Source organism: Dendropsophus ebraccatus, chromosome 10 (assembly GCF_027789765.1).
Source record: "Dendropsophus ebraccatus isolate aDenEbr1 chromosome 10, aDenEbr1.pat, whole genome shotgun sequence".
In the NCBI taxonomy this organism is placed as follows: domain Eukaryota; kingdom Metazoa; phylum Chordata; class Amphibia; order Anura; family Hylidae; genus Dendropsophus; species Dendropsophus ebraccatus.
The window spans coordinates 92,614,449-92,675,396 of NC_091463.1; the positions used below are offsets into that span (position 1 = coordinate 92,614,449).

General features: G+C 43.8%; 2 protein-coding genes across 2 annotated transcripts; one reads left to right on the forward strand and one right to left on the reverse strand.

The window, feature by feature from the left end:
• Positions 1-1,715: 1,715 nt before the first annotated feature.
• On the forward strand, positions 1,716-12,031 carry GPSM3 (G protein signaling modulator 3). Its single transcript, XM_069944166.1, has 4 exons — positions 1,716-1,769; positions 2,627-2,750; positions 5,889-6,190; positions 9,032-12,031. Exons 1-4 carry the CDS (start codon positions 1,716-1,718, stop codon positions 9,176-9,178), a joined length of 627 nt encoding a protein of 208 aa, XP_069800267.1. The 3' UTR covers positions 9,179-12,031.
• A 5,077-nt stretch (positions 12,032-17,108) lies between these two features.
• NOTCH4 (notch receptor 4) lies at positions 17,109-59,704 on the reverse strand. The gene is made up of 32 exons (XM_069944266.1): positions 59,568-59,704; positions 46,674-46,755; positions 46,051-46,187; positions 42,677-43,012; positions 42,445-42,567; positions 41,221-41,451; positions 40,948-41,103; positions 40,686-40,871; positions 39,599-39,712; positions 38,682-38,915; positions 38,461-38,571; positions 36,410-36,596; positions 35,249-35,394; positions 34,979-35,098; positions 33,015-33,167; positions 31,906-32,134; positions 30,876-31,077; positions 29,336-29,486; positions 29,017-29,204; positions 28,755-28,884; positions 27,334-27,573; positions 25,616-25,728; positions 24,006-24,301; positions 23,441-23,809; positions 23,222-23,364; positions 22,347-22,575; positions 21,962-22,040; positions 21,729-21,870; positions 21,290-21,597; positions 21,009-21,156; positions 19,511-19,608; positions 17,109-19,166 (listed from the first exon to the last, which is right to left on the reverse strand). The coding sequence occupies exons 1-32, from the start codon at positions 59,644-59,646 to the stop codon at positions 18,315-18,317; spliced, it is 6,312 nt and encodes a 2,103-aa protein (XP_069800367.1). The 5' UTR covers positions 59,647-59,704; the 3' UTR covers positions 17,109-18,314.
• Between the last annotated feature and the right edge of the window lie 1,244 nt (positions 59,705-60,948).

Sequence of the window (60,948 nt, forward strand, 5' to 3'; positions counted from 1 at the left end):
CTAACTGTGTATGCTTACGTATGACTGTGTATGCCCATGTATAAGTGTGTATGCCTACGTATGACTGTGTATGCCCATGTATAAGTGTGTATGCCTACATATGACTGTGTATGCCCATGTATAAGTGTGTATGCCTACGTATGACTGTGTATGCCCATGTATAAGTGTGTATGCCTACGTATGACTGTGTATGCCCATGTATAACTGTGTATGCCTACGTATGACTGTGTATGCCCATGTATAACTGTGTATGCCTACGTATGACTGTGTATGCCCATGTATAATAACTGTGGATGCCTACGTATGACTGTGTATGCCCATGTATAACTGTGTATGCCTAAGTATGACTGTGTATGCCCATGTATAATAACTGTGTATGCCTACGTATGACTGTGTATGCCCATGTATAACTGTGTATGCCTACGTATGTCTGTGTATGCCCATGTATAACTGTGTATGCCTACGTATGACTGTGTATGCCCATTTATAAGTGTGTATGCCTACATATGACTGTGTATGCCCATGTATAACTGTGTATGCCTACGTATAACTGTGTATGCCCATGTATAACTGTGTATGCCTACGTATGACTGTGCATGCCCATTTATAACTGTGTATGCCTACATATGACTGTGTATGCCCATGTATAACTGTGTATGCCTACATATGGCTGTGTATGCCCATGTATAACTGTGTATGCCTACGTATGACTGTGTATGCCCATGTATAAGTGTGTATGCCTACGTATGACTGTGTATGCCCATGTATAACTGTGTATGCCTACGTATGACTGTGTATGCCCATGTATAACTGTGTATGCCTACGTATGACTGTATATGCTCATTTATGGCCACATTTGCTCATGCATGACTGCTCTTCTTCCTCGCATCTGAATAAAGGCAAAAGGCAACGTTCTACTATATATAGATCAATATAAAGTGTAATACACAACCAAAAGATTAATACACCATAAACACAATAAATAATACCACAGAATGACTGATACACAGCAGCCGGCAGCAGACAGGAACTATTGATATCAAAGACTCCACGCGCTCCACCTCGACCCAGCTCATCACTAGACGTGAACAAATCTTTAATAAAGAAATAAATCCGTCTTCAGATCATTTAGTCTTAAAGAAGCAATTGTACATTCCACGTGCTCCGATTTCCTGGAAAAGTCCGGTATAAGGATTCCAGAGGATCGGAGCTCGGAAAGCAGAACTGGTCAGCAGCCATTTCATGGGATTTGGTTGAATCTTTGGTAGATTTGCTCACCTCTAGTCATCACACTCCATGCAGGCTGTAATACCCAATATAAACCAACCCCATAGTGCATTGTGGAAGTCTCTTATTGGAGGAAATTTAAAGTGTAACTGTCATTACAAGGGATTTTAAGAAACTCTGTAATAGATTTTTATAGTTTTCTTCTGTACTCAGAAAGCTGTTTTCCTATCTCCCCCACAGATCTTATGTGTCCATTATGCTCTATGGAGGGGGGAGGGGTCGCAGGGGATGAGTGAGCACAGGGAGGAGAAAAGGTAGCCCTGCACATCACAGAATCCTGCAATCTTCTCTCACAAGATCCCAGATAAGCAGTAACCTTTCTGACCTGTGAATCCAGCGTTTTATACAGTCTGCAAACTGTACAGATGCTTTTCTGCTCTTCCTGCTCACTCATCCCCCTCGGCCCCTCCCCCCCTCCATAGGCTATAATGGACTCAGAAAACCTGTCTTCACTTAGCTCCTCTGTAATGAAGACGGCTTTGGTAAAGAGCAGACAAAAACTTAAATGGAAGTTACACTTTAAGTTACCTCGGCTGAGGAAGAAGATGTTTTAATTCACACACCTGAGCCTGACCGCCACCCATCTATACGAGAGCATGCATGTAGCTAATGTAAACCAATGCGGCCACATCTCCAGCTATAGAATCCGGTATCTGTTCTCTGAGATCAAGTTGAGACCTAACTACATCTCGTATTGTATTGTGAACTCCCCCTTTAAGATGTAAACTTCATTATTATTTGTTCTTGTTATTTAGAATGAATATTTCAAATTTAAATTAATAAAATGTTTGCTATAAAGTTACAAATGCTTATAACCCTAATATCAAAGGGGTTGTTCACCAAAATTGTTTTTTTTTTAAATCTATTGGAGCCAGAAAGTGCCACAGATTTGTAATTTATTTCTATTTAAAAATCCCCAGTCTTCCAGTACTTATCAGCTGCTGTATGTCCTGCAGGAAGTGGTGTATTCTGTCCAGTATAAATAACAGTGCTCTCTGCTGCCACCTCTGTCATTGTCAGGAACTGTTCAGAGCAGGAGAGGTTTCCTATGGGAATTTGCTGCTGCTCTGGACAGTTCCTGACCTCTGGACAGAGGTGGCAGCAGAGAGCACTGTGTCAGACTAAAAAGAATATACCACTTCCTGCAAGACATACAGCAGCTGATAAGTACTGAAAGACTGGAATTTTTTTTTTATAGAAATAAAATACAAATCTATATTTTAATTTTAAAGAATTTTTCTTGTGAACTACCCCTTAAAGAACGTACCTGGAACCTCGGGGCAAATATCACCCCCAATAATAATGCTGACATCTTGTCTCCTTTCCCGGCCTGGACCAGTCTCACCATTTGGAAGAATTGGAGAGTGTTTTCCTAGATAATGCAAGTGCATCTACCGAGATTGTGGGAGACGGAGAGAGACCCTGGAGATCTGCCCCCCCATCCCCGACCTGTGAAAGGAGAGGTAAGGTGACCCCTATATCATCTATAGTCTGGGACTAAGGCTCCTATTACACGTAGCGACTGTCATGGAAAAGATTCGCTATGATGATCGATCATTAGTGATAACTAATTCTGTAGCAAATGATTCTGATTACATTCACCAATTACCGTTATAAACGATATAAACAATCATTAGACGGCCGTTAATCGTCTCTCCGGACGACCCACACAACATGTTTTATTTGCGAACCACTTATTAGACGAACAGATTTGCAAATGATCAGTGAACTGCCAACCAGGATTTTTCGACATGTTGAAAGACGCCGATTAACAATTTTTCCTTTGTCATTTGATTGTTGGGTGTTATTTCACAAGCAGATAGTCGTTAGTTTTAAACGATAATCGTTAATTTTTAAGCGATAATCGCTCCGTGTAATAGGGCCTTTAGGCTCCTATTAGAGAAGTGATTTTTTATTCCCACAGAATGACGTTAAACGTTTGCGTTTTTGGGAACGACCTGAAATCATACACAGAACGATAGCCGTTAGTTACGATTGCAATTACAATCCTAATTACGATTGTTCGTAAACACTAATATATGAACGATCGTAATTATGAACAATGGGGAAGATTTATCAAACATGGTGTAAAGTGAAACTGGCTCAGTTGCCCCTAGCAACCAATCAGATTCCACCTTTCCTTTTCCAAAGAGTCTGTGAGGAATGAAAGGTGGAATCTGATTGGTTGCTAGGGGCAACTGAGCCGGTTTCACTTTACACCACATTTGATAAATCTCCCCCAATGTGTACATACACCGAAAGATTTGTGAACAATTAGCTGACGATTAACGATGAACAGTAAAGGAATATCCCGGCACTCACCAAGTTCTTTGTGCTCTTTTATTAAAGTGTCACATCGTACAGATACAAGTAAGGAGGACGCGTTTCGGCCTGAGGCCTTCATCAGGGAGCAGGTTAGGGCCACAGGCCCAAAGCGTCCTCCTTATTTGTACCTGTATCATGTGACTCTTTAATAAAACAGCACAACGAACTTGGTGAGTGCCGGGATACTCCTTTACTGTTTACTTGGACTGATGCCTACCGCGAGCACCTACCCACCAGAGTGCCATCTTGCTCCTATACAACAATATAGGAACGACTTCTCGTTAGTTGTTGATCGTTGCCGGCATACACACAGAAAGATTATCGCTTAGATTCGAACGATATAATGATTGTCCGCACGATAATCTCTCCGTGTCCGTGGGCCCTTACTGTATACTGGTTGTCACCCAGTGTTCCCAGAGTATCTGGTATCTGCTGTCCAGAAGCCGAGGGCCCAGACAGACATGGATGTGATTTATTCCCTGCTTTATAGATATTACAGTCCAGCTAGATGATCGCTTCCTCTTTCTGTAATTGATTCACTGAGATTCTGATATTGCTGTTCAATAAAAGTTATCACAAAAACAAGATTGTATGAGAAATGGAGCTCCGCTGGTTGTTGTACTGGTGCTATACTGGTGCACACAGGAACTGATATCTACAGAGCGCTAAAAATAACAGGAAAAGGGGAATTGTATCCACCTGACATCATTATACAGATGCGTGTGGTATACAGTCAGGTCGCTGTGTGTGATGGTAGAGGGGCGCCGTGTATGAGTGATGCTCTGCCGCCATCTAGTGGTCTATGCAGTCTATTACAGCCAACAAGGCCGCAGTCAGCTGTGCAGTAGATGAATAAGATCCAATGATCATGGTGTCCACCAGGAATGGGGGGCCGGCCATCCCCTCTGCTCTAGGTCAGTGGTGGCCCTAGGGTCAAAGTTTAGCAAATATACAAACTACAATCAGCCATTAATTGATAAAGTCTTATAAAGGTAATTCTGCTTTCCAAGTGTTCCGATTCTCTGAACCTGCAGGCTATCCACAGTCTCATTCTAGACTTCCAAACACTTAAAGGGTTACTCCAGTGCAATTTTTTTTCTTTCACATCAACTGATGTCAGAAAGTTATGAAGATTTGTAAATTACTTCCAGTCTTCAAGTACTTATCAGCTGCAGTATGTCCTGCAGGAAGTGGAGTATTCTCTCCAGTCTGGCACAGTGCTCTCTGCTGCCACCTCTGTCCATGTCAGGAACTGTCCAGAGCAGCAGCAAATCCCCATAGAAATCTTTCCTGTCCTAGACAGTTCCTGACATGGACAGAGGTGGCAGCAGAGAGCACTGTGCCAGACTGGAGAGAATGCACCACTTTCTGCAGGACATACAGCAGCTTATAAGTACTGGAAGACTGGAGATTTTTAAATAGAAGTAAATTACAAATCTATATAACTTTCTGACACCAGTAGATTTGCCAGAGTACCACTTTAACAAAGCGGAAAAGGACTTTAACAAGATTAAACTAATTGATGGCCTATTCATTGAATTGGGGTTTGGCAAATCTTAAAGGTGCTTTCTGGGGATTTTGTTAAAAATAGGTTTTAAAAAACCTATACTTACCTTTTCCAACCCAATCTACTGCTGTCATCCAGATGTGCAGCACTACCAGTGTTCAGGGGTGGCATGTGCGCTGCCCGAGGTGGTGGGACACCAATGTGGTCACTGATTGGCTGACCGAGCAAGTAGAGATGTTTTTTTCTTTTTGTTTTCTACCTCAATGAGCCTGTTATTTTTCAGGCTTTCCCCAGAATATCCATTCAAGGTTTACACTTTAGTCAAACATTGGACAAACTCATGTGGGAGATTTATCAAACATGTTGTAAAGTAAACTGGCTCAGTTGCCCCTAGCAACCAATCAGATTCCACCTTTCATTTTCCAAAGAGTCTGTGAGGAATGAAAGGTGGAATCTGATTGGTTGCTAGCGGCAACTGGTCCAGTTTCACTTTACTCCATGTTTGATAAATCTCCCCTATGGACTTTAGTGGAGCTGGCAAACTCAATAAAGTGTATGGTGGTCTCCCGGGAGAAGAAGAGGACTTGGATTTCCATTGCCCAAATTTTTTGTTCTGAGAGAGATAAGAGCTGTAACAGGTCCCCCACTTACCATGTACTATATATAAATTGATGTTTTCTCCTACATCAGGGTGGTCTTCGGGCCCCTCAGGCTCCCGGGCCGGGGTGTGACTGCTATCTCTTTTCATTCCAGTCCCTTTCTCTTCCAGGCCTTTCAGCCTCCGTCCTCTCGCTCCACACAGAAGAATTTCTCGAGCTTCTCTCCACAGCACAGACCAGACGTCTGGAGGAGCAGAGGGCAATACTGCCCGATCGGGTTCTCCCACCCAAGAGACACTTTTCGATGCCCAGTTACCGCCAGTTTTCTCTCCCATGTGATGATAAAGGAATCGTCACAGAGCTGCAGCGCAGGAGAGGGGGCTCGTGGGCCGGACGGAGTCGCAGGAGGAAACCTCCATCCATCAAAGTCCCCGCCCAGGAGGAGCTGTACAACACCATCCTAGATCATCAGGTACCTCAGACTGCACTCAAATTTATACTAGTTCTATATTGTCTGGTTTCGAGATTTACCATATAATTCCAATTAGAACTGAATTTTACTCAGTGATCAAGTGATCTGAGTAAGGCGGAGCTACAATGGGACTTCTTGTAGCCCTATGAGATTAATTTTAAAGGGGTATTCCACGCAAACATAATTTTTGATATGTTGCTGCCCATGGTGAGACTAACAATTCCTTCCATACTTGTTATTATCTATTCAGTCTCCTCCCCCCAGTTCTGGGCTGCTGCTTTCTGCTGAAGACACAAAAATATGCAGCAGCTGAGAACAGGGGGAAGGAGACTGAATAGATAAGAAGTATGGAAGTAATTGTTAGTCTCACCATGGGCAGCAACATGTCAAAAGTTATATTTTAATGGAATACCCCTTTAACTACTGAGTGGAAGCATGCCTTGTGGTCGAGTACAGTAAAAGATTTAAAAAAAAAATTCAGGGTACTAATGTGGTAAGTTATCATCCCCGGCTACCCACCCCCCGATTACAGAGATCACCGCACAGCTGTTGATTTTGCAGCCGTTTGGGTTTTTCTGTGATCGGGAAGATGCCATAACTAGATGAAGCTACATAGATGGAAGGGTCTAAGTAGCTGAAGGTTTTAGGCTTTGTTCGCACACTGTTTTTTGGGCTGTTTTGCATTAAAAAAAAAACAGCTTTTTTTTGCTAAAAAAAATTGCTGGTTTTTTTGAACTTTTAAAAAATTTCCCTTTGGGCAGTTTCTTTTTAGGTAATTTTTTTCATTACCACATGGTTGTACTATTAGCCATATTTTTAGCCATGTTTTTAGACTAGCTTCTGTGATTTGGGTAATTGCTGAATTTTTTTTTTTCTGTTCAAAAAAAGGGTCTGACAATTTTTACTGCTGTTAGGTTAATATGTTTTTTTTTTTTTTTTTGCACCACAAAACGGGTGAGAAAACTGTGCGTGAACATAGCCTTAGATATGATTGCCAGAGGTCTACATCTGGAAGACCATGCAAAAGAATTAGATTAGTCTTAATGCCTCTCCCATCCTCAGTACAGATGATCTGGGGAGGAGCTTTCTCTTGTGCTCAGTATCGCCCCCTGCTGATTAATCTGCCAGATGGATTAGGATAACACTGACCTCTCAGGGAATATATGTGCATTATGTATACATTATAATTGATATACTCACTTGATTATAATATTCACCTAATAATACTACAATACAGTTACAGGATGCAGAGTCTGAGGCGGAGAGTCCTGTACTTAGGAAGTGGAGTTTCTGTTACTGAGGTCATGGGTGAGGTTTTTAGAGAAAAATGCAATGAAAATACTTTCCAGGAAGAGCTGCAGGAAGGGACAATGTTTTCATCCTGAATTCCGATTTCTCAGCCAAATCAGTGAGAGGCCAAGTCTACAAAAAGGGGCCGGGGGATGGGGGGGGAGGTAGGTTCAGCAAATTATTTTACAGTCATTGTGTTGTATGATTTTTTCCGTCCCTCCTACAAACATTTTGTAAAAAGAACATATGGGGGGGGGGGGGGGCATTTAAATTATATCTGCCCCCTATTGCCCCACTCTTGAGCAGGTGCAGATATTTACCATGATTTACACCTGCGAGGCAGCAGCCTTCATAAATCTCTCCCATAAAGTTTACACAGGATGTCACTTCAATATGTCACCGTCACTGTCTGCACCTGCAGAGAGAGGAGGGACATAGGACCGCGGCATCAGACTACACATGTCTGTTTGTTGTCTGTTACTATGGAGACACATCGGTGTGAATGGGAGCTGTATAAAATGGATTTTTTTTGTTAACCCAAACTAGTAGTAAGGTTTCTTAATTTTGTAATTCTTAGATATATTGGGGGAGATTTATCAAACATGGTGTAAAGTGAAACTGGCTCAGTTGCCCCTAGCAACCAATCAGATTCCACCTTTCATTCCTCACAGACTCTTTGGAAAATGAAAGGTGGAATCTGATTGGTTGCTAGGGGCGACTGAGCCAGTTTCACTTTACACCATGTTTGATAAATCGCCCCCTTTGCTTGCAAAATTATCTGCAAAGTAGCAATCTTCCAGTGGGAAGAGAACTTGCCCCCTGGTGTCACCTATTGGAGGGAGCATCCCAGGGGCATTACCTACAATAGGTTCTTATCCTTCTGGAAGATTGTTACTTTGACTGATAGTGGGTGGTCTGACCTCTGGGACCCCCTGCAGTTGCAGGTCTTAACTTTTCCTGCGGAATAGCTCTGCAGCTTTATAGAGAATGAATGCAGTGGTTGGGTTTGTGTGCCGACCCAGAGCTTCACTCAGCAGGGAGTGTCTGGTCCCTAATCTCACAGGGGGTCCCAGAAGTCGGACCCTCCTGCAATCAGTCATTAAGGCCCTAAAACACCAACCGATTATCGTCCGTACTTGGCCGATTACTGGTCATTCTGGATGATTAACATTTGATGTAATAGCGCATGTTAAAAGACTGTGATCAACTAATATGAACAATGTTGGCTGATCGTGGTTTTTGAATATGTTGAAGTGGCCCGATCAGGTCAGCCATCACTCCGTGTCATAGGACCACCCCCAACCTCACGGGGCCTAAGGATTGTCCGGGCAGCCCCTCCTGCAGCTCACTGCGGCTCCTCCTTCTCCACCCGCTCGCTGTCTGTGCATTAAAGGTCGGCACTCGCTTCCTCTTCAATATTGTGTAATGCAGCCTTAGGGGGCTACACTTTTATCTTTGGAATACCCCTTTAAATCTTCCATATGTGTGAATAGAATAAACTAATACCATACAATACATTGTTAACCATTGCATACTGCTGTTTATCTACAGTCTCAACGAATGAACGACCAACGCAGCTCCCCCCCGATTCCCCAATCCGCTGCGGATCTATTTGACATTCTATTTCGCCTTCAAGGAAATCGACTGGACGAACAAAGAGTGGAACTGCCTGGGGCACTAGGGGGCGCATGTTCTTAAGCGGAAAAGGAGGCAAAGAGTTTGCACCACTGTCTTGTCAGAATGATCCTTGTCAGACCCCGTTGTGTCCAGCTCCTACACTGTGACGTTGTCTCTTCATGGACAGAAGATGGTTCCCTTTAATTTGACTGCTGCCCAAGACCAAGGCTAATACAAGCGCAACATGGAAGTGAAGTGAAGGGAACTGAACCGCTTTAAAGAAAAAAAAAAGATGGGGGATGTTTTGTTTTCTTTCCACCTAAAGCCTGTGCCTTTAAGAAATATTCGGTAGAGCCGAGATGTGGTGTCTGGGGACGAGACCAGCAGATTATCCAGGAAAATATTGTCTCTATTATATAGGCTTGTGCCCATGGCGGCAATTTTAGGGGGCGGCAAAGAATTCTATTTTTTTATTACTATTTTTTGCCTCTAGGCCATTACAATCCATGTAAGGAGCATATAACCTGCATTATTTCGTTTGCCGACCCTACACATACACTTGTAGGATGGTCCTTCTGGCCATGGACCTCAATGGTCAGTCCACCCCCGTATTCTTCAGTCTGAATTACTCCTGGCCTTGTGAGCAGCCATTATATGGCCACCATGTTTGGTATACAGTGGTCACAGGAGGTTTTATCGGCTGTATAGTTACTGCCCTTCTTTGCTGCACAGGCTTGACTGTTGTAGTAGATTGGTTTAGACTACTGTGATATGATTTTCCAAATATGAGACGATATACAAATATACATTTTACAAGTTTTTTGTTTAGTAATTATTCAAGAGACTACTGATTTTTACTTTTTTTTTTAACCACTACTTCCAGGTAAATAGAAAAATCTTCCTATATGCACTGAGCAAGTCTCGTGTCCTTCCCTCTTATGCATACAGAATGTGCTGGAAGAAGTTGTGTTTACCCGGGATGTTACCTTTAATAGGTGGCGCCAGAGAGTAAGCTCTTCCTGCTGGAGGGGGGCTACTTTGCATATTTTTTTCCCAGTGGCCTATAAGTCTATGCATGCCTCTCCTCAAGGAGAAATGTGACCCCTTGAATCTTGAAAATATCTCCCAGAATTCAGTTCAGAGTAGGAATAAAACTGGCAGCTGGATTACATCTAGAAACCTTACCTACTGATAGAAGTATGTTGAAAATGAAAGTTATCGAAAGTCTTGTTCACACCTAACTCATCTGAATAGTTTAATTTTCAACCTTATTTCTAATTCTCTTTTTTGTTTTTATTAACCTTATCCTGGTCTCTTTATGAGGGAAATCTCTACCCCTCCACTTTATTACTACAGACCCATTACTATGCTCGGCCTGTATGCAGCTGACTGTGTGCCGGCCCTGCATTGTTTTGTCTTGGAAGGAGCCACAATAGGTTAATAAAATTACAAAAACATTGCAAATTTGTTTTTTAATTGCATATATATTGTAATAAAAACATGAAAAAAAAACAAAAAACTTTTCTAATGACTGTTACATAGATTATTTTACTGAAATCTGATTAATATAGCATTAACAAATGGCCGGCATTAGTAAACAGATTTTTTTTTTTTAGGTGGATGCATTATGGATTTTGGTCATGTATGTGAGATCTAGATTATGCTTAAAGACTACGGGCCCTATTCCACGCTCGGTTAATTGTTAAATCGTTCGGAACGAAGTGATAATCCTTCGGTTGAATGGCAGTTAACGATTAAACGATGAATGATCAATCGTTGATCGCTTAATAAGACCTATTTTTATCGTTGCTCCTTCGCAAATCGTGGAATAAGACCTAGTTCGGTCGTTCGCAATAGTGATGACAAGACTACCGCAAGAACGATCATAAGTAACGATCATCGTTCCGTGTAAATGGGCGAACGATTTCAGGCCATTCGCAATAGCGGTCGTTTGATTATGTGAATGATAATCGTCCTGTGGAATAGGGCCCTACCTGTTGCAAAACTGGCTCAGTTGCCCCTAGCAACCAATCAGATTCCACCTTTCATTTTCCAAAGAGTCAGTGAGGAATGAAAGGTGGAATCTGATTGGTTGCTAGGGGCAACTTAGCCAGTTTCACTTTACACCATGTTGGATTTATCTCCCCCTTTATGTTTAAATCAATGTTGTACATACGACCTCTGTGCTGATATTTGGTCTTTTCTCTGTTCAAAAAAGGGCAGAACATAGCAGGTGCCAGTCCTTTGCCCCTCACACAAGGAAAAGACACCAGTTCATCATGTAGGTTGTAAATCAACTGAGGGCAATTAACTTAGGCTAATTATATTATCAGCTATATACGGTTACCAAGGAGACAATGCTCTATGTTATGCAACAATTCAGTCAGTATAATGTCTCTGTGTGGTTACAAAGGTTTTGGTGGTGTATGAGAGGAGAGCTGACCGTGCAATGCAAGCAACCCAGGATTCTCTGCCACTGAATATGGACGCACAGCAGCTGTACATGTGCGCAGTGAGAAGAGACACCTAGAGGCCATATGAATAAGGTTGATCTAAACATAAAACAGTTGATTTCTTTAAAAAACGTATTTTTTTTGCAACAGTGCCTTTTTAACCACAGTTCTCCATAGCAGGAGCTGCTCTCTGTTGTGACTTATAGGCGGAGTCCTTAGGAGGTCTAAAATAAACAACCCCTCCATACAACGGGGGCCCACTTCACCTCTGTGATAGGAGTCAATATAAGGTTTTCCAGAGCTCTATAGGCAGCCGCTGCTGGTTACTATTCAATTCCTTCATGAGTGTTGTAATGAATGTCAGTGATTTCCATAAGAGAACATGCCTTTAACCATTCAGAACGAATGACGACATCTTTGTCATGTACCGTTTTGTATTTGCTATAAAATCTAATGAATAAATGCAAATGTTTTAATACTGCGAATGGTCCAATGGTGTGTTCCATTATCCTCTATTATAACCGCTCACAGTCTAACATATTGGCACATTATTAGGGTAAGGCCTCATGCCCACAGCAGCCATAGGTACTCCGCCTGCCCCTGTATGGCATTTCCATTTGGCGACATAATATGCATATGCATAATGTACATACAGGACCTAAGGTAGTCTCCTGGCTCCGGTGACCTACAATACATACATACATACCTCACTTCACAGATACCATACACAGTCACCGCGCCTTTCCCCATGAAAGCAGTGATACATACAGAAGGTAATAAGCAGTGATGCATACAGAAGGTGGTGATCAGCGATGCATACAGAAGGTGGTGATCAGCGATGCATACAGAAGGTGGTAAACAGCGATGCATACAGAAGGTGGTGAGCAGCAATGCATACAGAAAGTGGTGAGCAGTGATGCATACAGAAGGTGGTGAGCAGTGATGTATACAGAAGGTAGTGAGCAGTGATGTATACAGAAGGTGGTGAGCAGTGACGCATACAGAAGGGAGTGTGCAGTGATGCATACAGAAGGTACTGAGCAGCAATGCATACAGAAGGTGGTGATCAGCGATGCACACAGAAGGTGGTGAGCAGCGATGCATACAGAAGGTGGTGAGCAGCGATGCATACAGAAGGCGGTGAGCAGTGATGTATACAGAAGGTAGTGAGCAGTGATGCATATAGAAGGTACTGAGCAGTGATGCATACAGAAGGTGGTGAGCAGTGATGTATACAGAAGGTGGGGAGCAGTGATGCATATAGAAGGTACTGAGCAGTGATGTATACAGAAGGTAGTGAGCAGTGATGTATACAGAAGGTGGTGAGCAGTGACGCATACAGAAGGGAGTGAGCAGTGATGCATACAGAAGGTGGTGATCAGCGATGCATACAGAAGGTGGTGAGCAGCGATGCATACAGAAGGTGATGAGCAGTGATGTATCCAGAAGGTGGTAGCAGTGATGCATACAGAAGGTACTGAGCAGTGATGCATACAGAAGGTGGTGATCAGCGATGCATACAGAAGGTGGTGAGCAGTGATGCATACAGAAGGTGATGAGCAGTCATGTATACAGAAGGTGGTAGCAGTGATGCATACAGAAGGTACTGAGCAGTGATGCATACAGAAGGTGGTGAGCAGTGATGTATACAGAAGGTGGTACCAGTGATGCATATAGAAGGTACTGAGCAGTGATGCATACAGAAGGTACTGAGCAGTGATGCATATAGAAGGTACTGAGCAGTGATGCATGCAGAAGGCGGTAAAAAGTGATGCATACAGAAGGTAGTGAGCAGTGATGCATACAGAAGGTGGTGAGCAGTGATGCATACAGAAGGTGGTGAGCAGTGATGTATACAGAAGGTGGGGAGCAGTGACGTATACAGAAGGGAGTGTGCAGTGATGCATACAGAAGGTACTGAGCAGCGATGCATACAGAAGGTGGTGAGCAGCGATGCATACAGAAGGTACTGAGCAGTGATGCATACAGAAGGTACTGAGCAGTGATGCATACAGAAGGGAGTGTGCAGTGATTCATACAGAAGGTACTGAGCAGTGATGCATATAGAAGGTACTGAGCAGTGATGCATGCAGAAGGCGGTGAGCAGTGATGCATACAGAAGGTAGTGAGCAGTGATGCATACAGAAGGTGGTGAACAGTGATGCATACAGAAGGTATTGAGCAGTGATGTATACAGAAGGTGGGGAGCAGTGACGCATACCGAAGGGAGTGTGCAAAGATGCATACAGAAGGTACTGAGCAGCGATGCATACAGAAGGTGGTGAGCAGCGATGCATACAGAAGGTGGTGAGCAGTGATGCATACAGAAGGTGTTGAGCAGTGATGCATACAGAAGGTGGTGAGTAGCGATGCATACAGAAGGTGGTGAGCAGTGATGTATACAGAAGGTGGTAGCAGTGATGCATACAGAAGGTATTGAGCAGTGATGCATACAGAAGGTACTGAGCAGTGATGCATATAGAAGGTACTGAGCAGTGATGCATGCAGAAGGCGGTAAAAAGTGATGCATACAGAAGGTAGTGAGCAGTGATGCATACAGAAGGTGGTGAGCAGTGATGCATACAGAAGGTGGTGAGCAGTGATGTATACAGAAGGTGGGGAGCAGTGACGTATACAGAAGGGAGTGTGCAGTGATGCATACAGAAGGTACTGAGCAGCGATGCATACAGAAGGTGGTGAGCAGCGATGCATACAGAAGGTACTGAGCAGTGATGCATACAGAAGGTACTGAGCAGTGATGCATACAGAAGGGAGTGTGCAGTGATTCATACAGAAGGTACTGAGCAGTGATGCATATAGAAGGTACTGAGCAGTGATGCATGCAGAAGGCGGTGAGCAGTGATGCATACAGAAGGTAGTGAGCAGTGATGCATACAGAAGGTGGTGAACAGTGATGCATACAGAAGGTATTGAGCAGTGATGTATACAGAAGGTGGGGAGCAGTGACGCATACCGAAGGGAGTGTGCAAAGATGCATACAGAAGGTACTGAGCAGCGATGCATACAGAAGGTGGTGAGCAGCGATGCATACAGAAGGTGGTGAGCAGTGATGCATACAGAAGGTGTTGAGCAGTGATGCATACAGAAGGTGGTGAGTAGCGATGCATACAGAAGGTGGTGAGCAGTGATGTATACAGAAGGTGGTAGCAGTGATGCATACAGAAGGTATTGAGCAGTGATGCATACAGAAGGTGGTGAGCAGTGATGTATACAGAAGGTGGTAGCAGTGATGCATACAGAAGGTATTGAGCAGTGATGCATACAGAAGGTGGTGAGCAGTGATGTATACAGAAGTTGGTAGCAGTGATGCATACAGAGGGTACTGAGCAGTGATGCATACAGAAGGGAGTGTGCAGTGATTCATACAGAAGGTACTGAGCAGTGATGCATACAGAAGGTACTGAGCAGTGATACATACAGAAGGTAGTGAGCAGTGATGCATACAGAAGGTGGTGAGCAGTGATGCCCACAGAAGGTGGTGAGCAGTGATGCATACAGAAGGGATTGTGCAGTGACGCATATGTGGTGTCGCACTGTGGGTGTTGCTATTTTTTACACCCCTCGTAAAAGTCTGTACTTATCTGTGATTTTACTATAGCTGTTGTGTTACTGGAGATGACCACTAGATGTCGCTATAGTGTGTAACTAAAGTCTAGAAGCTGCATGGCTGAAGTATACTAAAGGGTTACTGTTTGTCTATGTACCAGATTCTGTTGTCCAGTGGGATTTCTCTCTTCTTACCTATACTCTCTCTATTCTATCCTGTTTCCCTATTGCATTCTTTCCACCCAACCACAACACACACACGCTGGACAGCAAGGGGAGGAGCCTCCAAGTCACAAGTTGTTGTTAGTCAGTATCCCGCATGGGTAGGACGCAGAGCAGAGCCTCCTTACTTCTTTCTGGAGGCACCACTCAAGCAGTGTGATGCACTGTTAAGCCCTTCAGAAGAGGACTAGCCTATAGATCACCTCAACCAATGCCAAGGAATAGGAGGCAGCACAGTGCAGGATAGTCTCAGCAGAAAAGCCAAAGAGCTAGGAACTGATCCGGGTGGAGCAAAGTTACTTAAAGGTCGATGAACTCAATCTAGCTGCGCGGGTGTACTTAGGAACTATAACCATTCCGCTCACCCCAGGTAAAAGGGTGTGGGGCCTGTGTCACCCATTAGTACGGTTCAGCCAGAGCTGTGTGCATAAGATGGTGTGAAGATTATAGGAAAGGTCAAAACACAGACACAGGTTGTTTCTTCTTCTTCTTCTACAAGTATTCTTCTATGCACTCCAACCTCCCGGCAGAGCACATTACTACTTGGGTTGAGACTCTCACGGCACTCTCCTCTCTACTACCTCAGTACAACTCTACCAACTCTACTACATCCTACTTCACATTTGTCTCACAGATCTGGTGGTTCTATGTATATGTATTTATTGGAACTGTATCATGTGTACCTGAAGATTCCTTGTATTACCTGCTGCACATTTACAGAGTAAACCAAGTCAACGTTATTACTGATTACTGGCTACCACCGGTACAGCACTACACCATAACTTTGGGACATTTTCCCTGTCTGTGGGTGGCGGGTCCTACCACTATACGGGAGGGTTACTACACCGCTCTGACCACCTGTGACCAGACTATCCAAAGGGACCCTGCAGCAACCCGACAGGACATCGACCACAGGGGAGATGAGTACAACTGGCCTTACACTACAAAAGCAGGCGTGCCATCACACCTGTGTGCCCACCAGGCATTGGCGTCACGTGACAAAACCCTTAAGGTCCAGCTGTATCTCGGTCATCCAGCAAGTGACTGGCTGTCCCATCGCTACAACATCCTCTGGGGGTCACCACACATACAGAAGGTAGTGAGCAGTGATGCCTACAGAAGGTAGTAAACAGTGATGCATACAGAAGATAGTGAGCAGTGATGCATACAGAAGGTAGTGAGCAGTGATGCATACAGAAGGTAGTGAGCAGTGATGCCTACAGAAGGTAGTGAGCAGTGATGCATACATAAGGTAGTGAGCAGCGATGCATACAGAAGGTAGTGAGCAGCGATGCCTACAGAAGGTAGTGAGCAGTGATGCATACAGAAGGTAGTGAGCAGTGATGCATACAGAAGGTAGTGAGCAGTGATGCATACAGAAGGTAGTGAGCAGTGATGCATACAGAAGATAGTGAGCAGTGATGCATACAGAAGGTAGTGAGCAGTGATGCTTACAGAAGGTAGTGAGCAGCGGTGCCTACAGAAGTTAGTGAGCAGTGATGCATACAGAAGGTAGTGAGCAGTGATGCATACAGAAGGTAGTGAGCAGTGATGCATACAGAAGGTAGTGAGCAGCGATGCATACAGAGGGTAGTGAGCAGTGATGCATACAGAAGGTAGTGAGCAGCGATGCCTACAGAAGGTAGTGAGCAGTGATGCATACAGAAGGTAGTGAGCAGTGATGCATACAGAAGGTAGTGAGCAGTGATGCATACAGTACTATAAATAGTAGAGTGAAGACCGAACACTGCAAAAAATATATTTCCTGTTATTTTTAATAGAAAACACACATTGACCAGAATAACAAGTAAAAAGTGCAATGGCTTTTCTCTAAGTGCTGTCCATATTGTCTATCATCACAAGGACTTCTGTGTCCCCAGATTCTAACAAAGGTTTTGCTACCAGATGCATATGATGTAATTTTTATAGCATGCCTATTATAATTCTTTATACAGACCAAAAGTACAAGTAAATTGTGGGAATATGGCACCTTCTTTGCCTTCCGGTAGCCTGTAGTTCCTCCCTTTCCTGCTTGCAGAAACCTCCTTGGTCCATAAAAAAATCCATCTAGTGTAAAACTGTAAATGAGGAGGAAGAGGAGGGGAAATCAGGAACAGGGGAGAGATGGCCACCAGGAAGAGCTGCCCACTGAGAGAATATGGAGGGGGAGGTAAAGGACCCCGAAATCTATAGGTTACAAACAACATTTCTCTCTCCTTTACATATAATACATATAAAGCTGCCTTTATGGTTATCGATTTACAGTGTCATACATGGAAAGGTAGTCATATACTTTTTATAGTATATGGAAAGGTTGTCTTATACTTTTTATAGTATATGGAAAGGTTGTCATATACTTTTTATAGTATATGGAAAGGTAGTCAAGTGTCACTGAATTAAACAGGAGTTAAGAAGACAACTCATTGGATAGTGTATCCCAATACTGTCCTCACAATTACTAAATAAATAGATTATATTACAAGACCCCATCAGAAAGGTCAAGATGACCTCCATTATAGTGTTGCTTTTAGCCACCCAGAAGGTTTTCTTGTTAGTTTTTCTTCTCCATGACTTTAGTCCAATTCCCCATGCTGTTCCTCTTATGACGGGAGTCCTTCACAGGTGTTTTTATACCCAGTAGTAATTGGGTCCAACCAAGGCCAAGCTCCTTCTCTTAACGGGTCCCATTGACTTAAACTGTCTCTGGTATGCATCCTCCTGACCAAGCCTATACAAAATATTAATCTTGAACCTTTTCTTACCCTTCAAAACTCTTGCCAAAGTCCCATTCATTCAAAAAGTTGAGTCTTTGCTTAATTTTTCACCTCTGTTCTCTATATAAAAACCCTAGACAAACAATGAGATATTTTGGCTCAGAGGAAAGGGTAAAGTTATCCTTTAGCTTAGTCTCCAGGATTGTCCCTTCCTCAGTCCGCTTAAATTTCAGATCAATGATAGAACTTGTTGTAAATCCATTACGGTGAAGCAATACCCCAGGGGTTTCTGGACTCAGGCGATGGAGTCAGGAATGGATGGTGATGCATACACGTCTTTTGTGTTGACTGAGTTTCTTCTGGGCTAGCAGGCGAAGGGTAGCCATACTGTGATGAAGGAGGGGTTAAGTATATATTTTGCCCGATCTGGTCGGTATGAGGACTTGATACGTCTTTGTTAGGTGGATGCTCCATAGCTGGAGTAGAACAGTAGTTGGGCATGGGATTTTGGCAGTTTGGTGATTTGGGATAGTGAGGTTCTGGTAGCCAGTGGGCATGAGGAGACATCTGCTGTCCTCCACCTGAATAAGAAGCCTCTGGCACTGTACAACCTGTTGGGCAGAAATGAACCTTCCATCCTCTATGACCGCCCCATTGACACTGTGGCACACCGGAGAAAGAACCACTTCTGGAATAGGGCGGGCAATTACCTCCATAGTTTACCATAGCAAGATGGGATTGGCAACAGTTGGTTTCTGATTGTGTTCCTGGTAAATAAGGTGGAGCAGAACCAGGTGGAGCACTGTGGTAGCAGGAACTGCTCAAGTCTATGTGGGGTAAAGGAGGAGGTTTGACAACTTCTTTGGGTCGGGGTCGGGGGGGCTTTTTCAGCTGCGGAGCTCCAGTATTTGGGACAGCGGGCGTGCTCCTATTCAATAATTGGCTGCTTTCTTCAAGGAGGCGTAGGATATCCCTATGGCCACGATCTCTAGCTGCATGTCGAGGCTGGTGACCTACGTGATCTGATAGGTCACGATCTGCCTGGTGTTCAAGGAGCAGTCGAACAGCTTCATAACTTCCTTCTCGTGCAGCCAGAAAGAGGGCGGTCTGATCCTACATTATCATTTGTAGAAAAAAAAGAAAAAATAATGCAATATTTGAAATTCAGTAGATTTGGAGGCGTAAAAGATTTTACACCTATCAAATGTATAAAACATATGCATAAGATCACAAGGGAATCTTATCTACAGCTAGTTAGCTCTAAATTACTAACCAACTGTACCAAGAAAATGTAGACAAGAGCAAATTTTTGAAAAAAACAAACAAACAGAACCAGCTATCCATTGAAGTCATAAAATCAAAAAGTTTTTCGATATGAAACCAAGCAGGAAGACAAGGATATAAATATATATATACATGACATTCTTAGCTGCAGACGCCCTTCTATTCTTTCTCACCCTTTTGTCTTGAAGGTCCTTGTTTGCGCCATTGCTTAAAAGTGTCTTCATTGCTGGGACGTTATTCACAGCTGCCGCCCAGTGCAGTGCAGATTTACCTATAGAAAAAGGAAACAGAATGAACACACATGAATTGGGAGATCGGGAAGCAAGAAAAAGAGTAAGCTTCTATCAATTTGGCTGCTTTTGCCAAACAATGGCAGATTGTCATTGTTTGGAGAGAAGTTGGCTGTGTTTGTGGCCAATTATTTAATAAAACAGGAAAATCTTTTATCCATGAATAATATTTTAAGAACTGTCCGAATATAACAATAAGAACAGCCCAAAAAGAGCTTGGTCATCCTTCACCTCTTGCCATTGATCATGTGTATGGTTGCATGTGCAGAACATCGCTCTTCAGATGAGGATTTTCTTTCAATAGTTGTTTAGCCATCAACCGCCTTCTATCGTAAGTGTTTGGCCATGGTATATACAGTAAATCCAATGCTAAAGGTGCCCACATACACATATACTAAGGTCAGCTGAACCCACTGCCACCACTGAGTTTGTCCAACAGTATAAACAACAGTATAAGGGTGCTATTTAACAAAGCAATTATTGGACGTACTGGCTGATAATTGTTTTGTGTAATAACTCAGAATAATGCAGAAAGGCAACGATCAGCCGACATGCAGGATGTCAGATGAATTGTTGCCTTTCTGCATAAACCAAAATCCTGATAACAATAGTGACGGACTGCTGGCTATCGCCCTGCGTGATAGGAGCAGCGGCAGCAGACCACAGCTATCCTTTATGGGCTATGGGCCTTCCCACAGCTCCCTACGGTCCCTCTGCTCCTCCCCGCTCGCTGTTGGAGTGTGTAATAGTGCCGACAGCTAGCGGGGAATAAGGAGCAAGTGAGAGCTGACAGGACAGGTCAGCTCTCACTTACTCCTAAATATCGGGATGTCTAATACGGCCCTAAGATGTATGGGAGTCCTCTTGACTCTCCAACAATGTTTATATTGGTGGAAAGAAGGGTCAGGCATGATCGATTTCCAACACCCAACTCTTTTGTTCTGGTAACAATAAGGGTCCTATTTCACGGGCCGATGGGGGCCCGATCAACGATGTAAATGAGCGCCGATCCACGGCCCAATGATCGTTGAGCAAGGGCTGCAGGGACATTGTTACCGATGTCCTTGCAGCCCTTGCACCATACATTACCTGGGAGGACTTCTCCTCGACTCCGTCTTCCTCCCGGGTCCCACGGCACAGCATCAGCAGCTCCGGAGCGGCCTGACTGACCTGGGGAGGAAGACTGAGCGGAGGAGAAGTCCTGCCAGGTAATGTATGGTGCTCCTCCTCAAATTGTCGGTTGCCCGTTTGTGTAGGGAGAGGCCTGGAGAGTTAATGGTCTCTCACAATCGTTTAGCTGATAGTCATTGACAATGTGTAGAACCTTTAGTCTACATAATCTAGAGCCCCACCAAAATAAGAAGACTGTGTAAGAACATACCTCTGTTATCGGTTGCTCCAATATCTGCACCGCATGCAACCAGCTCTTCCACCATATTTTGTACAGGGAGACGAGAGGCCAATATTAGAGGCGTGCACCCATCGTGCATACGGGCATCAATATCAGTCTGTCGGCATCTCAAGAGGGTCTTGCAGAGGAAAAAAGGGACAGATTATTATATATTATAGTCTGTTTTGATCCTCTGACCATGACTCTCCATATAAAATCTGTGATGTCTATAACTTTGTGCAATATTTCATTTTCGTTTCCCATCAAGTTACCTGGAAAACACCCAGGGCATCGGCAGCGATAGCCGTATGAAGAGGGGTCCTTCCCAGTCTGTCCTTGACGTTGGTATCAGCTCCTGCATCCAACATGCACTTAATGGCATCTTGTCTGGAAAAACGGGCAGCTAGGTGAAGAGCCGTCTCTCCCGTAGAATCGATCTGAGCATTGAGACTGGCCCCCTGACCAATGAGGTCTACAATGACACTGGCCGAGCTTTCGACCTCTGGTGGATCCACACCTCCTCCAGCAGGTTCCAGACCTCCTCCGGCACAGATGGCGGACATTAGTGGAGTTACTCCATCTATAACATCAGAAATAAAAGAAAAAAATAAAAATAATTACACATGTATCCACTGTTACCAATGGGTTCATTCTAACAACTATTTTAACTAGCTTTGTGGGTCGAGGAAAGAAAATAGCAACTAAACACACCTGGACCTCTCACGTCAATGTCTCGGCCATCAGGGTCTTCCTGTGGTGGAGTTAAAGCAATGCATTGTGGGAAACGGACTCCAGCATCGATATGTTGTTGACTCCACTGTCGATGATCAAGAATGGTAGGGTCTGTATTAATCTAGAAGATCAAAATCGAGAAGTGAGTTATGAAGCCAAAAACAAACAAACTGGTGGCAAAGGGCTGAACCTGGGTGAAGTTATCTTCTTACTTTAAGTCTTCTTGATTTAGGTGGCACGATTCCTTCTTCAGGGCCCGAATCGTCATAACCAGAATCATGTTTCAATGGTCTAAAGTGGAGTAAGAGATTTGGGTAATTAGGCATAATACAGAAAACACACTAGTTTCTGAGCCTATTACACGGCCCGATAAACATTGGTGGTGGGCATCCAATGATTTTAGGTGAGGGCCTAAAGAAACAATCAACCGATGATCTCTTCATCAGCTGATCGTTGTCTTTATTACACGGAGTGAGAATCAGCCAAATCGGGCCAATTCAGCCGATTATCGCTCCGTGTCATAGGGTCTCTAGGCCGGCTTTCTACATTGATCACATTATAGGCTGCCCAGCCTATAAAAAAAGCAACGTTACTTACTTAAGACGGACAGAATCTTCACCCACGGGCTCTCGCCTCCTGCTTCCTTCCTGAGCTCGATGACGGTTGAAGCCGGACGGCAGCCACAGGGTACCATGCTCACGTTTCCTGCTGACCTTCACCCCAATGATCACCACAGCGATCAGGATCACTGGGAAAACAACGCTTACTGGCAAAAACCACGGAGCCTGGTGGATCGGGATGGGGGGAGAGGACGGTCTTGTAGCACCTGATGCGAGATTAAATCATAGAAACAATGGACATATAAGCAGACAGAAAAAAACCTGAAAGGAGAATCAAAATTTGACTATATAAGATGATTAAAGGGCACCATATTCCATTTACTGTTTACAGGGAACAGAGCCATTCTTTTACCAGTGGCTGTGTCTGGTATTACAAGTCACAGCAACTCCATCACATTAAAGTGGACAGGACTGAGCTGATATATCTATGATCCCTCTAAAACGCTGCAGTGTGTTAGAGTAAATCGGTAAAAAGGAAACTTGTTTCATGCTGCCCGTTGCCCTCTGTTCGTGTCCAGTCTAGGGGCACTAACTTATAGAAATACAATCCATTGGTCCATGTTATGAGCTGATCTACTTTCATTCTGTTAATGGACTCCTCATAGTCCAATGTGATGACTTCATGCTGCCCGAACTATTAAGACAGTCCGTGGCAGGGTCTCCCCACCCCACCAGCTTTGACTAATAGATCTGTCCCTGTCTTGGTATATGGAGACATCTATCAATCAAGGCCAAAGGTGGAAGCCACTGGTTACTATCCCGATGACTGGTCGTTCAGACAGTATGAAAGTGATGCCTGAGTATTATCCGAGCATTTCTTGGACACTATAATCTTATCTGGTCTGTACTTACTTGGAATATGGCTTACTCCCAGGAAAGTATATTGCTTCTCTGTCTGATTTAGAGCTTCCAAGAAGTGAACGGCCTCCTCAGAGGTGTCAATGCATGAAGAGAAGGGACAGTGGGAGCCAAGGATCTCCATGTACAGGACACACCTGGGCAACAGAAGACATTACACTATAGCTTGGCTTTCTCTCCATCCTCCTGACACCTTCTCATCATCAAACTTACCCAACAGTCTCTTTTCCAACATGTTCCTGCCTTGTATTAGTAGCTATTTCATACTTCCACCTTTCCAGCTTCTCAGGATCCAGGTTTTGAGGATCGTTTTCTTTACACAACCTGAACAACATATCTCCGTCATTGTCTCTCGCTAGTCGTAACTTTGCATGGAGGTGCATGGACAGGAAGCGCAATAGTTTGATGATGTCGTAGCGGTGGAGTACAGAGTCATTGTAACTCAGCACCAGGATCACTTTTCCTCTGGGGGTCTCATGTCCTGAGCAGTCACCTCCATCCCAGCCACACTCCGCATTATCACATCCCTTCTCACAGTGACCATTAGCGAAATGATCAAGGCAGTACTTGTCGTAGAGAAGACTGTGGAAAGATGGAGAAGAGTTAAGAAAAGGAGCCATAAAGAAAACATCTGAGGCCATCATTGGTCTTGGCCATGGATATAGTTACCGCCATTATTTTCAAGAACCAACTAGATCACGATGAACAAAACAAGTTTCCACACAAAATGGAGTATGACCCCATTGTGCCTATAGTCCCTTAGATATTGATGACTTACTTGCAGATTCCTGTAGTGTTACAGTCAAACCCATCATATAGACATGCCTTATTGTTACACTGTTGGTCACAGATTCCATCTCGGAAGGTTCTTCGGCAATCTACATTTGGACAATGTTTCCAAGGCCCCTGGTTAGGTGAGGAGGTAGGTCCCACATACTGCTGGCACCTTGGTCCAGTAAAACCATGGGAACAATTACAATGTGGGTTCCCATCCAACCCCAAGACACAAGTTCCACCAAGGTAGCAAGGGAATGAGGTGCACACATTGGTGTTGCAGGTGGGTCCCAAATAACCCTGGATGAAGAGAAAGAGAGAAAAACAAGATACAGATGCATAGATTATGTAATTGGATCATAGAATTTCAAATTCAATCCAATGACTGTATGGCTGAAGTGAGTTTTGTATGTATAATGCCAATATTTCATTACTCCAATACTTTTTTCAAAGAATTTTCAGATTACATTTTTTCTTCTAAATTTTTAAAATCAGTATTAGGCTATGTTCACTCTTTGGGAACATATCGGATATGCATATACATGACTTTTGGTGGTGTAAAAATAAAGTCAGTCATACTCACCTCTCCTGTTCCCCCGAAGCTCCAGGTCCGTGCTCATTACCACTTCTTACTGCTTTGAAGATGAGCCAATCACTAGCCACAGTCGTGTTCCACCTCAGTTAATAATTGACGATTTGACTCGGAAGCAGGAGGAAGTGGTGACGAGAGGAGGACTGGATTCTGACAGACTGGGAGCTGGGGGGCAGCGGAGGAGGTGAGTATGACTGAGTTTTTACTTTTACACCACTGCCAGCAATACATAAAATTCTATGTCCATTGACAACCTCTTTAATACATTAGCATAATCTTTTCCCATCAGCCCGATCATGATAGATAAGTTCCCTCTCCCCAGCAGCACCTTAGCCATTTCCCAGTGTGTGATAGACAGACACTTCTTAAAAAGTAGTTGAAATTTGGGTACACTATAGAGAGGAAACTAAGCAACTCCTAGGCCCCGGCAATGGCTTATCTCCAGGAGGAACAACGATTCGCCCATGTTAGATTTCTTTCCCTCTACTAACACTCAGGAAACTCTTCACCTCCACTAATACGCATCAGATTATTAGACAATCCTATTGTTGACTTGGTCACCAGTTACTTATCTTCGATCAAGGACTATGGTGCCTAGTATGAATGAAGATGAAGATCAGCCATAAAACTACTTGCAGCATTCACAGTCAGGTAATGGAAGAAGATCCAGATTGTCAAGAAGAGATTTAGAAGAGCGCATTTACATTACGTTTAGATTAATCTGAAATTACTGATTGGGATTTAGTTGGTTTTGTCCATTGGACACAGTCCTAGGAGACCTTACGGTGTCACACCAGACTTTTCCATACCAGCACTTTTATCTTTTAAGACAAAATCAATCAAATCCTGACCCAGTAAAGTTTAGAAGAATCCAGACTTACTGTAAGTTCGCTGCCCTCTAGTCAAGATGTTTCTTTCCTAATATATTTTATTTAGAATAATAGGAACTTCTTAACTCCGAACATGTTCCTAACTCAATGTAAGACATGGACCAGCTGTGCTGACTATTATGGGATATATACCTTTGGACAGGTACATGTAAATCCAAGATGGGTGTTCACGGCTGCCGCACAGACTCCACCGTTCTCACATGGGTTATTGTCGCAGACGTTGATGATATTTTCACATCTCTGACCTGAGGAAAGTGAAGAATGTACATGAGAAGTCATAGAAGGAATGACCATAGAAGAGGAAGAGTCAGAGAAACGGGAGACAAATCAAAACAATCCATCTTGGCCAATTTCAGTAATTGTTCAAACCAATCATTTTCATTTTCTATCAATCCTAGAGATGAGTAAATTAATTCAGAACTAATCAAATTTATTCCAAAAGTGACAAAGGTTTCAGCAAATCCAAAACTTTAGGGACTTGTTTCGGTCGAATTGCTTAAAATAGTGGCTGTCAGAAGACTTTAGGGGTTAGGGGTAAGTCATCTCTTCATCTCTGGTCATCTCGGAAGTATACCTTCCAAGATAAGAAGGGGCGGGCGTATATTGGGGGTATCCCACACTTAGGGCTGTATTAGACAGCCCAATATTTCAGAGCAAGCAAGTGCCAACCAATCAGGTCAGCTTCGTTCCCCACTCGCTATTACACGCACCGATAGTGAACGAGGAGGATCATTGGGGGTGGGCTGCCCAGACAATGCTTAGATCGCCCGGATGGACAAAGAAGAGAGTGGCGGGCTGTTGCCACCACTTCTATTTAGCGGAGCAGGGGCCTGCAGACCATCACTATCAGTATAGGGATTTTAGGCCAACGATCAGCTGACATGTCGACTGATCATGGATTTAAAACATGACCTATTACACAAAATTATTATCGGATGGAATTGCCAGAAATCGGCCAAGCACAGCCAATAATGGCTTTGTGTAATAGTACCCTTAATGTTCGCAATAGCTCCGTGATGTCCGTGCATCATACTTCTGAGACGACCAGATAGAGGAAATGGAGCACGGGAGAACAGGACAGGTTGGACCTTCTGATTGCAGGAGAACCCTTTTAAATATCATGGACACAGTTGGATATAGTCCTAGAAGAACTCAGTGTCATACCCAACACCTCAGGGAAATTCCAAATCTGAATCTAATCTGATGACAGATTTGGCCAAATTAGACCCAAAATGAATTTCAGGAAATGTTAAATCCACATTGTCATCTACTAAGACTACCACTGAATGAACACAACAGCATTTGACGTTGTTTTGCCCAGGTTTTAATTTGTATATATGGAGGGACTAACTAATCACACTACCATACAGAGGTGCAAACTACTGTGCAGTACCATTAATCCTTACAACCCTATGGGAGAGATTGTTATACCCCCGGTATTGGATGCCATAGTTGATTTAAAAAAAAAAAAAAGTTTCTCAGTTCTGTTGGTATGGCATTACAGTCTTCCATATGCATGAGGTGTATACGGGAACACTGCCTGACATTACATAGAAAACAGCTGCTACAACATGAAAGGTCACAATTAGAGATGAGCGAACCGGGTTCGGGTTCGAGTCGATTCGAACCCGAACGTTCGGTATTTGATTAGCGGGGGCTGCTGAACTTGGATAAAGCTCTAGGGTTGTCTGGAAAACATGGATACAGCCAATTACTATATCCATGATTTCCACATAGCCTTAAGGCTTTATCCAAGTTCAGCAGCCACCGCTAATCAAATGCTGAACAATCGGGTTCGGATCGACTCGAGCATGCTCCAGGTTTTCTCATCTCTAGTCACAATGCTTTACCAGTATAGTTTTGATGGCACTGGCACTGGTAACCATTAGCCAGTTCCACGCAGGTAAGTGTCCCTCGTGGGTCACAGGGGTTGAAGAGGCATTCATTCACATCTCCTTCGCATCGGTCACCTACGTAGCCTTGAGGACAGATGCAAGTGAAACCACCAACTTTATCCAGACAGGTGCCGCCATGAAAGCAGCGGGGCTCGCTGGTGGCACAGTCATCGACATTCACTTCACACCGGGTTCCTGATAATAAAAAAAAGAGAAATATATATGAAGAGGAGCTCAACACATTTATTTGTAAGGGTGTATTCTGGGTTAAAATAGGACCCAACCCACCGCAATCTCAAGAACGGAGACCCAACTCCCAACTTGTTTTGATTGGAGAAGTAACTCGCTCACACTGCCACTCCAGTCATTGTCTATACACTGCCACTCCATTTATTGTCTATACACTGCCACTCCATTCACTGTCTATACACTGCCACTCCATTCACTGTCTATACACTGCCACTCCATTCATTGTCTATACACTGCCACTCCATTCACGGTCTATACACTGCCACTCCATTCATTGTCTATACACTGCCACTCCATTCATTGTCTATACACTGCCACTCCATTCATTGTCTATACACTGCCACTCCATTCATTGTCTATACACTGCCACTCCATTCACTGTCTATACACTGCCACTCCATTCATTGTCTATACACTGCCACTCCATTCACTGTCTATACACTGCCACTCCATTTACTGTCTATACACTGCCACTCCATTCATTGTCTATACACTGCCACTCCATTCACTGTCTATACACTGCCACTCCATTCACGGTCTATACACTGCCTCTCCATTCATTGTCTATACACTGCCACTCCATTCACTGTCTATACACTGCCACTCCATTCATTGTCTATACACTGCCACTCCATTCATTGTCTATACACTGCCACTCCATTCACTGTCTATACACTGCCACTCCATTCATTATCTATACACTGCCACTCCATTCACTGTCTATACACTGCCACTCCATTCATTGTCTATACACTGCCATGCCATTCATTGTCTATACACTGCCACTCCATTTATTGTCTATACACTGCCACTCCATTCACTGTCTATGGAGCTGCCAAACAGGGAACTTAGCTCCCTCCATATCTCTATTTGTAGACAATGAATGGAGGCGTTGTATCTCCATTCAAAATAAAGGAGTTGGGCAAAGTTCTTGAGATGGGGGAGGAGGGGTTCTTAGTGGCCAGACTTCGTGATCTGAAACTTATCTGCTGTCCTGTAATTGTTGTTTAACTTAGACTACCCCTTTAAGCTGGTAAATGTTTCCCGTTGCGGGTTCCTTCACCTTCTTTTCACTCTTTACGGTCTTAAATCTGCATTGTATGAACTATTACAACATCTGTACCTACCTTGGGTTCCTATAGGGCATACACATTGATAGCTGCCACCATTGGGCACACAGACTCCATTGTGCCGACACGGTTGTGGTTGGCACGGGTCTCTTTCTGCGCAGGTTTTTCCTAGGTAACCAAGGGGGCACTAAAAAGTGGACAATGAATATAAATAAATATTCAATAAAAAAAATACATGTAAGTGGTGAGAAGTTGATACCAACATTACTGTATTGTCTTTGACATGATACGTTTGCAGTTTCCTCTAAGCCTCTTTTACCTGGCAGGAAGGGGACCCAGAATCTTCCGAACAACGTCCGCCATTTTTACAAGGGTTTGGCTGGCACGGATCAATCTTCACTTTGCAATGAGCACCTGTATATCCAGGGAAGCATTGGCAGACGTACGATGCCCCAGAATCCACACAGAGTCCATGTCCACTGCATAATAGTGCGTCCGGGTTTATTCCTTTAGGGATAAGAGGAACAGGACATTAAATATCATCGCCAATCCCCACACCACCATTTCCTTGCTTGGACGTCATAGATATACAGTATTATGTCATCTATCGGATATAGGTTAGAGTTTGCATTTTTTACCTATGGAAGCTGTGGCCTTGCAGGTCAGAAGAGACGTCTCACAGTGACTTCCGCCCCATCCGAAGGCACATGAGCAGCGGTAGTTGGTCCCTTTCTGAGAGCAGGAGCCTCCATTTTTACACGGTTGGCGATCACATAAGTCGACAATGTCCTGGGTTACATAAACAAGAGACCATGACTTGGGGCTATAAGCCATTTTGTATAGGACCTTTTCTGTACACATATTTTCTATTGGAGTGGAGCGTATTCTGGCGCTCGGCCTCTGTACACCTTTGAGATGAAGTTTTCGTTTTGTTATACTTTTATGATATAGGAGTCCCATAAACTTTAGCTCTGGGATTTATGCAGTAGTAATAATCGCAAAAAAACTTGATCTGAAAAACCATCTACGTAAAGTTGAAGAAGCCAAGGCTTACGGCCAAAATTACCAGCGAACTTGGCTTGAAAATGCTGTGTATAGTATCGTGGTGGTGTGCTAGGCATTATTCACATGACATTTGGCTGTCTATCCGAGGTACTGCCAACAATGGACGACTGCAACGAATTCTACTGGCATACAGTGGAATGATATGTTGCCCACTTAAAGCTTGAATGATGTAACTGTCACATCAGAGTTTCCTTGGGGAAGCCAGTCGTTCATCTTCTCCTCTTCCCATCTCCTTCCAGAGTGGCGGTACTACTGATAGCCACCGAATAAACAGGTTAATGAAAAATGTATTTCGAAAGGGCTGCCATCAATACCACCACTCCAAGGGTTGGCTTAGGAGGAGAAGAAGGAGGAGAAGAAGGAGGTCCATGGATATCAACTTACGAGTCTGTAAATGGACACTGTAATCACTAGAGGTTCTCAAGGTATCTAGTAAATACCTGTAATGGCTGCCATAGTTAATATAGTATATATTTAATGGATACATTATCCTGAGGTATGGAATATCATAGTGTACTACATTAGTCCATACTTATTTGCTGTATACCAGACATATACTAGCCAGATGGAGGCTTTTGGTCTCTGTCTGACAAAAGACTCTTATGGACACATGAAGTGAGGACATCAGGATGGCAGCTTTCCCAGACCCATTGATACTAGAGCAAAATATGGTACTGTATAGAACCACCATATAACGCCCCTATGGTTCTGGAACGACTTTCTATACTGTATAGGCTCTAAGCTGTGTGTATGGGCTTATTGGCTTACAATTAGTGTTGAGCGAACTTGCCAAAAGTTCAGGTTTGGCGTCCAAACATAAACGCTTAGCATGTGAGTCCTGCCATCTGAAGAAGTTGGATGCCTATCGCCTATGCCTACTGTATATCCATGTTTTCCAGGACTGCCTAGGGCAGCATCCAACTTCTCTAGACGCCAGGAGTTAAATGCAGAGCTTTCGGGTTTGGACGAACTTTGCTGAACCCAAACTTTGGACAAGTTCGCACAACACTACTTAAACTATTTTTTAAAGAAATTGGTTGATGGATCTGCTCTGTATCCTGATGAATATATAATCTTTCCTTCCATTCCAATCCTTATATTGGTTTTACTGACCTCGCAGTTGTCCCCTGTGTATATCTCAGGACAGCGGCATTTGTAGCCTCCTGGAACATCATGGCAGGTGCCTCCATTCTTACACGCTTCCGGTTTGCAAAATGTCACTTGATCTTGACATTGGCTGCCTGTAAATTTCTCTGGGCATTGACAGGTGAAGGAAGCAATGTCATCCACACAGGTGCCGCCATTCAGACAGGAACTAAACGAGGGATACAAAATGTAACAGTAACATCAAAGGGAAGGTAAAGTATGGTCACTGTTCTATCTGGCCCTCCAACCTTAAACCTACTTGTCATTTCAGGTAACTTTTCAGCATAAGCTGTCACACGAGGTGTAGTACGTTTTGCACTTTTATATAACATTTTGTATGACATCTTTCACCAGTTTTCCCCTCTGCAGGCTCCAAGGCTCCATCCTTAATGTTCAGTTGTCTCTGAGCTGGTGGGTGGAGCCTAGACTCTATAGTATCTCTCACATACACACACATACACGAGGGAGTCCTGCCCTTTTTTGTCTTTATAGCTCGTTATAAAAAGCAGCAGCATGGAGGACATTATAGAGCAGTACTGAGCAGTCTACTCTTTGAAACGAGTCCTGAGTCTGATATGTGAAACTTGTAAAGTCTCTTTGCAGTCACTACTTTTGGCTTCCTAAAATCATTCACCGTCCCATCTTGCCCCTCACCCCTCCATAGATATCTATGGGCAGCATGTAATATGAGCCCTCAGTGAGGTGATAGTCCAGTAATCACAAGATGAAATTGAGCTGCTTCTTCAGAGTAAATGTGGTCACTGTGGTCTTTCAGTGGCGTTATGGAAGTCATTTTTTTCTTTCTTTTGTAGGGCAGGAAACTCAGTTTTTATGGTATTTTGTATACAGAAAATTGGGGAAGACTTCTGGGGCAGCAAGCTGCTTCCAAACCCAGGGAAAGGCAACTTAAGGCCTGACCTTTTTAATTAAACAATACAGGGCTAAGGACTGAGGAGTCCCAATCTCTGATTTTCTATCCCTTTGAGGGTTCTCCTACCTATTGGTACAGTCCTGAGTATTGACCTCACAGTTGATCCCCTCGTAGCCTCTGATACAATCACATTTATAAGAGTCGGGTAGCTTCCTGCAGGTCCCACCATTCTGGCAGGGTAGGCTCTTACAGCTGTCCACCATCTCCTCACACAAGTTCCCTATGTATCCAGGGGGACAAGTGCAAGTGAAGGAATCAACCAAACTTGTGCACGTTCCTCCATTCTGGCAACTGTCTAAGGGGGAGAAAAGATAAGGGATGAAACAATTAGTAAAATGGCCAAAGTCATTAAGACATATACTGTATATCATTTGTAAAGTCGATAAATGAATAAGACCAAAGCCGAAGATAATAGGACTTAAAAGGGCAAAGGTTAAAAATCCAGGGGAGCTGGGAAGATAATAAAGAAGTCCTACTTACCTGTCACCTCCACAGTCCCTTGATGGACTCCCAAAGCTCCTGGTCTTGTGACATCATGGCCTTGCCCAGAAATGCCTGCTCAGCCAATCAGTGAGACGGGACACAGCTGCAGTCACTGACTGGCTAAGCGGGAATTTCCTGTGGGGCCATGACAAAACAGGAACTCGGGAGAGTCAGGAGACTGGACGCTGACAGAGAACTGCACTGCGGGGGTATGGGGATGGGTAGCACATGACTAAGCATGCATGCGCTTTTTTCATATGAAATAAAGCATTAACTTTTTAATATTTGGGAGTGCTGAGACCATTACATAATTTGATCCCCTTTGATCACCTCTTAGGACACTAAGAGGAATTGGCCCTCCTCAACAATATGAAGTCCGTCATACATGGTTATGATAAAGACTAGAGATGAGCGAACCGGGTTCGAGTTCGAGTCCATCCGAACCCAAACGATCGGCATTTGATTAGCGGTGGCTGCTGAACTTGGATAAAGCTCTAAGGTTGTCTGGAAAACATGGATACAGCCAATGACTATATCCATGATTTACACATAGCCTTAGGGCTTTATCCAACTTCAGCAGCCACCGCTAATCAAATGCTGAAAGTTCGGGTTCGGAACGACTCGAGCATGCTCCAGGTTCGCTCATCTCTAATTAAGACCAATCGTACAGTATAATATCAGGCCTACATCACCTGTTAAACAATGGTCGAGCTTTGTCTCACAATGTGACCCTGTGTATCCCGGAGAACAGGTGCAACTGTAATTTCCAGGACTATTAATACAACTTCCTGTGTTCTTACAGGGATCTTCCAGACATTCATCTTCATCCACTTCACAGGAGGATCCTGAAAGACAATACAAGGTCATCCATCATCCATCATCCATCATCCATCATCGCTGTCATTTGCTCCAAAAGAATAACCATTACTATGAATCAGTAAAAAAGTCACTGATTGGTAGACGTCATGATGAAATGAAGAAAGAAGTAACATAATTCTATGAAGGATGGAGGATACAAAAAGTGCAAAAAGATCCTTCAACTACTAATGCTGCGTTTACATGTAATGATTATCGTGCAAATTTGCGCGATAACGATCAAATTTGAACGATAATCATACGTGTAAACGCAGCGAACGATCAAACGACGAGTGAGAAATCGTTCATTTTGATCTTTGAACATGTTCTCAAATCGTCGTTGATCGTTCGCAAGAAAATACGCAGATCGTTTCGTGTGAACAGTCGTTCGCCGATTTAACCAATGTGTGTGATAGGCTTAAGCGGTTGCAAAACGATCGCAAAACGAATTTTCCGTACGATATATCGTACCGTCTAAATGCTGATCATTATGAAAAAAAAAAACTTAACTCCAACATCGTTAATCGTATGATCGGGCCAATTATCGTTTTGTGTAAACGCAGCATAAGGATCATTGATGAGATGTGCTGAAATGATATATATTGTGGTTGTGGCGTCCATTGGAGTATTAAAGTGTACCTGTTATGCCGACCACTGCCGATTGTGTGACAAATTCTTCTCTTAGGCTATGTTCACACTACGTAAGTTCCGCAGAAATCACGGCCGTTGTTACAACTGCAGAACTTACGTAGTGCGGCAGGCTGAGGGAATTCCGGCCGGAGTGTATACACACAGGGGGAGATTTATCAAACATGGTGTAAAGTGAAACTGGCTCAGTTGCCCCTAGCAACCAATCAGATTCCACCTTTCATTCCTCACAGACTCTTAGGAAAATGAGAGGTGGAATCTGATTGGTTGCTAGGGGCAACTGAGCCAGTTTCACTTGGCACCATGTTTGATAAATCTCCCCCATAGTATACACTCTGGCCGGGATGTCAGTTTTCTGCGGCCGCTATTCAGTGAAAACCCTGTCAGTGCACACAGTGGAGTGAGCGGCTCTGGTCGCGCGCTCCATTATGTGCTGTAGGGAGTTCCGATGCGTGCACGCACTGATGCACCCGCATCAGAACTCAGCCGCGCTTAAGATCGTCCGGCCGGTATTGAAGTACCACCAAGATTATCTTTTCTGAGACCGGCCGTTCCGTGACCCGGCTGGGTTACGGAACGGCCGGTCTTATACTAAGTGTGACCATAGCCTTAGGCACACGTATATTTCAGTCAGTATTGTGGTCCTCATATTGCAACCAAAACCAGGAGTGGATTAAAAACACAGAAAGGCTCTGTCCACACAATGTTGTAATTGAGTGGATGGCCGCCATTTAATGGCAAATATTTGCTGTTATTTTAAAACAACGGCTGTTATATTAAAATAATGGCCGTTATTTACTGTTATATGATGGTTATCCACTCAATTTCAACATTGTGTGAACAGAGCCTTTCTGTGTTTTTAATCCACTCCTGGTTTTGGTTGCAATATGAGGACCACAATACTGACTGAAATATACGTAGTGTGAACCCAGCCATAAACTGTAAGTGTGAGTCTTCTTGGATACGAAAACACAATGAGACTGTAATGCGTATAACCCCCATTGGATCCAATGGGGTCACACACATTATGGTCTCATTGCGTTTGTTTCTGAGGAGACCTTAATTTCTGACTGAACAGAGGAACTCGCCACTGATCCAGCAGGGGGCTGACATGACGGATAAAAGTAGGAATATGGTACATAACATGACTTACCGCTCCAGCCTTTAGGGCAGTGACAGGAGTGGACAGTAAGGTTGGGGTGCTCATAGCAGATCCCCCCATGTTGACAGCTGTCTGGATAACAAAGTGATATGGTGGTCTCACAGTATATCCCTAAGACAGGAAGAAAAAACTCAGCTGTGTATCTGGCATCGAAACATGACTTTAATCTTTGTGTAAGTATATGTAAAGGGGGTGTGTCACGTTGAAAATACAGGACCGCCCACTTGACTACTTAGCCCAGAATGAGCAGAGTCTTGATACCTGTATATCCGGCAGCACAGCTGCAGTTGAAGCCGTCCTGGTGCGGTTGGCAGGTTGCCCCATTCATGCAGGTATTGGTGGCACACTCATTGATGGGGGAGTCACAGGTGGGTCCCGTCCATCCATCCTCACAGTCACACTGAGAGCTGAGAGAGGAGGATGAAAGACATATATCATCATAGACGGAGGAGTAAGCAGGCCCGTCCTTGAGAGACCCCTGAGACTGTGAGGACAGGTTCCTATCTACATACAATTACTGGGTTGGGAGAGATTATTGGTGGTGTTCCTGAACAAGGAACAGCAGGATCTAGTTAGGACATTAAAGGGGTATTCTGCTGAAACATATTTTTTTCATATGTTGCTGTCCATGGTGAGATACTAAAAAGAAAAAAGGGGAATACAGCGCACGGCGCACATAGTGTAATTCTGCAGGGTAGCAGAATAGCAACTGCCTACCCTGCCTCTATGGTAGCTATGCCACTGCTTCCAACAAGTTGAAGATTTTAAAACTACGACTCCAATCATCTTCGGGAAATTCCTGAAAGATCCGCTCAGCGCCGGACACCAGAGGACATCACGTATCCTGCCTGGATAAGCAATCCTGTGTACTTGTCCATGGTGAGACTAACATTTCCTTCCATACTTGTTATTATCTATTCAGTCTCCTTCCCCCAGTTCTGAGCTGCTGCTTTCTGCTGAAAACACAAAAATCTGTTTAGGAGATTTTCTCTCTGTCTCCTCCTCCCCTCCCTTCTGAGACAGATGATGTAAACACATCCCTGGCTGGCTCTATATGCAACTCTGTAGCAATTCTGTAATGCTGGGAGGGTTAATCATAATGGCTATATCAGAAACTTGACCCCAGAATAACCCTCCCAGCAATACAAAGAAGCTACAAAGTTGCAGATAAAGCCTGTCAGGGACTTGCTTGGAATGGAGGGGGGGGGGGGACAAAGAGAAAAGCTCACACACAGTTTTTTGTGTCTTCAGCAGAAAGCAGCAGCTCAGAACTAGGGGAAGGGGACTGAATAGATAATAAGTATGGAAGGAAATGTTAGTCTCACCATGGGCAGCAACATATGAAAAGATATGTTTCAGCGGAATACACCTTTAGGTAGTTTAAGGAACCCCTTAATGACTATCCATCAAGCAGATACACACCTATTGTCTTGGCAGTTGCCATGCACACAAGTAACATTTCTGCAGCTTATATTGAGGAGAGTGCAGGCAGGAGGTACGGTCCCCGGTGGGCAGGTACACAGGAAGCCGCCATCTATATTTTTGCAAATCTCTTCATTTTCACAAGGGTCGTTTATACATTCATCTATATCCACATCACATAGAGGTCCTGTGGAGAGTTAGAGATTCAGAAAAGGTTATACATACACTGCACCATCTTAATGTTATCTTATCAGTCAGAACTGCAACAAGTTCAAGCACAAGGGAAAAAGAAATATTCCCCCTAATCTTTATTTTCCTTAGTACTTGGATCCATTCCTGTACTATTCCTGTATACTAAAGGGGGTTATCCAGGGTTTAGGAAACCACAGCACCACACCTGTCTGCAGGATGTGTGCGGTATTGCAGCTCAGTCACATTTACTGCCATGAAGCTCAGATGGAATTCAAAAACAGTCATGGGTAACTGTGTCTCTGAAAGGTATAAACCACAGGGGAATTTATCAATTTTTTTTGTATCGGTTTTGGTGGAAATTTGTCAGAAATTTGCAAAAATGTCGGAATTTGAAAAATTTGCAAAAATGTCTGACTTTTTTTTTCACTTATTTACTGGTGGAAGAATTGATAGATTTCCTCTCAATTCTGGAAAAACCATTTAAGCCCACAGCGGAATTAACCATAGTTTTTGTATCAGTTTTGGTGAAAAATTGTCAAAAAATAGTAAAAACGTCGGAATTTAAAAAAATGCAAAAAAATTCTGAGCTTTGTGCCAAAGTGTCTGAGTTTTTTTCACACTTATTTTCTGGTGGAAGAATTGATAGATTCCCTCTCAATTCTGGAGAAACCCTTTAAGCCCAGTTTATCAAAGTTTTTGTATCGATTTTGGTGAAAAATTGTCAGAAATTATCAAAAATGTCAGAATTTAATTTATTTTCTGGTCCACGAATTGATAGATTCCCTCTTAATTCTGGAGAAACCTTTTAAGCCCAGTTTAGTCCATAACTGTATGCAACATTGAGTACTTGATTGTTGAATTGGAAAGGATAATACCATGGATAAAAGTGATCCCCTTATCTCTGGATCCAAAGCTTAGGGTATAACTAGGACCATGAGAATGGACAACCTCTAATATGCGACTACTGGGACTCCCCTTGGGGTTCAGAAGACCTAAGTCTTATCATCATCAGGGGATACCAGTGGTCAGACCCCAACAATCAGCTATCCTGTAGCTCTTATGGATAGGGGAGAGCTATAAATCTTGGGGTAACCCCATTAATGGTAGTTGATGATTGGTATAGGCTCCTTTCTCTTGTTTCTTATATACTCAGAAATATTCGCTGACAATGAAAGGTAGCTTTTACTAAAAACCATAGACATTCTAGAAGCCATTACAGTGTTTAGTTCCCCAGCAGAACTGGCTCCACCATACATAATCTATAATTCAATGTAGAATAATTTCTTCATACACTCTGTCTCCATTTCCATATAAAGAGATTAATACAAAATTTTAAAGGTGCCGGGCCAAAAAATCATTCTGGGTTGGGGGAACATAAAAAAGAAGTCATATATACCTGTCTCAGTGCCCACACAGCGCTCCTGGGCCCCAGCCAGATGTCTTCTAAGCTCACCTCCGGCTACGTCTTGACCAGGTAGACGGATGCCCCGCTCAGCCAGTCAGTGACTGGGAGAGGACACCGCTGCAGTCACTGATTGGCTGAGCAGGCTAAATCTCACCCACTTGTGGTGTTTAGCCCGGGTCATGATGTACCTACAAAGGCGGAGAAGAGGACACCCGATGGGGTATTGGAGCCCGGTGATGTGGCGCAATGCGGGTACAGGGGCAAGTGAGCATATTCTACTTTCCAATTTCCCCCCACTCAAAACAATTTTTTTGACCCCCCCCCCAACAGACTTCTCCTTTAACTGTCTATGACTGTGGCCCCATGCCAAAGCTTTATGTTGTTTCCTGGGTTTGTTTTAGTTCACAATACTTTTCATTTATAGTTTTAAGTCTAAGAAAAACAATGGAGTCACCTGAAAAGCCCGGATCACACTGACATTGAAAATCGTTCACAAGGTCGATGCAGTGTCCTCGGACGCATGGGTTACTGGCACATTCATTGATGTTCGCATCACAGGTGGGGCCTTCGATAGAAGAGAGAAGACTATATCTATATCTGTAGACATCACAAGGACGTAAAATCTAATAAAAAAGGACACAGTATAAGCTAAAAGAGAAGAGAGCGACGTGTTACCTGTCATCCCTGGCTCACATAAACATTCAAAACCATTTGGCCGGTCCAGACATTGGGCACCATTGTGGCACGGCTGGCTCAGGCATTCATCGATATCCTGCTCACACCATAGGCCGGTGTATCCTTCGAAACATTCACAAGTAAAGAAACCCGGGTGGTCTATACAGTGACCAAAATGACAAGGAGAACTGGAACATTCCTTCACGTCCATCTCACAGTGCTTACCCTCGAAACCTGTAGAGAAGAACATCAGGGGATATCAGGATAGAAACATTAAAGGAGAATTCCGGCGCAGGGCAAAAAATAAATTATTCCGGCCTGAAGGTGGGAGAACATAAAAAAGAAGTTATAGTCACCCGTCCCGATGCCCGCACAGCGCTGCATCCCGTCTGTCTTCTTAGCTCCCCTCACGACCCGGTTGGTGGATACCCCACTCAGCCATGCGGTGATTGGGGCGGGACACCACTGTAGTCACTGATTGGCTGAGTGGGCTAAATCCCACCCGCTTGTGATGTTCAGCTTGGGTCACAACGTACCCGGAAACCCGGGAGAGGATTGGATGCAGCGCAGCGCGGGCACGAGGACAGGTAAGTATATTGTCTTTTCTAACATCCCCCCACCCCCTGCCCATAATTTTTTGCCCCCCCCACCCCCAACAGACTTCTCTTTAGAGAGTGATGCAGAAAGTAAGAAGACAAGGAAAGTGAATGAAGAAAACTCCCTTCCCCCCAAAAAAATTTAAAAATCAGGAGTCAGGAGAGAACAGGCTAAGCATGTTCTTGTCTTATGTTACATTGCACAAAAGGGTTCTATTAAATTGTACTGTTTATTATGTCTACAAACCATGTAGGCCTGTATAGCATAGCCTGGTAAGGGTTGAGGGTCTTTTCATATAAGATAGTTCTAAACCATCTCACCTGGAGGACATGAACAGAGGACATCATTCAGCAGATCCGTGCAGTTTCCTCCATTTTTGCACGGAGAACTCAAACATTCGTCGATCTCCAACTCACAAACTTTTCCCGTATATCCTAGAGATGGACACAGATATATTTTATATTGATCACATCTAAACTAATAGGGTACATTCACACTTACCGGATCCGCAGCTGATTTTCTGCAGCGGATCCGCAGCAGATTTCATTTAAATAACAGAACATAGCATCAAATCTGCTACAGATAGGTGTGAACGCACCCTTAAAGTAGAAATCCTATGAAAAAAAGGGAGGAAGGCGCGGGGGCGGGGGGTGATGGATAATAGTAAACAAAGTATTCTGACCTGTCCTTGTGCCCCGTAGTGCCACTTTCGGGTCCCGTTGACAGCAGCTTTTCCGACTGCAATGTCACCTACACTGGTGATTGATTGTCTGCTTAGCCAATCAGGTACTGAGGCAGGACTGGCTGAGCGGGCAATCGCTGAGCCAAGCAGTGATGTTGCAGCTGGAAGAGTTGAATACATGTTGCGCCTGCATTACAGCCGAAAATGACAACGTCAACATCAGGACTCAAGAGCGACACTACAAAAGCACGGGGACGAGTTTACTTTGTTTATAATGCCCCCCACTTGACTTTTACTTTAAAGGGATTTTCTGGACAAATACAATTGATGGCATATGCTTAGGATAGCGCTCATCAATCGCTCATTGGCATCATGCTAACACCCATTATCCCACTGATCAGAAGCAGTTGGATCCGTTCACTGCATAGTGGCCGGACCTGGTTACTGCAGCTCAGCTCCCGTTCACTCGAATGAAATCAGAGCCGCAGTAAAATGGCCCCAGTACTACACAGTGAACAGAGTCAATTGCTTACAGTCCTGTTTACTGTGAGGAGCAATGCTGAGCAGCTGATCGGTGGGGATGTTGGGTGTAAACCCCACCAGTCAACAATTTATGGACTATTCTGAGGACAGGCCATCAGTCATATTAGCCTGGAAAACCCCTTTAAGTGTTAGGAAGATTCATCTCTTATCTAACTTATTGTAACTGCTCAACCAAGTCTTACCGAGTGAGCACAGACACTGGAAGTGACCGGGGAAGTCAATGCAGGTGCCCTCGTTGTGGCAGGGGTTTGGTTGGCACTCCACTCGGATTGTTTCACAGCGAGTACCAGTGTAGCCAAGTGGACAGCGACACAAGAAGGAGCCATCGGTGTTAACACATTTACCTCCATGTTCACAAGGGGATGGGCCTGAAGAGACACCAAAACGTTGGTTGGTGGGAGTTTCGGAAGATTTGGGCAATGAACGAAAAGTAAATGTTCTCACCTAGTTCACATTCATTCAGGTCCTCGTAACATGTGGGTCCGGTGAAGCCGGCCTGGCAGCGGCAGAATACCTTGTTAGATGAGGGGTGAGTGTCACATGTGGCATTGGGATGACATTGGTTTCTTAGACAACCATCCTCCATATGGCATAAAAGACCTGGATGGAAAAGAGCCACATTGGGTAAGACCGTTATTGCTATCTGGACAACCCCTTTAATTCCCTTAGGTGCAGTTTATGTATGTGCATATTCATATAACTTGGTTGATAACTCACCGATCCTCCCCGGTGGGCACTGGCAGGTATATGTCCCCACCTGGTCGATGCAGGTCGCTCCTTCTGCACATGTGGCTGTGGCACAATCATCTATGTTGTGTTCACAATTATCACCATCCCAGCCATTGACGCACACGCACTTGTATTGGCCAGGCATATTCTGGCAGGTTCCTCCATTCTTACATATGCCGGGTGATTGGCATTCATCAATGTCTCGAGAACACAAGCCTCCTGATACAAAGGAGATGAGGTAGTAGTAGGAAAGATATATACAACTGTCTAGATGTGCATGAGCCTTAGGATGCCCACCAGACTCCTGGATCTTCAGCGCTGATACGTCACAACCCGGCTGATGGTCTGCCCACTCAGTGAATGGGGCATGATGCTGCTCCAGTCACTGACTGGCTGACCAGCCAGTCCATCAGCCGGGACAGGCCTTTTCCTCCCTCATCATAACCCCGGCGGGGGTCCCAAGAATGGTCCCGCTGCTCACCGTGGGCATGGGGAGAGGTAAGTTTACAATTGTAATCAAATTCCCCCCTGCCCTTGCCGAATGCAGAATTTTAAAAATGACCAGACTTCTTTAACATTAGCTTAAAGGGAAAGTTGTCCCCCAGAAAAGTGGTGCCAGAGAGCTGCTTTGCATTGTTGTTCTCCTAGAGTTCTCAGTGGAGCATAAATGGTCTATAAGGCTGCATTCCCAAAAAGTAGTGACCCCTATAGACCGGCATCGGAAACTGCCGGCATCTATGTATCATTTTGATTCCGGGAGTTCTGAACCTGGTCAAAACTTCTAGGTACTGTGCCGCGAGGCTGTGTCAGTACAGTAGTGGGAAGTTTTGAACAGGTTCGGGACTCCGGCATCATAATGATACATACTGTAGATGCCGGTCCACAACTTCACCATCCGTAGGGGTCTGTAATTTACGGCATTAAAGTCTCCACACCCCTTTATGGTACTTTCCTCAAGGAGAAACATTATCCCAAGCACATTTTTTACAGAGTATCAGAAGTGGACACAACCAATAAACGCATCCAAAGATCAAACACTTGGATCATATTGGTTTTATCCATTCTCAGGTCTCGGAAGCAGTATGCGTGACCAGAATAATGGAGCACTGTTCCTTGTTGCATAAGAGATGTGGACTGTTATCATGGCATGGGAATAGAAGTAACATATGAAGGGGCCGGATATATGGAGGACCGAGGCTTGTGTGGCCTTACCTTCCCATCCAGGTGGGCATTTACAAGTATATTTTTCAAGTCCGTCCACACAGGTGCCTCCATTGTGACATTTGTGGTTGATACAGTCGTCAATGTTCTCCTCGCATTGAGAACCCGTATACCCTATGATAATATACAGAGCCATTTAATAAGAAATTAAAATCTCAAAGCATTGTGGGTAAGCATGTTTCAGTACATGTTCCATGATCACAGATGGAAGCCATAAACTCACCTGGAGGGCACGAACACTGGTACCAGTTAAGTTTGATTTGATGGCAAGTCCCCATATTAAAGCAGCTGCCGGCGGAGCACATCCCGTGCCTCATCTCACAGTTGTTGCCAGTATACATGGCTGGGCACTCACATCTGAACGATCCTACAAGATTGACGCATGTCCCACCATTTCTGCAGGTACCAGCTTCTAGGCATTCATCTACATCCTTCTCACAAGCCTCCCCATCAAAGCCAAGCTGGCACTGGCACTCAAAGCCCGGCGGCTTGTTGACACATTTCCCATTGTTCATGCAGCGATTGGTCGTACAATGGTCCAAGTCCATACAGTTCTTGCCTGAAAGAAATGAGAGATTTTCTTCTTGTTGCACAGCAGTTTTGTTGCTTTTTGGCACCTTTTATAATATACTAATATCGAGAATACTTAACATAAAAAACGATGATCATTTTATTCCTATATTCTTAACATAATAATATTTATGAAATTTTATATATTATACTGGCAAATAATATATTTTTTAAAAGTTTCCTATTTTATTATGGACATAGAGAAAGTAACAATCAGGGTTGTATATTATGTACGATCTGAGGCATAACCAGACTGACACTTGTCTTCTAACCCCTTAGATTCTGCAGTCATTATCTACTGTGGCATCTAGGGGGTTACATTTCTCGAGGTAAGAGGTAACACTAAGGGCCAGTTCACATGTAGTAAAACTGGCCATTCTTCAGCGCGGAGAGAGGAGGCGCCCGAGCCTCCCATAGACTGCCACTATGACACGGAGGCTGGCGGGATTCCACGACGCAGAATTCCGCCACAGAATTCCGCCAGTTTTACTCTGTGTGAACTCAGCCTAAAGCTGATCACTAGATCTAGGAGATCTAGGATAATGCCACTTCCTTGTGCCCCCACACACTTATAAAAGTTAACCACACAATAAAAGGGTAAATAGTAATAGTGCTCCCTTTCTTTCACCATACAGTAATGTAGTGATCCATAAGAGTTGCTATTGACTGCATCCTATATACACTTAAATGACTGGTATCAGACTGATCTCTGATGCCAGTCAGTGAATGTGTCACCTGCTGCGTATCAAGCTCACTAAATATAAATCAGCTGTTGATTTGTTTAGTTGTAGAAGTAAGGTTTGAGGTTCCATGGGGGCACTTTAAGGGTCCTATTCCACAGGCCGAGCAGGCCCCAATCAACGACGTAAATGAGCGCCGATCTGCTAGATCGGCACTCCTTTACTGGGCCTATTCCATGGCCCCGATGATTGTGAAACAAAGGCTGCAGGGACATCGTTACCGATGTCCTTGCAGCCCTTGCTTCATAAATTATCTGTCCGGACGCAGGTCTTCTCCTCCCGGTCCCGCGAGCCGCAGCAGCTTCGGAGCAGGGCTGTCTGAACTGACAGACCGCTCAGCCAACAGCTGGCCGCGGCGGTCCCGGCCAGTACTTGGCTTAGCGGTCTGTCAGTTCAGACAGCGCCGATCCAAAGCCGATGCTGTCGCGCGGGACCAGGAGAAGACCTGCACCCGGACAGGTAATGTATGGTTCTGCTGAAATCGTCGGTCGACGCCGTGCACCGCTATTCAACCGTAGCGATGCGCTGGTGGCGAACGACGATTTTTGGTCTGAACCTAAATGAACGATCAGCCGATGACACGATCATTGGCCGATCGTTCTCTCTATTCCACGGAGCAAAAATCGGCCGAATGGGGCCGATTCGGCCGATTATCGCTCCTGTGGAGTAGGCCCCTAAGGCTATGTTCATACCCTGTACAAACAATGGCTGTTGTTTTTTCGCTACCTACAGATGGAATTCCTGATTATAATCACTCATTTTGGCCGTAGGTAGCCTCAAACAACGACCGTTGTTAATACCTAGTGTGAACATAGCCTAAAAGTGCAACATTTTTCCTAGAATTGATTGCCAATTCCTGGAGACTTTCTCGCTGACCTCTAAAGGGTTTTTTATCTTATATACAATTGCTGTTGTACTTGTCTAATTCCCGTCATTGTAATAAATGGGAGATGGAACGGAATGTATCAGAGACAACACTGATGGCCGATGACGAATCTCAGTGCACATAACTATTGTAGCGTTACTGGAATACGAGACAATATCACTTCCGCATCCAGTATAATGCACAGGAATAACAGGACTCCATATCATGTACAGTTACAGGAAGATCGGGTGTGGCCTGTGCTGGACTGTCCGGGACGGCACACAAACCGTTAAAGACTGAATGTGATTCTGCAGTTTTTAATAATGGGAAAAAGGAAATTCTGTTCCATAGATCCCCGGGTCAGGAAATCATTTATACTGAGAGGGACTGAGCAGCTATCACAGCCCAGAGAGGTCATGTTTGGACAGTCATCGAACAATATTGGGTAAAAAAAAAAACAAATAGAAAAAAATATATATTATAGGGGTACTCTGCTGGGAATTTTTTTTATTTATAATAAAGAAATATAACTAAGTTTAATAAAAATAATATATATACATAAAATTGTATAATTCAGTAGAGAAATGGAAAACAATTTTCACTGGAATATCCCTTTAAGTAAAAATTATCTGCCAAATTTTAAAATTACAGTAAAATATCTAAGAGTAGATTGTCATCTGTCCAAAAAGTATACAGCAAAGATCTCCAGACATAAGTTAAACCTTGAGGTGGTGTATGGGACTCCTGGTGTTAGTAGTAAGAGAGAAGTGAAGCAGCTGGAAATTCATTTTGTGAGTTTTTTACGAATTTAAGGTCAAACTCATTAAGATTCACGATATGAATCTTAACGAATTTTATTAAAACAGCCAAAACTATAGTAGCTACAATACTGGGACTATTATAAAAGGGAGAATTTGGTAAAGCATGTTGTTGTAAAAGTGTCAAAAATCGAAAAATCACAATTTTAGAAAATCAGCCAGTCACTCATCCAGTTTCCGACATTCCTCTGCTCTCTGTCCCTATATTGCTCTGTTAGTCTCTCCCTGCTCTGCTCTATCTGACTGCTGCCATCCTGCTCTTTCCTCCACACACAGCCAACTGCCCACCTGTGTTACTGCACCGCCTTATATAGAGGAGGAGGTGCTGACATCACATAGGGTCCTGCAACTGATTGGACGGGCGCTAGGAAGTATGGTTAATCCCTTTCTCTCGCCGAGTGATGCTCCAGACAGCATGTGCGGCCGCCATTTTGTTTTTTGCGGATTTCCTTGACGAATTCTTTTTCACAGAATGAACCAAATTTACAGCGCGATTCACTTTCCTCATGTCTATTAGCAAACATCCCAACAATCAATGCTTCAATGGGACGCGGTGATCGGCAGCCATGGTGGGATGTTTAGAAACTGCAAAAACTAGTCTCACCTGTCCATCCAGGCCCACACGTGCAGCGATACTCCATAGCAGACAGACGGGAGCAAGTGCCGCCATTTTGGCAGATATGTGGGGTACAAGGCAGCCCAGCAACCTGGCACTGGTCACCTGAGTAACCCTCAGAGCACCTGCGAAAAAAGCACAAAGTCAATTGGCTATGACCTTACCTAAAAACAGATGGCAGATTGTTTTATACTCAAATATTATTATACTATATTATGTTGGTAAAAGTAGGCTCCATAATATTGTGAGTCTATTCTTTCCACTAAGGTAAAACCATATGGACCCCGCGTAACTGTCTATGGACTTTTGGCAGTGCCGAGCCCACCCTTTTTTCTTCTATAGGTACGTTTGTGTGACCATACCAACATATGTTTGGGGACGGTGTCTGTAGCTTCAAGGCTTTCAAGAAAACAATAGGAAGAGTTCTGAACCTGCCAAGTCTTCTAATATTTATTGCCTCTTCTTCTCATCAAAGCCCTCTACGAGGATATGTATGGAGCCCATGGACGCCCTGCATGACACTACACAATGCACATATCCTTGTACTATGTAGATTGGTGGAGGAGGAAGAAACAATGCATCCATGTCATCCATAGCACGTATGGAGTTACCTGCAGTGTTGGGTTCCGTTCTGTAGCGTTATAAATGTTCCGCCATTGAGACAAGACTGGAGTACGCTCTTGTACTGTGAGGCTGAAATATAAGAGAGAAGAAAATGATTCGAAAAGATAATTGTATGAAAGAAAATGTCTAATTATTTGTAAAAATTTCTATTTGTCCTGGGGTGTTACTTAAAGGGGTACTCCGGTGAAGTTTTAAAATTTACTGGTATCAGGAAGTTACAGAGATTTATAAATGACTTTTGTTCATGCCCCTTTTGCAGTAAGGCCCCCCGTGCTGGTGGTGAATACTATACGTGTACGGGCACTAGGAGAGAAGAACGCTCCAGCACGTTTGGCCCCTTTTAACGTTCCATTGTTTATTTATCCACTTTATCCACTCTCTAAGGTCCCAGACTTTTAGTCTTTAGTCAGGGTTGAGAATTGTCCGGAGATCAGAGCCTGATGGTCACACATAGTAGGTGATCGCTTTTATTTTTTTAGCAGACGTTTCCTGTATATTGAAGCACCTGTGTAATAGTTATATAATACGGCTGCACCACATACTGTATATTGCATGAAAACCCACCGGACTTACAGGACTTCTTTGTTCAGCACTATTGTCTGTCTCTAGCCCCGGATACGGACGTGTTGCCAGTAACATTCGACCATTGTGCTCACTTCCTATTGTGGCAGCCAAATCTTTATACATGTATTTATTCATCAACTTAGGGATTACTACAGATAATAGTATGTGAAGGCTATAGTACGCGTAGTCCCCCCCCCCCCCCTCCCCCCATACTTTATGTCCCTGGGGTTTGACAAGGCAAGATGGGGAAGTACATGCCTTATGGTCCACCATTAAAACACCACCTTGATCTTAAGTTAAATCCTGTCTTAAAGGGGTAATCCAGCACTACAAAAGCAAGGCCACTTTCCTCCAGAGACAGCACCACTCGTCTCTAGTTTGGGAGCAGGTTTTGTAAGTCAGTTCCATTAAAGTAAATGGTAGGGAATATGTTAAATATAAGCCAACAAATTTATGATTCTAGGAGAAGTATGAATGCAGCCCTGGATTTTTTAAGTTTAAAGTTAAAGTATAAAGGCGTTATCCAGTGCTACAAAAACATGTCCGCTTTCTTCCAGATACAGCACCACTCTTGTCTCCAGTTCTTTAAACTCCATTCACTTCAATGGAACCGAGTTACAAAACCTGCACCCAAACTGGAGACAAGAGTGGTGCTGTCTCTGGAAGAAAGTGGCCATGTTTTTGTAGTGCTAGATAACCCCTTTAAGTGGCGAAAATCCCACAAGACCCCAGCGGTCTGCACTACAGTGGAGCCACGAGAAGATGGTTCCTCTCTTCATTAGATCAGGGGGACTTTATTAGTAATAATTGGATAGTATATACAATTCAGTGCTGTGCTATTGTATTGAATTATGGCATTTTCCCTCTGCTATAGACAGGCTGTACTAACAGATTTGCCATGAAGACCTAGAGAAGGCCTCTGGCTGCCGTCTTCTACATGTACAAAGCCGGCAGAGACCCCAAAAGACCTGAAGCTGTGAATGTAGAGAAAGGTGGTCCTACAAAGTACCGAATATAAATAACCCCACACTCAGCAGTTTTAGATTTTTAAAAAAAAAAATTTGAAAACCTTGTATCCTTTTCTTAATCACTTAATCTCAATTACTTGTTACTAGAGATGAGCGAACCAGGTTCGGGTTCGAGTCGATCCGAACCCGAACGTTCGGTATTTGATTAGCGGTGGCTGCTCAACTTGGATAAAGCTGTAAGGTTGTCTGGAAAACATGGATACAGCCAATGACTATATCCGTGTTTTCCACATAGCCTTAGGGCTTTATCCAACTTCAGCAGCCACCGCTAATCAAATGCCGAACTATCGGGTTCGGATGGTCATAATTGGTGGAGTCTTCCACCTCCAATATTGTGTGAACAGCACAGTGCTCTGGTTATATTCCATGTGACTGTCTTTATCACCTACGTATGTGTGTAGTTTAGAAGTATAAACTATATCTGATCACCTCCTTCATTTTTGACTATAGGGAGCTTTCCTAAACACTGGAATTTTAGTTAAAGGGGTTATCTTATCTAGGATTAGAAAAATCACAGCTACTTTCTTGCAAAAACAGCGCCACCCCTGTCCTTAGGTTGTGTGTGGTATTACGTTTCAGCTCCATTCACTTCAATGTAACTGAACTACAATACCACACTCAAACTGAGGCACTCTAGCCCCAGAAAAATAAATTAGAATTTACTGATATAAAAACAAATGACACTTACCTGCCCTGATTCCCTGCAGTTGCCGTTCCCATGGCTCACAATCCCCACAGCTGCCTACTGTTTTCTGCGATGAGTTGACCTCCCAGGATTTTCCTGCTCTGGTAATTACCGCCTCAGGTAGAGGTTGTAAAGAGCCTGTGGAGTTGACTTGTGCCAGAAACCCGGAGGCAGCAGTGAGCAGCGGGGATCAGGAGCAGCAACTGCAGGGAATCAGGGCAGGTGAGTATCATTTCTTTTTTCTTTTATATAACCCCATGTCAATCTCCATTTTTTTTCCCGGCACTTTCTATTAGGAAGTTTGTTGCATCCGTGTCTGTCCATGCACTACAGATTAAAATGTATGGCGTCTATGAGCTGATATAGATTTCCCCCAGTTTATGGCTTCATTCAATTCTATCATTTCTGTAAATCTTCTGGGCTGTGAGTAGACCCCCCCCCCCCGCCCCCCGATCATCCCACCCACTATAATGAAAAGTAAAAAGGAGCAAATGTGGCTTGTGCAAAAAAATGCTGTAGTGCATACACATTGACAAAAGAACTCAGACTCCGTCTCTCTGTAGTAAGTGAATGGAGTAAAGCAAATATCCTCCAGATAAGAAAGTTTACAGATAGGAACTGTATGGATGATAAGGAGATGTCGCTGGTGACAAGTGAGTGCCGGGCAGTGACGTAGGCCGCGCTGTCACATGACAAGGAGCCGGCGGGATGTGGAGGGCCGCGGCTCTTCCTGTTGTTTTCCTGTTTTGTGTGGGAACTAAGTAAACAGAGATACAGAAGTTCTAGGGATACAGAGAGGTATAGGACACAGAGAGGATCTCGAAGAGCAGGAAGATTGTATGGAGAGGCAGAGGAGTGGTTGGGAGGAAAGACTTTAATCCTGGAGGATGAGAAATTCTCAGGATCGAGAACATTTCATCCTTAGGACCGTATTACACCAAACGATTATCGGACGTAATTGTTCAATTACTGGCTGTTCCGGCCGAGAATCGTTTTCTGTAATAGGTCATGTTAAAAGGCAATGATCAGCTGACATGCACAATGTCGGCTGATCGTTGCCATGACCTGTCAAAATTATTTTAAATTTAAACGATAATCGCAAATGCAGGCATCGATCAAACAACCAACGAGAAATCAGTCATCGTTCGTTTGGTGCTGACACCAAAATCAGTGTTATTTATTCGCTGTAATTCCATATTCATTCGCTAATCGATCGGTGTAATTTCACATCGTTTTTCATTTGCTGGGATCAGATGGAGTACAGAATCATAGGAAAGATCGTAACTAACAACTATTGTTCTGTGTAATATTATGAACGATTTCAGGTTAATGATAAACTCATTTGTGCTCATTTTTGTTAATCGTTAAAAATCGCTTTTTCTAATAGGACCCTTAGGATGGTCCAGGCAGACCGTCCTGCAGCTCCCCCCTTTCCTTCCGCTCCCTATCTGTGTGTGTAATAGCGCCTGCAGCGACTGAGAATAAGAAGGAAGCAAGCGCTGTCCACTGGGTATGGCATGGCGGTGCAGAGTGATAGCCTTCCTTATTCAGCACCAAAGCAACCCCAGACCATCACATTACCTCCACCATGCTTAACAGATGGCGTCAGGCATTCTTTCAGCATCTTTTCATTTGTTCTGCGTCTCACAAACGTTCTTCTTTGTGATCCAAACACCTCAAACTTGGATTCATCCGTCCACAACACTTTTTTCCAGTCTTTCTCTGTCCAATGTCTGTGTTCTTTTGCCCATCTTAATCTTTTTCTTTTATTGGCCAGTCTCAGATATGGCTTTTTCTTTGCCACTCTGCCCTGAAGCCCCAAATCCCGCAGCCGCCTCTTCACTGTAGATGTTGACACTGGTGTTTTGCGGGTACTATTTAATGAAGATGCCAGTTGGGGACCTGTGAGGCGTCTGTTTCTCAAACTAGAGACTCTAATGTGCTTATCTTCTTGCTTAGTTGTGCAACGCGGCCTCCCACTTCTTTTTCTAGTCTGGTTAGAGCCTGTTTGTGCTGTCCTCTGAAGGGAGTAGTACACACAGTTGTAGGAAATCTTCAATTTCGTAGCAATTTCTCGCATGGAATAGCCTTCATTTCTAAGAACAAGAATAGACTGTCGAGTTTCAGATGAAAGTTCTCTTTTTCTGGCCATTTTGAGCGTTTAATTGACCCCACAAATGTGATGCTCCAGAAACTCAATCTGCTCAAAGGAAGGTCAGTTTTGTAGCTTCTTTAACGAGCTAGACTGTTTTCAGATGTGTGAACATGATTGCACTAGGGTTTTCTAATCATCAATTAGCCTTCTGAGCCAATGAGCAAACACATTGTACCATTAGAAGACTGGAGTGATAGTTGCTGGAAATGGGCCTCTATACACCTATGTAGATATTGCACCAAAAACCAGACATTTGCAGCTAGAATAGTCATTTACCACATTAGCAATGTATATTATGTATTTCTTTAAAGTTAGGACTAGTTTAAAGTTATCTTAATTGAAAAGTACAGTGCTTTTCCTTCAAAAATAAGGACATTTCAATGTGACCCCAAACTTTTGAATGGTAGTGTAGATGCTCCTTCTTTCTAGATGCTCACTTTTCTTCTTTTTCTATGCACATATTCCTTTCCACCACTCACAGGGTCTCCTACATATCCCTGTAGGAAGTAGTCACTTGGTGGGAGGAGGTGTAGCTCCAGTTCTAGCCAAATTCTCATGGGAAGAGGACACACAGAGCAGATGTCCCTGCTTTAGCCAAGCCAGGGCCTGGCTCTGCCAGGACCCTTGTCCGGGACAAGTCTAGTTCAGACAGTGTATCAGTGAGTTTGTTGAAACACGTGTATGAAGAAGCAACCAGAGACACTCAGTTTCTCCAGTCAATCCACTATATCTACTAAGCAGTGCTAGACACTACCAAGGGAGAAGAGTCAGGGACAATCCTAGCCCACTCTGTGAACCAGACTAAAAGGTGCAGGGCAGTATCCTACAACACAAGAGGAACTAGCCTGGATAGAACAAGGCTACCAGAAGGTCTACGTATTCTACCTCGCAGTGCAAGTAAAACCAGGAAGACTTGGACACGTAGCTTCACCCAGGTGGCTAAGACTGGGGCTTGTATGGCCCTTATGGGACGGATGGCTTGACACTGTAGGGCAGAAGGTGGTAAGACATTAGTTTAATACATGTCAGTGTCCCGGGGAACAAATACACAGGACAAGTGGGCTCTATGGCTAACACCCCCAACGCTGTCCCTACCTACCTGCCACAACAGCTCTAAATAGCTGCGGACAACTGGGCGGCAAACGCAAAACAAGACAAGACGAAACTCAAACAACAAAAGAATAGTCGGCGGGCAAGGTTGGCAACAATTGGGCAGAAGAAGTACAGAGTCAGAATCCAGAAACAAGGTTGAGGTAATGAAATCTAGAGGTCAGAATCACTAATACACACGGTAAGGAGATATTAGGACAAGGCACTAGGAACTAGGTGCAATACCAGACAAATAGAGCAAACGGAGAAACAGAAGCCAGAGACACAAACAATATAAACTAAGGACAGAGCAAGGAACACTGAGGACTAAGCGAGGCACACTGAGGACTAAGCGAGGTAAACTTAAGACTAAGCAAGATACACTGAGGACAAAGCAAGACACAGAACCAAAAGACAAAAAATGACAAGAAACAAGCAAAGGGATCAGGAAACCAGGAATACAGACTGAAGGCAAAAAGGCTAGATCTAGCTGAACAGACAAGCTCCACAAAACTATAAAGAGCCCAGACTGAAGGGAGAGAGACAGCTATAAGGCAACAGAAGTCCTGGACTCCAAGCTGATAGGTAGAGCAGGAGAAACACACAAGAGAATCACAGAAAGCCAGAGGTGAAGAGACCTGTCAATCAGAACACAGCAGAGACAATTAGTGAGTGAGCCACAGGAAAGTGCAGGGAGAACTGAAAAAACATGGACCGGATCACAGAAGACATAAGCAAAGAACAGAACAAAACCAGGAACGGACTTAATGCCAAAAGTGCAGTCTTTGGCACAGAGGTCGGATCTTCACCGCAGAGGGTGGCACTGATGCCTTTTCAGGCACAATCATGACAACACGGGTACAAGTATCTCTTTCACTCTCAAGTGGGTTAGGACTCCCTTGACAAACTCCTCTCCTCTACGCTGCTCCACTCTACTCTAAACTCTCTAAGCACCGCTACAACTACCTCTAGTCTACTCTACATTTTCCAGCATCTCCTCCGCTCAACTGAGTTCAAACACTAGAGTCCGTACAGAGATTTTATATTTGCTGCCAAAGTGTTTTGTATTCTCAAGAGACTGTATGGTAAAGCTGTCATATTTTTCATCACTGGGACTCAGTCATCTTTTCCTCTGCACCAGCACCTATACACACTAGCCCCACACCTTGAGTTAATTTTCCCCTTTCTGTGGGTGGCGGTACCGATAGTCCGGGTGGGTCGATTGCCTCAGGACTACTGTGACAAGAACCCAAGGGACCCATCACAGCCCGGCGGGTCCTGCACCATTTGGGGATACAGACTGGCCACACTAAAAGCAGGTACCAACATCACACCTGTGTGCTGGACTAGCAATGGCGTCACGACAATCACCATAACTGGCCAAGTACTAGCAACGAGCAAACACCACATAAGAAACAAGTAAACTCCTTTATTATGGTTGTACACGGGCTAAATTTTTGGTGTGTATTAGTCCACCTTACTTTTATCACATTTACTGCTGTTTATGGCTCAAAAAGGAGCAAAATACTGTGTGGGAACATAACCGAACCCCGGCCCAGATTTACCAAACGGAAAGCCAACACTTTTTTGTTTTTTTGCGGTGGATTCACATGTAACAGAATCACAGCAGATTTCATGAAATTCACTGCAATTCCTCTCCTGTGAGTTTCAAAAGGATTACATACTCACAGCGGAATTATCATCCCGCTGCGAATATGGAAGCGGCAACCCCCTTAACCCCCGCAGCCGGTACATACATTACCTGTCAGCACTCCATCTTGTTCTATGGCTCCCAGTGTGTGGACATCCCGCTCAGCCAATTAGCGGGTGCGATGGTGCAGTGCACTGATTGGCTGAGAGGGATGTCAGGACGTCAGGAGCCACAGAACAAGATGGAGTGCGGACAGGTAATGTACGTACCGGGCTGTGAGTATGTAAACCTTTTAAAACTCACAGGAGAGGAATCGCAGCAGATTTCATGAAATCTGCTGCGATTCTGTTACATGTAAAGCTACCCTTAAGCTTTCAGAAGTTTAGCCTCACAAATTCCCATCTAGATGAAAAGTCCCGACTAGTCAATGGTGCCATGTAAGCAGTTTACCATAAACCAACCAAATACATTTCGTATCAGATTTGTCGCTGGCTGAAATAATAATAATTAAAAAAAATACCAATAATACCGCCATACAGTGCTGTAATATAGTATAGTACAGTGCCCAGTTATACAAGTATATTCACTCTCCAGACTGATCAGACACCATCATAGAGAACATAAGGAACAACTACATCTAGTGAATCATGGGTGATGTCATCTCTGATCAGAGTCATTTACTTTCATTCACTTTCTTTTTTTTCTACTTCCTATTTAAACCACCATAGGTATAAACACATCTGACTGACATTAAAGAGGATCTAACAGCTGGGTAGCCTATCCTAACCTCTGATAGATTGTAATAGGGCAGGGGAGAGGGAGGCTGCGCACACCTTTATTATGTTAGTCTGCTGTGATGTTAATGTGACATCTACTATAGGTCTTCATATAGCAGATGGCCCTGTTTGTGCAGTTCCCGTATAGTAGGTGCCCCCCTCTGTGCATTCTCTATATAGTAGGTGGCCCCCTCTGTGCATTTTCTATATAGTAGGTGGCCCCCTCTGTGCATTCTCTATATAGTAGGTGCCCTCTCTGTGCATTCTCTATATAGTAGGTGGCCCATCTGTGCTGTCTTCTTATAGTAGATGGCCAACTCTGTGTGGTCCAGCTATTAGTTGGCTTCCTGTGTAGCCCGCTAAAGTAGATGGCCCCCTGTGTAGTCCCCCTAAAGTAGATGGGCCACGGTATAGTCCCCTTATAGTAGATGGCCCCCTGTGTTGTCCCCCTATAGTAGATGGCCCTCTGTGTAGTCCCCCTATAAGAGATGGGCCCTGATACAGTCCCCCTATAGTAGATGACCCCCTGTGTAGTCCCTCTATAATAGATGGCCCCCTGTGTAGTCCCTTTATAATAGATGCCCCCTGATGCCCCCTGTGTAGTTCCTCTATAATAGATGGCCCCTTGTGTAGTCCCTCTATAGTAGATGGCCCCCAGTGTACTACCCCTATAGGAGATGGGCCCTGATATAGTTCCCCTATAATAGATGGCCCCATGTGTAGTCCCTCTATAGTAGATGGCCCCCTGTGTAGTCCCTCTATAGTAGATGGCTGTCCCCCCATGAGTAAAGGAAAAGAAAAACAAACACCTCTCACATGTTCTCCCTTTTGTTGCTGCTGCTTTCCTTATGAGACACCCCTCTTTCTGTCTCTGGCAGTGTATTAGAGACTCCACCTGTGCCGGAAGTCCCGTCCACCTGTCAGCACTTTGTCAATCGCATGTCCAGTGCCACTTGCCATCTAGCAGTTTATGATCAGAGGTGGGCGGTTTGGGCACCCACATTATTATGTGCCACTATTCTGGATGTACCCAGCCCGGTCTATGTTCATGGGTCTGTCACTGGGTCCCTTCAGAGGCACAGAGCATCATTGGTGCCAAGATGCTGGTGTAACCCGGCAGGTGGCATATTGGCAGGCCAGGGTAGGGGAAGCCTACTAGAGGTTTGCATCTCACCAGGTCTAATTTGATGTTAAGAACACTTAGAATTTTGTTTCACTTTTGTTAAAAATAATAAGAAAAAAACCCCACAACTTTTTGTTCAACTCCAGGTGATGTGTAGAGACGGTGGTCCACAACATCATGCACAGTGGGGGTTCTTGTCCTTACATTTTTTGTTGTTGTTGTTGACCTGAGGACTCTCCTCTCTCCGCACCTTCCGTGTGATGACTTCCTGAGGTCGTTTCTTACCCCTGATTTATTCTCTCTGCTATTTGTGGTCAGGCGCGATGTTCTGCAGCTGTATCCTGTCCTGTCTGCTGTTCCTGTCTACACTGACCACAGCACCTGGCCTGTAGCTATATATTCCCTCCAGCCTCCTCTGTTATTCTAATGTGTAGATGCACCTATACACAGCGCCAGGCAATACTGAGTACAATGCATGGAAGTGGTACTGTGCATAGAGAGGACGTGAGAAGTTGTACTGTGTATAGAGAGAAAGTGAGAAGTGGTACTGTGCATAGAGAGGATGTGAGAAGTTGTAATGTGTATAGAGAGAAATTGAGAAAAGGTACTGTGTAGAGAGAGTGTGAGAAGAAGTTACAATGTGTATAAAGAGAAAGTGAGAAGTGGAACTGTGCATAGAGAGAACATGAAAAATTGTACTGTGTATAGAGAGAATGTGGGAAGTTCTACTGTGTATAGCGAGAAAGTGAGAAGTGTTACTTTGTATAGACAATAGAGGACCTGGTACTGTGTATAAAGAATATGAAAAGTGGTACTGTGCACAGAGCGTGTGTGACATGGTATTGTGTATAGAGAGAAAATGATAAGTGGTACTGTGTATACAGAGAATATGAGAAGTGGTACTGTGTATACAGAGAATATGATAAGTGGTACTGTGTATACAGAGAATATGATAAGTGGTACTGTGTATACAGAGAATATGATAAGTGGTACTGTGTATACAGAGAATATTAGAAGTGGTACTGTGTATACAGAGAATATGATAAGTGGTACTGTGTATAGAGAGAAAATGAAAAGTGGTACTGTGTATACAGAAAATATGATAAGTGGTACCTTGTATACAGAGAATATGATAAGTGGTACTGTGTATAGAGAGAATATTAGAAGTGGTACTGTGTATACAGAGAATATGATAAGTGGTACTGTGTATAGAGAGAATATTAGAAGTGGTACTGTGTATACAGAGAATATGATAAGTGGTACTGTGTATAGAGAGAAAATGAAAAGTGGTACTGTGTATACAGAGAATATGATAAGTGGTACTGTGTATAGAGAGAATATTAGAAGTGGTACTGTGTATACAGAGAATATGATAAGTGGTACTGTGTATAGAGAGAATATTAGAAGTGGTACTGTTTGTAGAGAATGTGAGAAGAAATGGTAATGGTGTATAGAGAAAAAGAAGTGGTACTGTGTACAGAGTACATGACAAGTGGTACTGTGCACAGAGTGTGTGACATGGTACTGTGTATAGAGAGAATATGAGAAGTAATACTGTGTATAGAGAATTTGAGAAGAAATGGTAATGGTGTATAGAGTAAGAAGTGGTACTGTGTACAGAGCGTGTGTGACATGGTAATGGTGTATAGAGAGAAAGTAAGAAGTGGTACTGTGTACAGAGCGTGTGTGACATGGTAATGGTGTATAGAGTAAGAAGTGGTACTGTGTACAGAGTACATGACAAGTGGTACTGTGTACAGAGTGTGTGAGAGATGGTACTGTGTACAGAGTGTGTGAGAGATGGTACTGTGTACAGAGAACATGACAAGTGGTACTGTGAGTGTGTGAGAGATGGTACTGTGTACAGAAAGTGTTAGGGATTGTACTGTGCAGGGATGTAAGCATTACATTGAACAGATAGGAGAAGTTGTACTGTGAAGTGTCTATTATATAAACACAATGACAGAATAGAGAACCTGACATGTAGTACTGTGTATAGGGAACTTGAGAAGTAGTACTGTGTACAGAGAAAAACAAATTATACAAGCAGTTCAAGATAAGTGATACTATGACAATTACTATGTAAATACAGTAATATAATAGAGAAGTTGTACTGTGCAGTGATGTAACAGTGTATTGAACAGATATCAGGTGCACAGTAAGAGAAGTAGTACTGTGGAGCTTAATCTAGAAACAAACAAACATTATACTGTGCATTTATCTAAACATCAAATAAATCAGTAGAATTTTATGTATAGATCACATGGAGCTGATGTTCGGGCAGTGTGATTTACACCAGGTCGCTGTAATGCAGGATAAACCATAATCTGCTACTGGGCCTGAATGCAAGATCTACAACAAGGGCCGCACCTATCATATAATACGGGTGTCTTATACTTCACAGGGGGCTTCAGGGCAATGCATAGGGGAAGTAATACTGTGCAATAGATCAGAGTGCTGTGAGGATAGAGAAGCTAATGGATTGTATATACTATTCGGTACTAGAGAAGTGACACTGTGCAACCGAGGAAAGGAGGATACTGTAATTATGCATGGTGTGCATTAGAATGTAGCATGTAAAAAGTGATACTGTGCAGCACATGAGAAGTGATACTGTGCATCCGTACAATGATCCAATAACATCTACCATGAAACTTTAGAGCAGATCTGATTTCTGGACAATTCAGGCTTCCTAGCTCTCCAAAACTTTTCAACGTGTCTTCAGTCATCTCACATCCACATTCTGCTATTCCTGTCCTGACCCATCACCTCCACATCCTGCTCCTTGTTGTCCTCCGCTACCAGCAATCCTTAATTCTGTCAGTGCTGCATCCCCTCCCCACCCACCCCAGTCTATATTTCAAGAATGAGTACCATATCAATGCAATATGAGAGCAATAAGATGACTACTACTATTACTCCTACTACTACCACCACCACTACTATTACCAATACTACTACTACCACCACCACTACTATTACCAATACTACTACAACCACCACCACTACTATTACCAATACTACTACAACCACCACCACTACTATTACCAGCACTACTACTACCAATACAACCACCACCACTACTATTACCAGCACTACTACTACTACTACCAATACAACCACCACCACTACTATTACCAATACTACTACTACAACCACCACCACTACTATTACCAGCACTACTACTACTACTACTACCAATACAACCACTACTATTACCAGCACTACTACTACTACTACCAATACAACCACCACCACTACTATTACCAATACTACTACTACAACCACCACCACTACTATTACCAGCACTACTTCTACTACCAATACTACTACTACAACCACCACCACTACTATTACCAGCACTACTACTACTACCACCAATACAACCACCACCACTACTATTACTAGCACTACTACTACTACCAATACAACCACCACCACTACTATTACCAGCACTACTACTACTACCAATACAACCACCACCACTACTATTACCAGCACTACTACTACTACCAATACAACCACCACCACTACTATTACCAGCACTACTACCAATACTACTATTCTATTACTGCTACTACAACCACCAATACGATACTACTGCCACCACCACCAATACCACTATTACTACTACTACTACTACTATACTCCTACTACCACCATTACTATTGCTATTACTACCACTGATATTACTACCACAGCCACCACTACTACTACTATTACTAGCACTACCACTATTACTACTACTACTTCATCATCATCGACAGCTCACCCACAGTTTCACCTCCTCCCCTTTCCGCCATGTCTTACCTCCACAAAACGCCAGAGAAGACAGAGCTAGAAGAGTCCATAGGGTGCCCATGACAGCTTGACATATAGTCGGAGGCATTAAGGGTTTCAGCAGCTTGCTGACATCCCGTTACGTCTCCCGGCTCGGCGCAGCTCCTTCCCCATCATACAATAAGAGAATGAGTGAGGTCAGATGCAGGAAAGTGCCCCCCCATCCTATATCATTATAGGACAAACTGCACCCTGTTAGCTTCCTGACTGCAGACAATAGGGAGAGCCTGAGAACCGGGCAGGCAGGAGGGGGTGGGGAGCCAGGGGAAATATTACTGTGTTACGAGTCTCATACACCAGAAGAATGGAGGAAACGCTTCGTAGTTGAGAAATATTACTGTTACGGTGCCCATAGTCGCGTTGTATGTGTATCATCGCGATAATCCGGTTTGCTCTAACTAGGCGTAGGTAGAAGCCTCCTATATTTGGGAAGAACCCTTCCCTCTGCTAAAGTGTAAAAAGAAATCTAATAAGAGATGTAGGAGAGAAACCTCTAAAAATATAGGTTGACTGACAGTCAACATGGCAGCCATTACTCCCACTGGGCAACCTGGATTCCCAGAATGGAAAAATCTCCTTTGTGATATAATGTCACTTCCCCCAGCTCTGGTACTGCTACATAACACGGCAGATGAATAAAAGAATCTGAGTAAAAGCCGTGTGCCAACCCATGCGTGTGTGGACAGGGCCGCCATATTGGTTTTATTGAGCACTCCCAGAATCAGGTTCAACGAGGAAATGACCAAAACTTTTAATTCAATCCATTATGTCAAGTAATCTGTATGGGTCATAGGGACTTCCAGGTGGTCCCCCACTGTCCGATCCTGGGGAGACAGAGATCCAATGTGAGAGATGGTGGCAGCAGAAATAAAGAAGTGCCCCCCACCACGGTAGATGCAGGACAAATCTATAATGGCTTCCTGTAGGGTTATGGTTAAATCCACCAATCCCCCCCCCCCCCCTAAAACCGCTGGTACTGTTCGTCTTTTAAAATGCCCCCAGTGCTTTGGATAGGGTAATAAATCTTTAATCTGCAGCAGCTGAGTCAATGAAGCGTGGCCTAGGGTAAAGAAGCTGTAGCCCACACCTCATTTACTCAGCTACTGTAGGTTAATAGATCATGGTTTACCCGAACCAAGGCATTGGGGCATTTTAAAAGACACTGTCCCTTTAAACAACTTCTCTCTGTTTCTTGTCTGACACCTGTCGCAAAAGCCTTATACTCCAAAGTAAGGTGGTGATGAGGTTGTATATGAGTTTCACCACCAGATGTCAGTATTCTATGTATAACTTTGTATGTATGTATTGCATTATTGTTTTTAGTTATGTGATTCTGTGGACCAGTGGAGAT

Bases quoted from the DNA above. Each gene is read 5' to 3' on its own strand.
- GPSM3 (XM_069944166.1), top strand. From the start codon at position 1,716: ATGGACTCAGAAAACCTGTCTTCACTTAGCTCCTCTGTAATGAAGACG. The intron at 1,770-2,626 runs GTAAAGAGCAGA...GGCCTGGACCAG, and splicing joins CTGTAATGAAGACGGCTTTG to TCTCACCATTTGGAAGAATT. The intron at 6,191-9,031 runs GTACCTCAGACT...GTTTATCTACAG, and splicing joins ACACCATCCTAGATCATCAG to TCTCAACGAATGAACGACCA.
- NOTCH4 (XM_069944266.1), bottom strand. From the start codon at position 59,646: ATGCCTCCGACTATATGTCAAGCTGTCATGGGCACCCTATGGACTCTT. The intron at 38,572-38,681 runs GTAACACGTCGC...CTTCTATCGAAG, and splicing joins ATGTGAGCCAGGGATGACAG to GCCCCACCTGTGATGCGAAC. The intron at 23,365-23,440 runs GTAAGTTTGATG...TCTGTTGCCCAG, and splicing joins GTTGGAAAAGAGACTGTTGG to GTGTGTCCTGTACATGGAGA.